The sequence below is a fragment of the Schistocerca gregaria genome, chromosome 7, assembly GCF_023897955.1.
Source record: "Schistocerca gregaria isolate iqSchGreg1 chromosome 7, iqSchGreg1.2, whole genome shotgun sequence".
Lineage (NCBI taxonomy): Eukaryota > Metazoa > Arthropoda > Insecta > Orthoptera > Acrididae > Schistocerca > Schistocerca gregaria.
Genome location: NC_064926.1, coordinates 464,162,761 through 464,234,849, shown reverse-complemented (window position 1 = coordinate 464,234,849; position 72,089 = coordinate 464,162,761). Strand labels below are relative to the sequence as shown.

General features: G+C 43.6%; 1 protein-coding gene across 1 annotated transcript; it reads left to right on the top strand.

The window, feature by feature from the left end:
* Positions 1–13,977: 13,977 nt before the first annotated feature.
* Positions 13,978–54,358, top strand: LOC126282041 (V-type proton ATPase 16 kDa proteolipid subunit c-like). Its single transcript, XM_049981455.1, has 3 exons — positions 13,978–14,157; positions 33,214–33,403; positions 53,511–54,358. The coding sequence occupies exons 1-3, from the start codon at positions 14,070–14,072 to the stop codon at positions 53,713–53,715; spliced, it is 483 nt and encodes a 160-aa protein (XP_049837412.1). The 5' UTR covers positions 13,978–14,069; the 3' UTR covers positions 53,716–54,358.
* Positions 54,359–72,089: the final 17,731 nt, after the last annotated feature.

The window sequence follows — 72,089 nt, the reverse complement described above, 5'->3', positions numbered from 1 at the left end:
GGGGCACATAGTGTGAAAGAGAAGTCCACCATCATAGAGTCGTGCTGAGCTTAAAGATTTTCCTGATTATTTTACCTGAGCCCAATGTGGGTACCTCAGACCGCTCTGCTGCATAGTGTGATACCTGTGCGCCTGCTCATTTCTTCAGATCGATGACAAATATGACCTGAACACGGTGTTTTCTTGCTGAGCTTATATGCGCTGTTATTATGAAAGACTTAAAACATCTTGTAAATTCTCCATTACGACACATCTCTGTGCTGTAAGTAATTTCTTCTCACTTTTGCCAGTTACTCGTTGCAATTGGGCGGTCGCTATGCCCTAGTCTACGGTGATGTAATAAGCATATCTTCAACATTTCACTATCATATTTTGAGCTTTGTTTCCTCTTACCATCCATTATACGTATATTTACCTCTTCAACCATTCGACTTTTCCGCGTGGGTTGTCTAAAGCAGTTTAATCATAAATATAATTCGCTCCAGATCCCTACCAACACTATATAAAGTAGGTAAATAGCTATGGAAGAAGGGCTTCACTGTAACTCCAACCCTGGCAACCCACAGTGAAATTATTAAAATACTAAAAAATCTTATCTTTTTCTTTGTTAAAAGCAAAACAAATATCCTAATGGAACTATCCATTAAGACACATTGACACTGAGAGGGAGCACCTGATAATTAATTTAATCTGACAGTTAGTGAAGTGTACCGGAAGCGAGACAACGATGCTGAAAAAGCGTTAGCGATCTACTAGAGAATGTTTTAGGTCTTCAGATGATTAAATTTATGTTCAAACCAAAAATTCATCATCTCAACACAAAAACATTTTACCCACTCTCTGACAGCTATTAGAACCACATTCAGCTTCCCACTACCTCCCTGACTGAACAGAATCCCGTACTTCCAAATATCTTGGAAATAAACAAGCACCCACCCACATACGTGCACATACACACGCTTTCCTGCACGCACATACAGAAGGACAACAGAATCGAACAGCCGTTAGGTTTAAATTATGTACTTCAAATAGGTTGGCAACCGTCACATAAACGAATGAGAAAAGAAACATCAAGTGATCATACAGTTACGACAGAAATCACAGTTAGCGTAAGAAAATCTGCTACTGCTGGTTCAAAAAATATGAAAACTACAAAAAGAAAAAAAATGTTCTAACGAGAAAATATGTCGATGTTTCACACGTGAATTGACAGTGCGACCTCTACCCTTTGAGCACAAGAGAGGAAAAGCAGATTTCGTTCGGAAAACCGAATAGCTACACGCAGTAATTACTTTACGTAAAAATTAGAACATGAACTGTGTTTTAATCAACAAATAGCGAGTATAAAACCAAAACTGTATTATTAAAGATGAAATCCACAAAAGATGCGTTAATGCAAAAGGCCAAACGCGTCTGCAGCAAATAAAATACATGGAAGCAAGATAAAGTCGTTTAGTGTACAAAGAAAAAAGACCTGTACAAAGCTTGAAGACGCCCTGCTGGCATACCATCCACAACCGTTTTTATCTCTTAGGTCACTGTTTCCGTGGAGTATCCCGCAGTTATTTTCACTGCAAGGAAAGTTCCTACCGCAACACATTACTGTGCCGGCCAGGCTAACACGAAGTTGCTCCCTACTAACACCCAGCTGTTCCCTACTAACACGACGTTGGTCCCTACTAACACCAAGCTGTTCCCTGTGTGACGTTGCATTTGGAGAGCTAAGTCAGATATACTACAAGTGGGTACCCTAAGGGAGCTGCTTATTTCACCTCTTCCTTAGACGTCCCGATGTCCCGTTGCTTTTCTTCTCCACAAGTCGCAGATTCTTAGCTGACAAGTAAACAGTGAAATCTGGGCTGGTAATGAGGATCGCTAATGTTAACTTGAAGGACTTTTTATTATTTGAGTTGGAATGCCGTCTCACTTTTATTGCTGTAATGAGAAAACACATTTCACAGTTCAACATGTTGCCGATCGAGAGCCAATAAAAAAGTCAACACGATGTCTATTCACAGCTCCATGCACCGTGTCAAATTACACATTAACTGAAAATTCCCAGTAGCCTGGCACCAAAGGTACAACGGACAATGCTGACGGCTGGCTCCTGAAGGTCATTCCCTCTCGATTTGGTATCAGGAGCCAGGTAGTCGGAGACCTGCGGGAAGGAAAAGTTTGAACGGCGAAGTCATAAGGACGCCAGCATCTCTTTGTTGAAAGGACAATTACGCACTCATTCTCGATCCGTCTCCATTGGAGCCGCCGTGCCACAATGTGCGCAGTTTTTCCATGAGGTGAACGTCTCATTTTTACCTGCTGCATACTCCATCCTTTTCACTATGGTCAGGCCCATGATGAAATACAAGGGGCAATCAAAAAGTTTCAGTTCGAAGGCAGTACAGTCAACAATAGGTCCGTCTCCATTGGAGCCGCTGCGCCAAAATGTGAGCAGTTTTTCCATGAGGAGAATATGTCTCACCTTTACTTGACCTTGCTGCATACTCCATCCTTTTCACTATGGTCGGGCCCATGATGAAGGACAAGGAGCAATCAAAAAGTTTCAGTTCGAAGGCAGTACAATTAACAATCGGTACGCCAATAAGGCAAATTCGTTGCGAGCATTGAGGCAACCGTCCCACCGACTGGAGGTAACTCTTTAATAAACATTGCGTGAAGGAGGCTGCAACTCCTGCTGCAGATGCTCGTCCGACAGGCGTCGTCGACCCTTCAAGGCCTTTTTTAAGGAACCAAGGGCGCGATAATAGCGTGGGGCGGGATAAGGACTACAGGGCGGGTGCTCGAGTGTCACCCACTTGAGTTTGCTTAACTTCTGCGTTACAACTGCGATATGGGGACGTGCGTTGTGATGAAGCAGCAGCAACCGTTGTCGCAGTTTTCGCAGACGTTTCGCCTTAATTGCCCACACACATTCTTCATTCTCCGATGCGTGTCTTCCTTTGGCAGCCAAGAAAATAAAAACAGCACATTGGTCCTGTTTGGTTGGATCTGGTAATAACGTCGCCATAATTCACATTTAAGCATTTACCTCACCCACGGCGGAAAGACACGAACGCCACACTAATCCCTCGCCTACAAGTCGGTGCTTATGCGAGGTCACCTCAAAAGAAATGCGCACTATTTTTTTAATTCCATCTTTTATTCTACATGTTTGAAAGTTTTACAGTGTGTAGATACATCCTTTATGAACAATATTTTCATTTTTCCACATAATTTCCATCCCTCTCAACTGCCTTGTGCCATCTTGGAAAAAGCGCCTGTATACCTGCACGGTAAAATTCTGAACCAACCTGTTGGAGCCACTGTTTGGCAGCGCGCACAAAGAAGTCATCGTCTTCAAACCTTGTTCCACGAAGAGAGTCTTTCAGTTTCCCAAAGAGATGATAGTCACATGGAGCCAGGTCAGGACTGTAAGGCGGGTGTTTTAGTGTTGTCCATCCGAGCTTTGTGATCGCTTTCCATGGTTTTTTCCGCGTCTATTTTAACGCCAACACTTTCAGTATTCTGCAAACACTTCCTTCCCCTATCCCAATGTAGCGTGACAATTCTTTCACCGTGATGCGTCTGTCAGCAGTCACCAATTCTTTAACTCTCTGCACATTGTCTGGGGAGTGTGCAGTACGAGGCCTGCCGCTATGAGAACAATCCTCAATATTGCTGTGCCCTCTTTCATCACGTAACCTGTTTGCTCGCCGTCTAACTGTACTGCTATCGACATCAGCGCCTCCATACACCTTTTTCAACCTGTTGTGGATGTTTCCCACTGTCTCGTTTTCACAACACAGGAATTCTATGACAGCACGTTGCTTCTAGCAAACGTCAGGTGTAGCAGCCATCTTGAAGACATGTTGTGACGGCGCCACTCACGGGAAGAGGTTGAACTAAGGAAGGATGTATCTACACACTGTAAAACTTTCACTCATGCTGAATGAAAACTGTGTTTTTACAAAAATCGTGTGTATTTCCTTTGGAGTGACCCTTGTACAAGGTGAAGCACCTAAAACTTGTACCTCAAATATTACGGGAATGGAAAGTGCCATTAAATAGCGGTTTTCGCAGAATGTATTGGTAGTCCGGGGCTCGTATTGTTAGCCAATCAATAGATTGTAAGAATACAGAGAAAGTGCATTTTTGTGTAGGCATACACAATATTGACATTAAGAGACTAAAAGTAGGATAAAGTAGAATGTCAGTGGTGTTTGTTGCAGGACTCCAATGCAAGTCGTTTACGAGATATCATATTTGAAAATTCCAACACTGTGCTCTTGTACAATACCTGTGGTATCATACAATAAAGAACAACACAGGTTATGTGGATTCTGACCAGTAACGAGACAACTGATTATCACAGCTTGCGCTCAAAATGACCACGGGCAGCGACAATAGACGCTTTCAGTCTGGTATGGAACGACCGCTGCCCATGTGCTAGCATTTCAGGTGAGATGCCCGGGCACGCTGCAGTAATAGTCATTGCACGTCATCGGGTATAATTGGTACGTCCTTGTAGACAGGGTCTTTCAGCTTTCCCCACAGAAAGAAGACTACAGGCGTGAACTCTGGGGAACAGGCCGGCCAAGGTACAGGTCCTCTGCGTCCAACCCAACGATTTGGAAACAATTCCTGAAGACATGCTGTAGTACTTCGTGCGCTATGGGCTGGAGAGTCATCATGTCGGTACCGCAGGCTCCTCCTAATCTGCAGAGGAACGTCATCTAATATCTGTGGAAGGCTACGATACTTGTGGGAGTTCGGTGTTCCGTCTATGAAAAACTGGAGCACGTTATTTTAAAATGCGGCCACCGCAGTCCAACTTTCACATTTTGAAAGAAAGAATCAGCACTGGCTGTAGAAACTTTTTATTAAAAATCGCGACCGGTTTCGCGCCACTAAAAGACGCATCCTCAGGTGATAAAGTTTCTTTTCAACAGGTCGTCGCCGTAAGGTAACTGCCTTAGAACTACTCCCCATCGTTCACGTTATGTTGTAAACAAACAGCGCGCTAAAACGAATGGGGTAGCTGAACCTCGGACAACGCAGTGGCCGAAGTCATTCACTTCACGGCGCGAGCAGCGGCGTTTACGTAGAGTTGGCAGCGGTAACAGACAAGCAACTCTGCGTGAAATAACAGCAGAAATCAATGTGGGACGTACGACGAACGTATCTGTTAGGACAGACAGACGCGGTTCTGCCATCCCCTTCGTTTTAAATAATAACTACCAGTTTTGTCGCGCTATTGGTTTACAATATGACGCGCATGACGGGGAGTGGCTCTAAGGAAGATGCCTTTCGTCGATGACCTGTTAAAAAGGAACTTTATCACCTGAGGATGCGCCTTTTAGTGGCGCGAAACAGGTCGTGACTTTCAATAAAAAGTGTCTGTTGCCACCGCGGATTATTTCTTTCAAAATAGGAAAAACAGGCATATGAGCTGATTATTCGCTATCCAACATCAAATGATTATGCTCCATGGATGCTGACGTTCCACCTGACGAAGACAACGACGGCTGTCGACAGACCAATAGTGCAACTTTCGGCGGTTTACCTAGCCCTGATTGGTAAATGTGGCTTCAACACTAAACAAGATGCTTAATATATCTGGAGTATCCCGTCTTAATGCTCTTGTACAGAAGTAAACACGATTTTTATAAACGTTTCAATGCAGCTCTTCATAGAAAGAGATGGATAGGGATGGAACCAATGTCGATGGAGATTGCGTAGGGTACTTCCCTGACTCACGTCGCTTCAAAAAATGGCTCTGAGCACTATGCGACTTAACTTATGAGGTCATCAGTCGCCTAGAACTTAGAACTAATTAAACCTAACTAACCTAAGGACATCACACACATCCATGCCCGAAGCAGGATTCGAACCCGCGACCGTAGCGGTCGCCCGGCTCCAGACTGTAGCGCCTAGAACCGCACGGCTACTCCGGCCGGCCTCACGTCACTTCCTCGTACGATTGCGCGGAAGCTCTCGTGTGGATCAACTGCAACAGCAGCAAGTACACTAATTTCCCTCTCTTCTGTCATCACTTGTCTCCTTCTGTAACGTTGTCTACGGGCTACTGGATGAGAGAATGATAAATAATTGCCGAGGTGGTTGACGTCTATTGGGATATTTTGCCCCACACACCGTACTACAACAACCGTATTTTTCCAACAGCTCCATAACAGCATGAGCTAGACGTGTGCGCGGATTTGTTACTTGGCGGATAAAATCGCGACCGGCGCGGATATCCGCGGGTCATCTGCAGATAATGAGCAAGGCATGTGCCCAGTACGTATGTTGCAATGTTAGTTCAAAACTTCAAGTCTGTTGACATTCTTGGAATCTTGCGGGGCCCGGGTAGAGCGGATATCTGTAGTCCTTAGCCCCTGGCTACGACCGACGTAGCTGTACCCAAGAGACCTGGGCCTAATCCGTTTCCGCGACCGTGTCTTTTGTGTGGCCTGCAAAGTGCTCTCTGGCCACTGTCTACCCGACAGGTGCCCGTTGCAATTTTCCGCTGACTTCAGTTAGCGCTTTGAAGTGACCGAGTGACAACGTGTATCGTAGCAAATATCAGTGAGAGTTGGATGGATACAAGTTCGTGTAAGGTGAAAAAAGGTGATTTTAAATTATTGAAGGAAAACAAATTGAAATCGCCAATTTGGAAAAAATTCGCAAACGTATTTGATGACAATGAAAAGATAAAAGGATAATGGCTTGTTTTCCATGTAAAAAAGTATATTCCTACACTGGACACAAAAGTGGAAATTCAAATTTGCTAAAACATTCGTATGAGGCTCGACAAAGTAGCATAATTACTTATTTAAATACCAAGAGAGACGTGGAAGTTCCTGAAGTGCCGCCAAATTTGAAGATAGCCGCGACAGAAAAACTTATCCATCTTCTCAGCAAAGACATTTTACCATTCGAAGTTGAGTGTGGATCTGGGTTTATCGAGACGGCACAGTTTCTAATGATGTGGGGGCCAAGTACGATGCTGGTGAGTGCTAAGGAACTGCTACCTCATCCAACCACTCCTAATTTCTATAATCACTGATTTTGTTGTCGCTCTTCGGAAGACGAGTTATTTCTTCCAGACAACGTCAATTATTGCTGGCAGTTTAACTTTTTTACGGGTTCGCCGGCGTTTTGCAGTGTAGGCCTAATACTGCAAATATTTTCATCTGGAAATAACGACGACTGAAGGCGTAAGCTATAATATAATCATCAGCTGACATGAATGGCTCCAAAATTTGACACATCCAAGCAGGGAGTACAAAAAAACTGTCGGTAAATGATGCAATGTGCTAGTAACAGTTTAAAACCATCTTCATTTTCAGCTGCCTTGGCACAAGAGCAGCGAAATATAATTGTTTCTATACACGTATTTTCATCATTTAATACTATTACATCGAATCTCACGAGATCCGAGCCGCTACTGTGTGTGCTCCGGAGCGCCAATGCTTTCCTGTTTGGAATGGTCTGCTTCAGAATAGGTATAGAGCATTTTCTGTGCTTTAAGAAGTCAAAAGCAGTTAAGTTGTCGCAGAAATGGCACCCTAACAATAACTATGTCATTACATACGATAATTCTAAGTACTACTGTCTATTACTATAAATTACTCATTTAAAACTTAAATATAGCCTGATGCGGATAAGGAACTTGCGGGTGCGGTGCAGATGCGGATTGCACTTTTCTTATCCGCGCAGACCTGTAGCATGAGCATGTCGGCTTCTTCTGCATTGGTAAATCCCATCGTCCGCTCACGACCTACTGCTTGGACTGTTACACACTAACTATTTACCAAGTCACAATGCACTCAAGTAACACACAAGCACACTGTAAGTAAACATAAAACATCCACCTAGCAACGACGCAGGCTGAATGGCACGAACAAGTATCAGAGCACGTTGGGTGGCACGGGATACATGCGGACGTGCATTGTCCTGTTGGAACAGCAAGTTCCCTTGCCGGTCTAGGAATGGTAGAACGATGGGTTCGATGACGGTTTGGATGTACCGTGCACTATTCAGTGTCCCCTCGACGATCACCAGAGGTGTACGGCCAGTGTAGGAGATCGCTCCCCACACCATGATGCCGGGTGTTGGCCCTGTGTGCCTCGGTCGTAAACAGTCCTGATTGTGGCGCTCACCTGCACGGCGCCAAACACGCATACGACCATCATTGGCACCAAGACAGAAGCGACTCTCCTCGCTGAAGACGACACGTCTCCATTCGTCGCTCCATTCACGGCTGTCGCGACACCACTGGAGGCGGGCTGCACGATGTTGGGGCGTGAACGGAAGACGGCCTAACGGTGTGCGGGACCGTAGCCCAGCTTCATCGAGACGGTAGCGAATGGTCCTCGCCGATACCCCAGGAGCAACAGTGTCCCTAATTTGCTGGGAAGTGGCGGTGCGGTCCCCTACGGCACTGCGTAGGATCCTACGGTCTTGGCGTGCATCCGTGCGTCGCTGCGGTCCGGTCCCAGGTCGACGGGCACGTGCACCTTCCGCCGACCACTGGCGACAACATGGATGTACTGTGGAGACCTCACGCCCCACGTTTTGAGCAATTCGGCGGTACGTCCACCAGGCCTCCCGCATGCCTACTATACGCCCTCGCTCAAAGTCCGTCAACTGCACATACGGTTCACGTCCACGCTGTCGCGGCATGCTACCAGTGTTAAAGACTTCGATGGAGCTCCGTATGCCACGGCAAACTGGCTGACACTGACGGCGGCGGTGCACAAATGCTGCGCAGCTAGCGCCATTCGACGGCCAACACCGCCGTTCCTGATGTGTCCGCTGTGCCGTGCGTGTGATCATTGCTTGTACAGCCCTCTCGCAGTGTCCGGAACAAGTATGGTGGGTCTGACACACCGGTGTCAATGTGTTCTTTTTTCCATTTCCAGGAGTGTATATTACACTGAGGTGACAAAAGGCATGGAATACAAATATGTACATATACAGATGGCGATAGTTCCGCTTACACAACGTATAAAAGGGCAGTGCATTGGTGCAGCTGAATTTGCACTCAGATGATTCGTGTGAAACGCTCTATGGCGTGATTATAGCCATACGACGGGAATTAACAGACTTTGAACGCGATATGGTAGTTGGAACTAGACGCATAAGACATTCCAATTCGGAAAAAGGAAATTCAATATTCCGAGAACCACAGTGTCAAGATCTGTCTAGAATTCTTGTAGTACCTCTCATCACTGATAACGCACTGGTCCAAGTCATTCACTTAAAAACCGAGATCAGTGGTGTTTGCGTAGAGTTGTCAGTGCTAACAGACAAGCAGCAATGCATGAAATAACCGGGAAAAAAACTGTGGGATGTACGGCGAACGTATCCGTTAGGACAGTGCGGCGAATGAGCTGTGGCAGCAGACGACCGACGCGAGTGCCTTTGCTAACAGCACGACATCGCCTGCAGCGCCTCTCCTGGGCTCGTGACAATGTCAGATGAGTCCCGATTTCATTTGATAACAGCTGATGATTGGGTTCGAGTGTGGCGCAGACCCTTCGAAGCCATGGGCCCAAGTTGTCAACAAGACACTGTGCGAACTGGTGGTGACTCCATTATGGTGTGGGCTGTGTTTAAATGTAATGGACTGGGTTCTTTGGTCCAATTGAACTGACCATTGACTGGAAATTCTTATGTTTGGCCATTTGAGGCCATTTGCAGACATTTATGGACTTCATGTTCCCAAACAACGACGAATTGTCACTGGACCACCATTATTCGCTATTGGTTTGAAGAATATTCTGAACAATTCTAGCGAAAATTACGCCAACCCCGATGAGCCAACGTGAATCCCATCGACAGTTCTAGGAGGTAATCGAGAGGTCAGTTTCCGAACAAAATCCTGCACCGGCAACACTTTCGCAATTACGGGCAGCTATAGAAGCAGGATGGCTCAATATTTCTGCACAGGACTTCCAACAACTTGTTGAGTCATGCCACGTTGAGTTGCTGTACTGAGCCGGACAAAAGAAAGTCCGGCAATATATTGGTAGGTATCGCGTGACTTTTGTCACCTCCGTTTAAATGGAACAACGTAAACTGCAACAGCTGCATGAAGGTGATATATCAGCCCTTGCAAGACACCCTAAATAGAAATCCACTATCAGGAACATTATGGGATATGAACCTCTAGTGTAAGAAGTTCGAATTGCTTGTGCAAGAGATTCGTTACGTGATCATTCTCGTAGTGTGTCAAACAATTTCGCATGCACAGCAACATCTCCCTGAAAGACTGATCTCACTCTCTCATCCCTCCTACCTACGTGCACCAAATCTCCCCCTTACTCCCGTCTTCCAGCGTGCTGCAGCAGTTTTTCCAGTGTGAGGAGTATTATTTGAGTATAACAGACCCTTAACTTGCCGACAGGCAAAAATCTAAAAATCAGAAGGGCAGACACCGGACGATGTTGGAGATTTCATTTCCTTCGCTGATACGTTTTCACCGAACACCTCATGAATGTCACCCAAGATTGTCTGTTTCGAGTGTGTTGTGACCCCATTTTGCTCAAAATATCTACAGCGTGGGCCGTCTTCTGCCAGTGGTTTTTGACGTTGTTACGAGATGCCGAAAATAATTGTTGGGATAGCGTCATTTTGGCCACCCTGTACAATGTGATCTGTATTGCTACCCGTCCAAGTTTGTGATGATACGCAACAAAACCCTGCCCCTAACGGTCACTGTCTTTTTTTCTGGTAGTTTTTCTGTTAGGTACACGTTGAAACATGGCGTCAGACATTAATTATCAGCTATATAAGGAGCAGTCGTCTAACTTTTGGCAGTGACAGACAGCTGGGAAAGAGGTTTCGTTGCCATTGGCAAATCTTCGTCAATGTTCATGCATCCGTCATTGCCAGAGACGGCTACAGTTCTGAGCAGGATATCTTCTAGAAATAACTTTATCGATAAAGACTGGAATTATTGAGTCGTTTTCGTCAAATCTATGTACGAGTACTTACTGTGAATATAAGTCGTTGTTGTTGCAGTATTCAATCCGAAGACTAGTTTAATGTATTTGTCTATGGCAGTCCATTCAGGGCAAGTCTCTTCATTTCTTCACATACAGGGTGCCACAGGAGGAATGGTTAATATTTAGGGGTATGACAGGAGTAATCATTCGAAGGAAAACAGTCTAGTAAAGATGGGCTCTTAAATGCATACGTTAAGAGATATTAAAATTTGAGAGGGAGTTGGGTAAAACCGCGTATGCAGGTCCGATTGGGAAGCTGCAGAGCTCTGTGATTAATGCTCACATTGGATCGATGGTTCTCGGAACTACTATCAGCCGCCATTTCGGGGAGTTATACATAATCGTCATTAGCGGATGCCTCTTCCTTTTTCCTTGAAGACTTTTTTCATTCTTCGATGTTGGCTCCTCTTGGAGCAGTGTTTTGAGGAGAAACATGACCGGATAAGAAATAGGTAAGTAACTGATTCGATTAAGCATGTTTTTAAGACCTAACCCCGTCCGAAGAGGCTATGAAGGCCCAACGGGACCGACCGGCCGCCGAGTCATCCTCAGACTACAGGCTTCACTGGATGCGGATATGGAGAGGCATGTGGCCAACACACCGCTCTCCCGGCCGTATGTCAGTTTACTTGACTTCTCAGTCAAGTAGCTCCTCAGTTGGCCTCACAATGGCTGAGTACATGCCGCTTGTCAACACCGCTCGGCAGACCGGACGGTCACCCATCCAAGTACTAGCCCAGCCCGACAGAGCTTTACTTCGGTGATCTGACGGGAACCGGTGTTACCATTGCGGCAAGCCGTTATCCTAAGAATGTTCTTACTATATTTAAATGTTTCTATGATGAAAATATTGTCATATTGCGAATCGTAACTTTCCAGAGTTATGTTTTGTTCAATTTTGCACTGTGTGGAAAACCCGGGTACATCAAGTTGGGCAAAACCGGGACATCACGGTTGTGCTCCGCACTTAAAAATAAAAAAGATAACCACAAGAGGAAGTACCACTCGCTGAGACATTTCAAGATGTCTTCCCTCGAGTCTCTATGTTTCGAGCCAGAGTTTCTCAGTAAAGTCACATGGCATGAATGTCTGGAGGACACTGAAAGGCAGGTTCAGCCACCGAATCGGAAAGGTTTTCCCTGTCCTTCGCGACCGCAGGCACCTTTCCTTCGCGAAGTGTGGTGTTTTTAAGTGTATCTCTTAAGTGTAAGTGACTGTAAGGGGTGTGTGTGTGTGTGTGCGTGCGTGTGTGTGTGTGTGCGTGTGTAGAGTAGTGGCACGTTCGTGTTGGAGCTGTAGGGGGAACACACACCCCAGATCATGAACTCGACTTCAGAAGACGGCCAGGCCGGGCGCGGACGGCGATCGAAACGCCGGCGACCAGAGAGGGCCAATGTAGCAGCGCCGTCCGGTGCGGACCGCAGACGGAACACACGGCACGGCAGATTATGGAGCGCCCAGCACGAAACAGAAGTGGAAATCATAGAACCAGTCACGATACAGAGTACCCAACATCTTAGGTCGGGCCTGACACACTTCAGATGACGACCACAACCGTCGAGGACGGCCAAAATGGGCGCGGACGGCAGTCAGAACATCCGCGACTGGAGGGGTCCATTGAAGCCGAGTATGGCGGGCGCGTACCACAGACGGAACATTCGACTCTGCGCGGACCGATTACGGAACGCGCTGGTCCTTCCAGGCATAAATACTGGATCGATCCAAGGACCAGTCTCAGGTAGCACCTGAAGAAGACAGCCACGCACGCTGTTGATATATCGTGCGAGAACGAAACGAACACCCGGCTGGATTGCGTAGTATCCAAGATGTCAAGCATGCATACTTAATCGTAGGTTATGTTCACACTCATTATCGAAGGAGGGATGAATCGAGCGTCTACCTTGTCGTCGCTAGGCTCAAGGACAATGTTCCAACACTGAATAAGAAGACAAATACTTCACCTGCGATTTCTGTTCTTAATAGCATGTGTTTTTATTTTTCTATTGTGACCAGTTATAGAGAAATTTTATCCATATTAGTGTAATATTTTGAAAATTTTAGATTCTTTCTTAAAACCATTTTCGTCAGTCAGAATAGTTTTATTTCATCCCCTGGTAGCAATTTTAAGGATCTTACATGTTTTCATAACAGCCATAGAATAAAACTTTTTTCTCGTTTTCAAGCTCTTTTACCCCATTGGTGAGGCAAAATTGGATATTTTGCACCTAACGAGTATACTACTTTTCATGCTGAGTTCTTTTATTCCAAGCTGGAACCGAGATAGTACCATTTTGTTGAACATGTAAGAGATGTTACTAATCGTAATTTGCAGACTTACCATTCTTTGAAAATAATTTATATGAATTAAAGCTTAAGGTCCCTAGTTCTACCTTACTTTCCTGTATCGCGAAAAAAATTCTTCTATTGCAAGCTCTTTGCTTTCCATATTTAGGGAGGAGGTAGTATGGACCAAAACAAGAAAAAATTTCCAGAAAACATTAGATCTGAATTGCATACCTTAATAGCCATGAGCACTTGTTCATCTTCGCTACTGTGAGGCCCGTTGCAAGTGGAATAAATGTAACTAAAATTGCAAAATATGTTTTTCTCTATACTTCGAATTTGTGTGATTTAGCAAAGATGTGTATTTCGAAGAAGAAACGGGTCTGTAAAAGTAGTGAAGTGGCCACTAACAGATCTGTTACACTTGTCTGAATGGTATCAGCGCCACAGCGGTCGATTCACGGGACAGCAGAGACATTACAAGAGGACAGGTGATATCGCACGACCGATAATGTTTTTATCTCCCCGAACCCGACGCGCAGGACTCTGCGAAATCTCTCTCCCCATTCGCTCGCAGCTTAATTCGAGTGTTGCAGCGACCAATAAGCATCGAGTATGAAATCAGATACACTCGAAATTTTGTGTGCGTCACGTGAATAGGCCCTGTGTCGATATCGTCTACAGATTTCCAGTGATCACTCTTGTACAGTCAGTCGCCATAGCTGGTGGGTTCCCTCTGCTTCCCGTCTTTTTTTCTGAAGACCTAACACAGCGAAGATGTCGTCGTCGGAGCTGCCAGAGGAGAACCCCATCTACGGACCCTTCTTTGGTGTCATGGGGGCATCGTCAGCAATCATATTTTCCGGTGAGTCACTTGTTTGTCTCCTTTAAATAACAGTTAGTAGCAGTATCTGCAGGCAACCAAATTTGTGCTCGTAAGAAATACAAGAGAAGGTTGTGTAAAATGGAAGCGGACGTGCCTATTATGGTGATAATTACTAGTGCTTTGTACGCCTCCAGGCAACAGTTAATAAAATATATTAACAATTAATTCGCACAGGAATAAAAAGATGATGCGAGTTCAACGTTTTACGAGGCATCGCAAGACATATTCACAGAATCATAGATGTATCAAGCTGAGGTCAGTTAATTGTAGAATTATGAAACACACTTTATTGAAACGTATGATGGCTGCTTTGGAGACCGAAGAACTCCTCTCTAGGAATGAACACGAATTACACAAATACCTATCACGTGAAACTCAGCTTGCCCTCTTCGTGCACGAGATCATGAAAGCTGTAGTTAGGAGACCCCAGGTTGATGTGTCTGATATCTTCAGCAAATCAGACAACAAGTGAGCTTCCATAAAGATGACTGGACTTGCTTTACTCACACATCCGTTCCTCTCCACCATTGACCACTACCAGCCAGATAAAAGTTATGAAAAAATCTCCTACTGTACTCTGAAAAGCACTGATACACGACTACAACTGAATAAAATACTGTTCACTCAGACAGTTACTACTAAAATTTAGCAGCTAGTTTGCAAGTCTGTATGCTAAAAGACTCAAGAGTTAGAAATTTGAGTGGAAATAACAAATCATGGCATTATAGCGGAAACACGATATTTGCAAGATTATTCGAAGGATACCTTAAAAACTAGTGATGTAAGGCAAATATGTCGTGAATGTGAGCTAAATAGTACTGCATCTAGAAGCTACGAATCTTGAAATGGCACGCTGTCAAGTTTTGGAGATGCGTGTGTAGTTGGAAATGATCAGTTAAGATTTTCATGAATAATGCGAAAAATGAATAGCGAACTGTGTTTAAATATAGTTTTGATTCGTTCGATCGTAATTAATATTAAAGAGGATTAAACTCATTATCAAAGGATTCTTGGTCATAGTTTGCGACGGTTAAGAAATATTCTTTAGAATTTAAGGATGATCGTTGACCTTTAAAGATTTTGAGTACTCAGACGGTGCCGTCAAAAAACCTGTTCAGTCGACGAGACCATGGCTGAACTTGCCTGTACTAACTCAGTGACCGCCATCTGAGAGGGAAGCGAGTTCACTAAAATCGAGGCGGCTTCTACAAGTCGTGTTCAATACATTTTACGCCAAGTTTTGAAATACTGCAAAATTGGTCGCCTCGTCTGTTAACCACTGAACAAAGAAGAATTCGAATTAACATTATTCAAGCGTGTGTAGACTTGTTTTAAAGTCCATTACAGTGAATCTCTCCTACTTCCATAATTGTAAATGAAGTACAAATTCGTCATTACGCGCACAGAATATGTAGAAGTCGAATGAGCGGATAATGAAAGGCAAAAGTGCAGTAAATCAATAAAAATATTAATTCTATTTGTAGGGAAAATCGTGGCTACTGTTTTCTAAGATGGTCACGATATGGTACTCATAGAATAAGTACGCAAAGGTAACACCGTCTTTGATGATTACTATGCTTACTTAGGATAAATGTCCACAACTTCCAAACAACAAATTTTTCGTCACGATACAGCACCAAAGCTCTTCTGACAGGCAGTTGCTACAAAATTTCATGACTTTCTTCTGCTCGTCCCAAAATCTTCATTTATTGGTTTTGCCCCTCAAAGATAAATTTTTGTTGCCAGACCTGGGGAAATGACTGCGTGCTTGAAGATTCACATCAAAAGGTGAGCTTGTGGCTGAGACAGGATGAAATCAAAGTCTTCTAGATAGACTTGAGAGCTGGGGTGCCAATCATCCTGTATGTCGCTTTTAGGTGGTTACCCATACCCGACTTTGTGAATACTGGGCTGATGCCCACATGCCGTCTAAGTTACATGATTCACACTCATTTCGGACACTTCGTTACATTTTTACATTGTTGACACTAGTGCAAGTTAATGTGGTACACACAACTTGTGTCCCGAGGAGAGAAGAGTACAACAGGGAGGGCATGTGGCCACATTATACCACTAACAAGACAAATCCTGATTAAAGGCCTACTACGTGTAGGTGCTGGATGAACCAAAAAGAAAAAGACAATTCGTATTTCGCTTAGAGTACTGAGCATATAGGAATTTCGTTGGATTGAGACAATTCTTCTTTAAATCTCGTGTTTTCTGTGTTAGACTGGCAACACGCTGAGCATCCCTTGAAACATAGGGAACTTGTAGCATATTACGACCTAGAGTTGGAACTACATCGATTCCTGCCCAAGTCGTGTTGCCTACCTGTGTCAACTCACATGTTATCATCTTTTGTTGATCCATCTTTCTGATTCGTAATAATTTTAGAAGGCTGTGTGACTGTTGCCGACACTCTGTAATTTTAACTAAAAGGACAAGGTAGCTTAGGGATTGATGTCCATAAGAGGACGAAACTTCTAACGGCCTTGCTACAGTGGTAACGCCAATTCCCGACAGATCACCGAAGTTAAGCGCTGTTGGGCTTGGCTAGCATTTGAATGGGTCACCCTCCAGGTCTAACTAAGCGCTGTTGGCAAGTGGGGTGCACTCAGTCCTTGTGAGGTCAATTGAGGGCTATTTGACTGAGAAGCAGCGGCTCCGGTCGCGAAAAGTCACAACGGCCGGGAGAGATAACATAGCCGTCCACACCCACAACCAGTGACGCTATGGGTTGAGGATGACATGGCGGTCGGTCGGTACCTTTGGGCATTACGAGGCCTGTTCGGACGGAGTATGAGTATGAGAGAACGAAATTATTAAAGGCATACCACAAGCTCGGCTTAAGGAATGAAACTTATTCGCACTGCCGTCCTTCCGAATCCGTATCTTCTGAACTATCGGAAATATGTCCCAATGACACTTTTAATATCGTAGGAAGATATTTGCTATAGCTCCACCATCCTCGCCCACGCAAAGCGCTACTTCCGATTTGCGGATATACATGTCGTATCTATTATACTTGTCATACGTGTCTTAGTTTACTAATGTTATTGTCAGAGTATAAGTATCATTTCTCCCCGGCAGTTTGTTATTGTCATAAAATCATCTGTAATTCTGCTGCGTAGGATGTGGAGTGTCTTGCCAGAAGTGTTTGCATTGAATAGTTACAGAAATGACGAATGAGGATCTTGGCGCATTTAAGTTACGAAGCTCAATATTCTTCCTCTATGTCAGATGCAACCTCGTCCAAATGATACAACTAATTCACGTCAGCCATCTACTTCAGTGATAGTCTCCTACACTCCACTTATGTTTCTGACAGACTCTGTTTCCGTCGGAACTCGGTTACAATGAAATAACAGAATTGGTCAGGAATGTTTATTTTTTACTTATGACAATGTACATTACCGCAATAATTCTTGGTACATGCAGAACCTAAGATACATTCGTTAGCACACTGCGAGTCGCTATAAACTGTTGTCATGCCAAAAACAAATGCTAAATAATACGCGTATAATTTCGATCAGTTTCCCTCAGCTTGCTTGTTGTTTCTTGTTTCTGACATTCACCCTGTTTCAGTGGAGCTGTTTTCACCGTTGCTTTGATACTTAATTCTGTGCCTGGGTGATAATTTCTCGATCCTCAATAATATTAATGTAAATACGAAAGACTCCAGGCCAATTTACTGTTAAGAAAATAACTCGTTTCAGGAAAACGCTATATCAAAGATTTTTCTAAGGTTATTGGGATTTTATCACTTCGTGAGCTGCACGGCTTCTGTTCTGTTTCAGAGGATTTACAAATTATGTCGTCTAATAGAATGTGACAACTATTTATTTCTCAAATTTGGCAACATCTTAAATTAAGTATAGTACACATCATTCTCAAAAGAACAAATCTGGGAAGGAATGGGTAGAATATCTTTGATTTTTAAGGACATCCTTGTTGTGTTACAATGTACCCACACCAAAAATTCTCATACTATGGAAACAAGATCCGTTCTTTTTCTAGATATATTGGCTCATGAGATTCATTGGAACATGAAATTCTTGTCTGAGTCTGAACCCGTGCTCTCTTGCTTAATGGTTCACTCATGTACAATTTATACAGTTCATTCTTGTTTAAGGCACCAGGCAGCTAGGGCGCAATGACATTCGCCATTTTCGCAACGATATTGTAAATTATAGTCTCGTCTTACTTTATTTCTCAGATTTTCTTTCTTGTTATTTTCCTTGGGTCTTGTGGACATTACAAACTACGCGTCTCTGTAGTTCCTTTCCAACTTCTGAATTTCTTATGGCACCTTAGGTTGTGTACCGTTTTTTCTTAATCTACAAGTGCCGCAAAGAATTATTCTCTTTTTACCTATCCATTTAATTAATGAAGGAAACACTGATTTTAGATGTCTTTCTTGTAACTGAAATAATTATTGGTCAGAATCTCTTCTTCCTTTTGTGTATTGTATTAATCAGCGATCTGGAAAACAGAAGATGTCCGGCTAATTGTGAAACACGTCTCACGTTTATCTGATTGTACCCCGGCGTTACCTCCCGTAACTTTGTTGATAAGCCTCTTGTTTCGTAAGTAGAAAGGAGAAGCACGACTTTCTTGTCCCTGTGACCCGCAACGATTCCATTCTACAGGCATCTCATCAACACATGGTTCCTTTCTTGAACTCAAAGTCCAATTGCGATGTCGGGCCCCTTATTCCTCCACGTGATTCATTTCCCTTTATCTATTACACCGAAGAGATATGTCACCCTTTGTTATCTTAATCTCCTTGTAAATATCATCTGTTTTCCTCAAACTGTTCGCATTTCAGTTGCTTCATACTTCTTTCTCGAATGTACTGGCTTGACTTACCAACCTAAAAAAGTAACGCAACGAACAAACTCTTATGGGAGCCTTCAAGATTGATCAAATTCAGGCCTCTTATGTCGCATTCGAGAAATATTGAACTGCTTGGCCCCTCTACGTGGCTGAAGGGGCGGCGTGTCTGCCAGAAGGAGGAACCAGGTTCCATCCTCAGTAAAGCCAAGGACTTAGTTTTGGCCGTGAGTAGCGAAGAGGAGTCTCAACCCTCTCATGAGTACAGTTAAGAAGATGCAATGATTCAGGTTACGAAATTTGGCATTAACGGCTAGGAGAGAAAGACAACTCGTATCTTCAGAGAATAGCTCAAACTTAACAATTCAAGAACAAGTATATACGAAATATGTGAACTGCATGCAGTATTTTGTACATTCACTGCTCAAAAGAATTAGGGCAACATGAGTTTGTACTTGCGCCATGCTCTACTGAGCAATAATTGAGGACTGGCTATGTTACCCAATTATATCTTTATATTTCACAAATTAGGTACACAACAAAACATCATTGCAACCTACATCTTTTGCATAAAAGGAATTGAAATGTGCCATAGGTGCCGAAAACGAAGTTGAAACAATCATTCAACCCGTCATTCTGGGTGCTACTCATTGGTCTTCGAGAGCTTCAATAAGGTTTATGCCCTCCGTGCTTGGTACTTAAGTGGCATGCTCCGTGTAAGCCTATTGAGTTCACCCTGTGGTATCCGTTCCTATTCTTCAATGAGGGCCGTGACAGTTCTTGGAGAGTTTCTGGCAGATTAAAACTGTGTGCCGGACCGAGACTCGAACTCAGCACCTTTGCCTTTCGCGGGCAAGTGCTCTACCAAATGAGCTACACAAGCACGACTCACGCCAGGATGTTTCAAATCAGCGCGCACTCCGCTGCAGAGTGAAAATCTCATTCTGGAAACATCCCCCAGGCTGTGGCTAAGCCATGTCTCCGCAATATCCTTTCTTTCAGGAGTGCTAGTTCTGCAAGGTTCGCAGGAGAGCTCCTGTAAAGTTTGGAAGGTAGGAGACGAGGTACTGGCAGAATTAAAGCTATGAGGACGGGGCGTGACGCATGCTTGGGTAGCTCATTGATAGAGAACTTGCCCGCGAAAGACAAAGGTCCCGAGTTCGAGTCTCGGTCCGGCACACAGTTTTAATCTGCCAGGAAATTTCATATCAGCGCACACTCCGCTGCAGAGTGAAAATCTCATTCTAGTTCTTGGGCAGTCTGTTGTGGCACAGGACAACCGCGTCTATCAAGCATGAGCCACATATGCAGGATGGGGTTTAGGTCGGGGTTCACCGCCGGCCATTCCATTACTTCCAAGTTCAGGCTTCGCAAGACATCCCTGATGACGCCCACCACAAAAATCCTGGCTTCAGGAGGAATTCAGGGCCACCACCGTGTGCAGCAGTCACCAAATGGCCCAAGGCGATCACGGGCAATGACAAGATGCGTGTGCTGTCAACACCGAAGCCTCCCAACAACATGACAAAACCTCGTAAATCTGTAGATTTCCTGGACGACATTTGGCAGATACCTTTCACCACGAATTTCTTCACACGGACACGGCCATCACCTTGGCCAGAGGATATCTGGATTCTTCTCTAAATAACACATTTCTCCAATGAAGAAGTTTTCGTGGGAACAGTTTATCTGATGGCGACCTGTCAGATGTTGTCATGGCAAGCGGGGAACTCGAACAGGCCGCTTGGATGAAAAATGGTTCAAATGGCTCTGAGCACTGTGGGACTTAACATCTGAGGTCATCAGTCCCCTAGAACGTAGAACTACTTAAACCTAACTAACCTAAGGACATCACAAACATCCATGCCCGAGGCAGGATTCGAACCTGCGACCGTAGCAGTCGCGCGGTTCCAGACTGAAGCGCCTAGAACCGCTCGGCCACACCGGCCGGCGGCCGTCTGGTCATAAGGTCCTTTCTCGTAACCTGTTCATTACAGTATGATCGAACACAGCGGCACCATTGGTACTTTTGAGATCATCTTGAAGTGCTCTGGCGGTAACCTTAAGACTCCGCAACACAGAGATCAGCGTGAGGTTGTAATGCGTCGACGATCTTGTGCAATTCGCCCTGTATACTGACTTGTCTCCCTATGGATGACACATCGACAATCATTTCTATCTGCAGCAATACGCCCGAAAGTCCATCCTTCTTTGCATCAAACACCGCCCTTGCAACTTCCACAGCATTAAGATGTCGCATTGCACGTTCTTGGTTGAATAGAAGGTCCGGAAGTGTCAACTGTCATCTTTGTACCCCACTAGAAAGCTCTGGGACGCTGGTATTTACTTCCTTCTGAGGAGTCACCTGACACTGTAATGCATAACACAGCCAGGAGAGGGCGAATGGTTTAATATTGTTGCCTACTCTGAAATCGAAAATCTCAAGCCTAGCAATAAGACCACTTGACATGCTAGACGTTGATACATGTGTTCCCCTAATTCTAGCCGTCCGGTGCGGCCGAAAGGTTCTAGGCGCTTCGTCTGGAACAGCGCAACCGCTGCGGTAGCAGGTTCGAATCCTGCCTCGGGCATGGATGTGTGTGATGTCCTTAGATTAGTTAGGTTTAGGTAGTTCTAAGTTCTAGGGGACTGTGACCTCAGATGTTGAGTCCCATAGTGCTCAGAGCCATTTGAACACTCCCGTGTTGGAGATGGGTGTCGAAGCTGGTACCTCGGTTGTCAGAGCTAGTACGTATATCCCATGACTGTGAAGTTGTACAATATCGATTAAGGTATCCATAGGTAAACTAAGGTCAGCGTGATTTCAGTATCTCTGTGTAGATGTTGCGATAGGTGACCTCATTGGGAGAAAAAGGGAAGGGGTGTGATGTGGGAAACAAGGGAGAATATTTTGGGAACAGGGGGGAGACATTTGCACCCTTAAAGTATAGCTGGAAGCAGCGTGGGGAGAGGAGGTTAAAGAGAAGTGGGAAGTGGCAGAAAGATATAATGGCCCAGTAAGTGGACAGACGGTGTCTGACACTTTCATCATTGGCAGAAAAATAGCTATGCAGCTGATTCCTCTGTTGGGTGAAGAAGGTTCTCGACATACCGGGTGCCCCAAAAATGTTGCAACAAATGTCCTCCAGTGACGCTACGGAGCATCGAAGCCATAGGCCGCGGTGCCTGAAATTAGGCCACCCCTTCGGCAGTAAACATGACTTGGTACGCTGATGGACCATGGACGGAACGCTTCGCAACGTTGTTAGCTATTCGGTGATCGTGACTGATTGCCACGATGGCCGTAGGATAAGATGGAGTTAGCTGCTGCGTAGAAAAGCCTTGTCTACTATAAATGTGATGCTCTGCTGTCTGGTGGATGGCTGTTTCGGACAAGGGATTTCCTCCAGTTTATTTTTCTCCTGGAACACTCGAAAATCTCCAGTAGTTTTTGGTATATAGGAGAAAAATAAATTGTAGATGGAAACCTGTCTCCAAACATTCATCCACCAAGGCAACAGAGCATTGCATTCATAGGAGAAAAGGCCTGCCTACTTAGTAACTAGGTCAATTTTCTACACTGTCGATTGTGGCAATCGATCGCGATCATTGAATAACAGACAATAATGCGAGATGTTTCACCTACAGTCTATCAGCATACAAAGTCACGTTTACTGCCGAAAAGGTAGCCGAGTTGCAGGCGCCGCCGCCTATAACTTCGATGCTCTGTAACATCGTTGGACTATGTTTCTGGACGTGGGTTCCGATGCCCGATTTGTTTTTTCAGACAGCCCCCACAGCCCCTCGAAGATTTTCGCAAGGTTTCTGGGATAGCCTGTATAACGACAGCAAGAATAGATCCAATATCTATCCCTGCAGTACATCCGTAGCGACTATTACCATTCTGAAGTTACTGTTGGTGCTTTGGTACAATAGATTCTCTCTGCTGTACTTCACTAAATCCCTTTTAAAGCTTACATATTTCTCTATTCTAGTTCTCTATAAATTACCGACACATTTAAGAGATCTATTATCCCACCCTCTGGCCAGTTAAATATCGGATTTGTTTCATCTTCTGACAACGGACTCCTGAAAAGGTCCTGTCCAGAGATTCAAACAGAGGACTGTTTTACTTTCCAAATACTAGGCTCAAGAGCTTGCCATAATCATTAAACTATATGATAGCGCAGCGTATCCTCGGAAAATATAACATCTTTAATTTCCTCGTGATATCAACCGCACCGCAGCACCAACATGGAAATACCAATGTCACGTACGTTGCAAGGTCTCATTACTGCTGCTATAACTATTGAAAATGTCTCTGCTCCTCTTTAGAAACCGTACGTAAGTCTGTCTCTCCATAAATACTCCTCCAATAGCAACTACAGTTTACTATCTGTCTCTTTTAGGAAGGCAATCCCAACGGTCACAGGAAAATCCATATTTCTTAGCGGCGGAGGGACGCAGGAGGGGGGATATTTAAGGTAACTGTTATACCACGCGTATTGACTTTGTAGTGTTCTATCGGGATGAGCAAGCCGTCGTCAGGGGTTTGGCGAACATACCAAAGAACTATGGAAATAATTATGTTACTCAGTAGCTCCTATTATTCAAATAACATGTCGACGTCAAACTCTATGAGCAACTGAACAGAGCAGTGTTAAACAATACAAAAGCAAGTTTTAGTCACCTCTCTCGTATATGGTTAATTAAGAAAACTATTGAGTTTTAATTCACTGTTCTCTTCTTGCCATTTTAATTTTCAGCAACTTAAAATACCAATTCTATATCATTCGTTCCATTTTTTCTGCGGCAAGTAGTATAATCACACAAGCGCTGACACGTTTTCAGTTCTGGGTTTGCTGTGTTCTACACTCTTGTGAGCAGACATGTTCTCATGCTTGGATAAACGTATCATACTATAGCAAAGATAAGAAGAGCGGAGCGAGACGTCTGTATAAAGTGTTCTTTTTTTAAAGCGTGAACTCTGACTTGTTGAAGGTCACGTGAATACATTGTTCTAGCGCTTGCACAAGCAAAAATTCGTTATTGTGTTTTGAATCACATACAACACCAAAAATCGAACTATGTCGACGGCCTCAATGTAGTTCACGGTTTACATGGATCCTAGCACGTAATTAGTAGGAGTTACCTGACTGGCTCTTTCTAAAATTTTATGGCGCGTTTTCGACAGTATCCTTCACCAGCAGATGTGGTGTTCCGTTGCTAATCGGCTGGACCTCAACGGTACGTTAAACAGTAACCATAGCTCCTTTCTGACACTTCTTTGTTTACATGGTAAATGGAACGTCGTCTGTCAGTGTTTAGGACACCTCGTTGAACTGTATATCCTCGCATAATCGGTTAAGTGAAGCAGCTCTGAAATAAGAGGAAGGAAACGGCTTACCCTGTTCAGTAAGACCGCTGTGCTGTGCAAATAGACCTTCCACGAGATGACTGCTTTGCTTTGACCAGATGCAGGGACACGTGTTACACCCAGTGAACTCGGATTGTTGTCATTTTCGTACTGGCATAGGCATCAAGGCATTCATGAACATAATTCCACCTAATGAAGCACTTATTATAAATACTCATCTGATAATGTTTAAACTCATTTCTAATTAACACAGAAAACTGAAATTATAGCTTAACGATTAGTTGCAACTTAATGAAGCGATGTAGGAGGAAGGAAGGATATTTCCCACACACTCTCGTGAACTGTGTGGCGCAACGGTTTAGGAGATCTGTTTCTTCTCAGCCGAAATCATAACCAACACACTCAGCAAATATTTGCCTTGTGTCTAACGTACCAGTTTATTGATCCTTCATGCATATACGAGTATACATAAGTTAACTTTGACTCTGAATGTGATATGTTGCAAACCTCCAGCGACGTACAAGTGGAAATTCACAAACATCTTGCATCGTGGACACCGTTAACAGTACAAAAATTAATGCATGTTCCTAAACAAGAATATATATAAGTCGTCCTACACTATGGATAAAGTATTTTGGTGACTGATTAATGTTACATTTCTTAATACGATCCGTGTGAGGATGGTCCTACGGAGTTCACACATTATTAGAGGTGGAAATGCGCTATACATTCAGCCTTGCCATTAAACGCCGCGCATATTTATGCACAAAGTCCACTGCACTCTTTAATGACTCATTACCTGCATCACCATTAATCGGCATCTGCTACTGGATAAAGGCTAGTTCTATACGTTTCGTTAAATTATGGTGTTCGACTGCACGCATCTGTACTGATAAAGGATGTTTTCTAATCTCATCCGCTCATCTTCCATTGGGCGGTTTCTCAGTTTTCTCTTACTTCTTCGAGTGTAGCAGAGAACTTGTCTGGACTACCCACACACCATTCGTCTTGCTACCGGTCTAGCCCACCACCATTTCATTCTCACTATGTTCATGATTACATCTTCTGTTCCAGCTTGTTACCTGATGTATTTGACGGTTTTACACTCACTATAATTCCCATTTGTGGATGGACTTAGCAGTAAAAGTTAATATCTCCCTGTTATATTCAAAACTACTCGTACAGCGTAAGAAAGCCTTCCGTTTTAGGAGCAATGGAAGCCTTCTTTTGAAACCGCGTTTACTTAACCGAAAACGCTCCATACTGTTTTTGCTTTTCTGTCTCTTTCTTTTACTATCCATCCTAATATTGTCTTCAACTGCCATAAATCCAGTTCATCGACAGGTTCTGAGCTCATTTTTAACATGCCCATTTTTTCGATATGTTCTACATCTACATCTATGTACCATATGATGTGTGGCAGAGGGTAGCAAGTAGCCTAACATGAGTAGTCATTTCCTTCGCTATTCCACTCGAAAACAGAGTTAGGGGAAAATGACCATCTATATGCATCCCTACTAGCCCTAATTTCTCTTATATTGTCTTCGCTAAAAGAAAATCACCCTCCTTCCATGCATTCCCAATTGAGTTCAAATGGCTCTGAGCAGTGTGGGACTTAACATCTGAGATCATCAGTCCCCTAGAACTTAGAGATACTTAAACCTAAGGACATCGCACACATCCATGCCCGAGGCAGGATTCGAACCTGCGACCGTAGCGGTCGCGCGGTTCAAGACTGAATCGCCTAGAACCGCTCGGCCACACAGGCAGGCCCTATTTGAGTTCACGAAACAGCTCTGTAACACTTGCGTGTTGATTGAACTCAGCGGTAACAAATCTCTTAATATTCTGTTGAACTGCTTTCACGTCTTCCTTTAATCAGACTTGGTGGGAATCCCGAACACTCGAGTATTCATCAAGAATGGGTCGCTCTAGTGTTACATACGTGGCCTCCTTTGTAGAAGAACTACAGTTTTCCAAAAATCTTCCCACAAGACGGAGTTGACCATTCACCTTCCCTATTACTGGCCATACGTGTGCATTCTATTTTATATCGATTTAATTAGCGTGACTATGTCAAACAGCAAACCACTAATACAGTACTCGAACAGTAAAGGATTGTTTCTTATACTCACTTTCATTTTTTCACCTAAGGCAAACTGTCATCTATCACACCAAGCAGAAATTTTGTCTGCTTGATTAGAGTGTCACAGTGACCACAAAGGTTCACAGCATCAAGACCGAAGGCGAAATCTTTGGGAATTACAACCTGTGCAGGACACTGAACTAGCTATCCACTCTTAAAGAATACTTACAGAATCATATTGGTGGAGCCGGGTGATGAAAATTGATGGAACGTGATGGCATGCAACCGAATGCAAAACAATCTCTCGTGGAGCTTATCGTGAAACTGGCTATCCTTCAAGGCGTAGCTGCAGATTGTGCGATAATATGTTATACAGGCACAGAAAAAACAAACATCCAGAGGTTGAATTTGTCCAGTGGTTCCAGGTGAATGCCACACACTTTTTAGGAGGGATATTTTTCTGTAAAGGAATAAGATTTTTATACGCAGATCATGAATCAACCAAAAGCAAAATATTTTGATCAATTATTGGCCAAATGCAGTGCTCATACCATAGTTGTTACTCGCACTTTCCCACTATTGCCTACTGAGAAGTAAATATTCCTTACTGCTCTTGCAAGATCACGCACGCGTGAACGAATCGAAGAGGTCAGAGCACCATCAGCTTCTAGCAGTACAATAAATAAGTTTCCAGCAAACTTAACATCCAGGTTAAAAGTCGACATAATTATGCACGAATGCTTGAAGGCATTGATGTTAGTTGATCTTTATAGAACTCTCTTGGTACTGCAGTCATAGACTGTGCGGCCGGTCCCGGCGGAGGTTCGAGTCCTCCCTCGTGCATGGGTGTGTGTGTTTGTCCTTAGGATAATTTAGGTTAAGTAGTGAGTAAGCTTAGGGACTAATGACCTTAGCAGTTAAGTCCCATAAGATTTCACACACATTTTTTTTCTCTTGGTACTACTAATTTTCAGGGCTCCTTTCATATACATTTCCTCTTCAAATTCCGATTGGTCGGAGTTGAAAAAAAAATTCTTACTGAACGACGGGATCAGTTTGTTTATCTCATCTACAAATATTCTGGCTGATTCTGCAGATTGATTTGTATTGTCACGTTGACGTTTTTTTGAAATTTCGTTACATTACGTCTTCCAGTTCTGTAGCATCCGCTGCTTCTCCTGAAATCACTGTATGTAGGTCGGGCGCAATTTGATGTGCAAAACGTAGTAAGTCACGTACATTCCGTACACTGTGTGGAGTATCCTTGAAACGCGCAGCCACTAGTTTTTGTAAAAAGTGTGCCTTGTTCTCTCTTAAATATCCGCAGTTTTTCTTATGCACTAAACGGTCATATTGCTGGTGACTTATTCGAAATCTATACATATTTTTTTTCTTTTTTAATTACTATGCTGCGGATGATCTTACATGTAGGCAATTCTATTTAGTACTCTCTCCTTGGGCAACGAATGTCCTTTAGTACGTTTCACTGGAGACGCAGTTTGTGAGTCCCTGCCCGACAAGGATGATCAGCTACATGGCTCGGCACTTGTTTCAGTATCAGTTTCACTTGTTAAGCTCTGTACTCCTCATTTACATTGTCCACACAGTCGACCGTATACGATACCACACATTCCACCGACTCATCTTGCAGAAGTTCTAATATTTCATCTGCCACTTTTTTCTCAGTCCGTAAAATTCCTTCGGTTCCTTTCTCGCGGATTGTCTACTTCGGCAACTGTTGTAGATATAATACATGTTTGTTTTGTTTATCGCTACCATCGATCTGCTTTGTGTCAACACAACTAGCACTGTAGCACTGTTTTACGTTACTCGTGCCGGCCTCAGAGGCCGAGGGGTTCTAGACGCTTCAGTCTGGAACTGCGCGACCGCTGCTGTCGCAGGTTCGAATCGTGCCTCGGGCATGGATGTGTATGATGTCCTTAGGTTACTTAGGTTTAAGTAGTTCTAAGTTCTAGGGGACTGATGACCGCAGATGTTAAGTTCCATAGTGCTCAGAGCCATTTGAACCACTTTTTATGTTACTCTTCAACTAAGCTGTTGAAGCACGGCTCGTAGCCTCATGCTGTGCTCACCTCCTGTTGCCATTAGAAGCCAACATTTGGAGCGTCGAATGCCGTAAACGTCATTGTCCTTCTGCGACGTCGCAGTCAAGAGGTTCCTTGTCATTTACAAAAGTGAAAACTTCATATAATACTAGTGAAATAGTGGAACTGATACGGAACTTCCCCGGCCGTTGCTCTTTCAGGTTCGAATCTTGTTCTGATGAAACCTTGTGAAAGCTGTGACACTGATGTACAGGGTTGCTCAGAACACGACTGCATGAAAACTGTAAGACGTGTCAGTGGACAGAGAATTAGCCGGTGCTCAGTATGGTCACTATTTGTGACGTGGCAAATGCTAATATGGGCATCAGTTCATTGCTGCCTAGGAAGGAGCAACGAGAGCAGGCCGCTATGGAGATCTGTTCCTTCGGCTGCCTGTCTGCACGCGTTAACTAGTTCACTGAGACAATATGCAACAGATGACTTTTCTACGTGTTCTGAAACATGTGCGTCATAATGTAACTAAGTCACGGCAAGTGTTACGGCTCGAAACTGGGAGAGATTCTAAATCCAGTGAAGTGCGTCATATTTCTGTGTGTCTTATAATTTTCGATCAATCGTTTTCTGAATCCCTGAAGCTACTTATTGAAAATCCTGTGTGTGTTATTCAGAATACTAACATACCTTGAATCATTGCTTTGTTGCCCTTGTATCGTCAATACACAAATTTTTAAAACGACGTCAAAAGCATACGCAGTATCTATCGATTCTCCGTTCGTCATACACAGTGCTCCTATGTGTTGTACCTACTTCTAATGCTATATTGTGATTTTTCCTAGCTAGAATTTAATACGGGAGAATCGGTTAAAACAGGGTACTTAATAAACAAAGAGGCATATGTAATGAACTTTGTGTACCAGTCTGTTGAGTTTTTAATGACTAATTGTCCAAACTGTCTAATTACAATTTGATATGAAAAACATACATTAAAAAATGCCTCATCACAGAAAAGAATTTTGTACACTTGTATCAACTACCCCGCTTTATCAGACTAGTTGGATAAAACAGGGTACTATATTATAAGGAAAATTTTTAAAAAAACTCCATTTATAATCCCTGACAATCACTTCATGTACAAAAATCACATTTATATGGTTCATCATCATCATCATCATCATTAATGCCGGCCACTGTTCATGAGCCCATTCACTACACACATAAAACTTCACCTGGCCTTCTTCAGACTTAGAACTGGAGAAAAGTTCATTACAATAAATGCAAGCTGTATTATTATCTTCTCCTTCCTCTTCTGACGATGTGCTATACTCCCGTGCTTTTCCAACTTTCTTTGCTTTCTTCTGTCCAACATTTCTGACTTCAGTAGGCCTAGAACTATTAGCATGTGGCCCCATTTGAAGTTTCCTTTTGGGAGTCTTCCCCTTTTTCATAGAAGACTTTAATTCTTCCTTATAAGGTGAACTTGTAAGGGAAGTTGTCTTTCCTCTTCTTCTATCGGATTTTTGTTCCTTTCTTTCAGCTATCGGCACTGCTTTTATGTCCTTCAGAGAGACGTGGAAAGCTGCAGGCTTAGGCCTATCCGACTGGGAAGACCCTGGTGTGGTTGGAAAAGATGTTTCTTTGTTTAATGACTCTGAACTAGGTTCCGAAGGCGGGACAACACCTTTCTCCAGCGGTAGGTCAGTCTCTGTTGTTTCAGCAGGTTGATGCAGCCAATCAGGGAAAATATCTGCAACCAGTGGGAAGATTCCAGCTTTACGGAATGCATTTACAGCAGTCTCAATAGAAGCAGCTTTCATGAATGCTGTGCCATACAGCCCTGCAACTTGATTGATGGTTGTCACTCGTCCAGGATGACACTGAAGTCACTTTCGAACCTCCTCAGAGTAATAAGTACTCATTAGGCCATACATGCAACATCCAGGGGCTGAATTCAGTGGGTGCAGTGTGGAGTAAAGCATAAGAGATGAACATGGTTTTCTCTAGCGATATCAATACGTTCAGTACTCTTTGTGCGTGTTAAGTGGCCATCTAAGAGTAGAAGAACGGCTTTCTCTGCAGTTGGTTTAGAAAATTCAACAAATCGTTGGAACCACTTCAGGAAAATTTCTTTCTGCATCTATCCGCTAGGCTGATACTCCGCAGTAGATCCTGACGGAGCATTATCCAGCAGCTCAGGCTTGGCTCCTTGTCTAGGGAACAGAAACATTGTGGGCATATAAATTCCAGAAGCGCTCACACAGCCTACTGCAGTCACTAAGATGCCTCTCTCCGCAGAAACCAAACCGCCAACTTGACTTTTCCTCCTCAAGGCAACCACCTTTGATTGCTTATTAGGGACTGTTGTTATTCCTGTCTCATCCACATTATAGACTCTATCGGTTGCAAAGTTGTACCTATTGTAAAGTTCTGACAGAAAACCAAAGAACTGCTTCACCACTGCACGTATGAAGACCATTGCTCTGGCAAGAGATGTTGGCTCGGCAGAACGCAAGCTTATTTCCGGATTCCTCTTCAAAAACAAATAGAACCAGCATTTACCTTCCATCTTCTTAGTCTTGTTGATTTTTCTCTGCCAGTTCGAAAGCAAGACTCCGCACCTCATCGATAGTCAACCCAAACAATCTGCTTTCCATTAACAGGATATATTCAGCCAGTTCATTTTTCTACTCCTGATTAAATACAGGTTTGTAGCAGCATAGACTAAAAACAACAACAACAACAATAATAATAATAATAATAACTGCAATAGTTTAATTAATTTCTTCTAAAATAGTGAATAGGGTTACCTTTCTTTGTAGCAGCCCTCTAAACACATTCCACTTCAGGTCTTTTTTACACGTCCTTCCAGAGTACTCTGCGGAATCCCGAAGGACTCTGATGCTTTCAAATAGCCCATTGTTTGGGCCAAAATTGCCACTACAGCTTCTTTCATACTCTCTTGACTGCATGAGTGTCTGTCAGTTTTTCTTTTATAAGACGCCATAATTACGGTATAATTTAAGTTAGATCCTGCGAATAATAATAATAATAATAATAAATTTTATGCCGGGCCGGTGTGGACGAGAGGTTCTACGCGCTTCAGACTGGAACCGCGCGACCGATGCGGTCGCAGGTTCGATTCCTGCCTCGGGCACGGATGTGTGTGATGTCCTTAGGTTAGTTAGGTTTAAGTAGTTCTAAGTTCTAGGGAACTGATGACCTAAGAAGTTAAGTCCCATAGTGCTTAGCGCCATTTGAACCATTTGAATAAATTTTATAATTGAACAAAGTAAATAAACAATTTGAAAATCGCAAACGGCGATTTTTAAATCAGTTCGATAAAACGGGGTACTAGCCTGCTTTATCAAACTTAGTGGTACCCTGTTTTATCCGACAACGCCATGTAAGAACAAGTTTTGAGTACTTCAGCTTGAAGGGTAGTAGTGTCAAGGTTTCCCTTGATGGGACTGCCGGTAAGAGTTTATGCAACCCCGTCACTACAATGGAAGAGTTTCCTGAAGGAGCCTATATTAATCACTAGCAGGGAGATGTGCTAACTACATACCCTTTAATACTGACATTCAGTGACGCTGTTATGTAATTTTACTAAAGTCACTGCTTTCCTCGTTATCGCAGAGTTTTGGGCGATTCGGCCTATTCATAACACATTTGTTTCAGAAGGGAGATCCTTTGTTCAGAACCCATATTTTCGCGTAGCTAAAGTTGGCTCTTATGTAAAGTACTTTTAATTTACTACATAAAACTGCTTGAAAGTTGTAGATAGTACCTGCATTAGTCCTGATATTGCTTCATTAAAAATAGTTTAAATGGCTCTGAGCACTACGGGACTTAACTTCTCAGGTCATCAGTGCCCTAGAACTTAGAACTACTTCAACCTAACTAACCTAAGGACATCACACACATCCATGCCCGAGGCAGGATTCTAACCTGCGACCGCAGTGGTCGCGTGGTTCCAGAATGTAGCGCCTAGAACCGCTCGGTCAACCCTGTCAGCTATTGCTTCATTACGCGCTTCGAAACAGATAAATGAATTACTTGAAAACACGATACAGTTGTAACTACATTAGGGCTGTGCACGGATTTATTATTATTATTATTATGAGAGCGGTTAGATATAAAGTATTAAGCAATTTCTGTCAGTTCAGAAGTAAGGAGTGCAACAATGAAGTGATTTACGAACAGCAAGTATCGTACACATATCTGAACTGGTTTGATTTTGATTGGGGTTGCATTGTATAGGTCAAGCAAGTGCAACATTGGAGAGGAGTAATGCAGGGGTAGCACGTTTTGTAACAAGTGTTTACCCTCACTATGGATAGATAGATTTCTACCGTGGGTAGCCCTTGCCATCCACCAAGAATTCCTTCGTCATTCATTATAAAACACACACACATGCAAACTACATGTCATTCATCTTCCATCATTTTAAATATAAAAGTGTTCCAAGAAAAGTCTTTCATTCTACAGTTTAGTTAGGTGCTTAAGTTGGTGATAATGTAGGGGAGCTCAACTGGCGGAGGGTGGGTGGGATGGAGGGTACCAGCTAATGTCTAATTGCACTCAGGGATACAGGCCTAAGAAACGTTGGACACCACTCGCATAAAAGCACAGTGCCCAAGTGTACTTGACCACTAACCATTTGATTTCCCTTGCAGCGTTTGGGGCGGCCTATGGCACCGCCAAATCTGGCACGGGCATCGCTTCGATGGCTGTGATGCGGCCCGAGCTGATCATGAAGTCCATCATCCCCGTCGTCATGGCGGGTATCATCGCCATTTACGGGCTAGTCATAGCCATCCTCATCGCCGGGCAGATTACAGAGCCCACAACGTACTCCCTCTACAAGTAAGTCACGCACGTACTCCAAGGCACTACCTTATATTTATTTTTAGTTTCGTAGACTAGCGGCTATAGCTGGAAATGGTAAAGCTCTTCGCATTCATATACGAGATGTCCCAAACTTTTATCGCGTAACTTATACAAAGTGAACTAAAAATTCTACTGAGATTGTTTACGGATATTTTGTGAGTCTTTTGGTAACAAGAGACCCGCGCTCGCTGATGGATCGCTACAGGGTAAAGCCGCGGGGCTGTAGACGCGCTGTCTCGGGCGCCTTGTCACGGTTCGCGCGGCTATCCCCAACCCCCCTCCCCCACCCCCCACCCCCGTCGGAGATTCGAGTCCTCCCTCGGGCATGGATGTGTGTGTTGTTCTTAGCGTAAGTTAGTTTAAGTTAGATTAAATAGTGTGTGAGCCTAGGGACCGATGACCTCAGCTGTTTGGTACCATAGGAACTTACCACAAATTTCGAATTTGCTACAGGGTAATAATATAGTTATTGTGATTTCTTTCGTTTATTACCCCAGTTAGTTTTGTTTCTGGTAAAATACTTCCACAACAGTGAAAAATTTTACGATACGAGGTATGTGAGGAAAGTGATGAGACTGATTTTATATCTGCCAAAGTTAACATTGTCCCCTCCAAAGTAAGTTCCCTTTGGCAGCTGTACACCGGTGGAGTCGTTGTTCCCTAGTCCTGGTAGCAGCACTGAAAGGCTTCAATTGGTAGGGCCTTTAACATGTCGCTCACATTCTTTGGAATGTTCTCCAGTCCCAAAAGGACGGTCTTTTTAGACATTTCTCGATTTCGGGAAAATAAAAAGTCACAAGGACTCAGATCAGCTAAATAGTGTACCTGTGAAGCAACAGGAATGCCTAGTGAAGTCAAAAATTCCGTGACGGAAGTGACCGTGTGACATGGTCGTTTCCATGATGCAGCATCCACTTGTCTGCAGTGTTCGGTCTCACTCGATTCACACTTTTCGTGAGACTTTCAAGGACAGCTTTGTAAAACACTTGGCTGGCAGTTTGTCCTGCAGGAGAAAGTTCTTTATGCACGATGCCCCACTGTCAAGAAAGGAAATCAACATTGTTCTTGTTCATTAGCTCATTCGAACTTTTTCGGTCGAGGAGATGTATCAGCGTGCGGCTTCTCATTTTGCTGTTTTGTCTTAGGATCGTACTCAGAAATCCAGGATTCGTCACCCGTAATCACACAACCGAGAATCATTCGTGGTCATTGGCAGTCCTCTCTAGAAGATCAACGCACAACACATTTCTTTGACTGTTCTTCCCAGTTATGAGGTTTTTCGCCATCATTTCGGCGTTAACCTACCCTCAGATGAAGTAACTAAAATATACAATCCCAGCTACACGGCAATGTGACCATGTCCAGATGCTAAACTATTGCATTGTGGTTGCCGTCGTTGTGATAACTGTTCGATGTTGCGTTGCTACACTGCTCATCGAGCCAATACACGAAACGAAGCATACGTCGACCAACTCTTCGCCAGTAAGAAACTTCCTGGCAGATTAAAACTGTATGCCGGACCGAGACTCGAACTCGGGGCGTGATTCGTACTTGGGTATCTCAGTTGGTAGAGCACTTGCCCTCGAAAGGCAAAGGTCCCGAGTTCGTGCCTCGGTCCGGCACACAGTTTTAATTTGCCAGGAAGTTTCATGCTTCCGAATTTTTAACGTGAAAATTCTTGAGAAGTTTGTACATAAAAGAAACATTATTAACATTCTACCTCTTTATTCTTCATGCCCACACATTTGCAGCCCTCTGCCGCTAGAGAACTCAGAATTGTAGCTTGCAACGTGTTTGAAGCGTAACTATGTCGATCAGTAAGAAAGTAACCGAGTTTCAAATTCGGGGAGTTGGCCTACACATGGAGCACGCTCTCCTTCAGCACGGTAAGGCCAGTCCACACCCGAGCGCTGCGTCGTCTGCAGCAGTCAGACGGCATGGGTTCTCTGTCTTCGATCATCCTCCATACAGTCACGACTTGGACCTCTTCGTTATTCATATGTTTCCAAAACTTGAAGGACACTTTCTAGGCCTTCGCTGCGATAGTGATGAAGCGGTACAAACAGAAATGGGGTTGCGGCTACCTTAACAAAGTCAGAAATTCTACACTGACTGTATCAACAAACTGGTCTCTCGTTGTGAGAAATATGTTTGTCGGCAGGATCACTACGTTGATAAATATGTAGACATGAAGACTGAATAATTTGAATTTTTTTTTTAATGTAAGAGTTTTCGCACAAAAAATTCGGAGGCTTTAAGTTTCCAGCACAGCCTCGTAAATTCCATGCTAGAGACAGCTCTATAGTTCCCACGTAATAGGCTATGCAATACACTCCAGTGGACGATTCGCTTCCATACGGGGTTGAGAAAGCTGTTTCTAGTATCCCCCGTGGCTAACGTGGCATCTACGTCACGTTCCTACACAGACACCCGTGTTCGCTCTCATCGCACCATCTGGCATCTGAGGCAGATGGACGTCCACACGGCTCTCAAGAGAGAAAATAAGAATAAAAAGGTTGGTTGGTTGATTTGCCTCGCTCGGTAGAAGAAAAAGCACGAAATTTCGTTCACGTTAACACTGAGAGTGGGGAGCGTGCTTTGCCTTTAATTATAGTACACGAATCACTTAGCACACTAGACTCGGATCCGGGTGGACGACGGTTCAAACACACGTCCGGCCATCCTGATTTGGGTTTCCCATCATTTCCCTAAATAGCTCCAGGCAAATGCCGGGATGGTTCCTTTGAAAGAGCGCGGTTGACTTCCTTCCTCGTCCTTCTCTAATCCGATGGGACCGATGACCTCGCTGTTTGCTCCCGTCCCCTAAACCGACCGACCAACCTTAATTAGAGTACTCGAATCATTATTTATTACGAAGAAAATTGTTGTTGAGTCCAAGTAAAATAACAGACTTGCAGCAGAAATCAATCAAACAGGCAGTTTTTGTAATATACATTAACGGAAGACAATCGTAACACCAAATAATGATTAATGTAGAATAATGACATTTCGGGTATACATTAGTCTAGGTAACATATTTAAGTGATCAACATTGAAAGACCACAGGTTAATATACGTCAAAGATAAGCCACTGCAAATGTGAAATGCTGGTGCATTAATAACCAGTGTAATCGCCAGCATGTTGAATGCAAGCATGCAAACGTGCATGCATTGTGTTGTACAGGTGCCGGACGTACGTTTGTGGGATGGAGTTCCATGCCTGATGCACTTGGTCGTTCAACACAGAGACGGTTAACGCTGCTTCTACATCTACATACCTACTCCGCTAGCCACCAAGCGGTTTGTGGCGCAGGGCACAATTCGCGCCAAAGTAATATCCCCCCTCTATATATGTTTTTGGATAGGGTCCGCCTTTAGAAAAACACAGTTTTGTTTTATAACCCAAACATGTTTCACTGCAGTTGCAGCATCCTCAGTGGACTTTTATTTTCCATCTTTTTACCACATGGTGTGATAAACAGTGATAAACAGTGAAACAGTGAGTGACAGTGACAGTGGCAGTGGCAACTCAATATTCAGTGTTTGACAGTGATGAAGACGAAAAAAGAGTATAAGTGGTTGCAGATGACAAACTGTCGGTCACTGTAGAAACACAAGACGTCAGAAAAACCACACCATGTGGTAAAAAGATGGAAAATAAAAGCCCACTGAGGATGCTGCAACTGCAGTGAAACATGTTTGGGTTATAAAACAAAACTGTGTTTTGCTCAAGGCGGACCCTATCCGAAAACATATATATTTTTAAAGCAAACACGGAAAAAAAGAGCTTCAATACCAAGATGATTATCCCCCCTCTGTTCCACTCGCGGATCGCGCGAGGGAAAAACGACTGTCTGAAGGCCTCAGTGCGAGCTCATATTTCCCTTATCTTTGAATGGTGATCACTGCACGATTTGAAAGTTGGTATTAATAAAATACACTCTACATCCTCGGCGAAGATCGGATTTCGGAATGAAGTGAGCAGCCCCTTCCGTTTGCCGCGCCGTCTATCTGCAAGTGTGTCCCACTTCAAACTTTCTATGAGATTTGTAACGCTCTCGCGATGGCTAAATGTACCAGTCACTAATCTTGCGGCTCTTCTTTGGACCTTCTTAATCTCTTGAATCAGACCAACTGGTAAGGGTCCCACACAGACGAACAATCCTCCAAAACTGGACGAACTAACGTATTGCAAGCAATTTCCTCTGTTGAAGGACTGCATAGCTTCAGGCTTCTACAAATAAACCTCGATCCAGAGTTCGCCTTACCCGTTAGTTGTGTCATTGATCATTCTATTTGAGATCATTCCGAATAGTCACACCCAGATACTTGACAGCCGTTACCGCTTCCAAAGACTGGGAATTTATTTTGTACTCGTACATTAATGGGGATTTTCGGCTTGTTATACACAGTAAGTTGCACTTACTAATATTGAGAGATAACTGCCAGTCATTGAACCACGCATTTGTTTTCTACAAATCCCCATTGATTTGTTCACAACTTTCGTGTGATACTACTTTCCTGTAGACTACAGCATCATCGGCAAACGGTCTAAGGCCGCTGTCAACACCATCAACCAGATCGTTTAATGTAAATCGTAAAAAGCAGAGGACCTATTACGCTGCCCTGGGGCACACCTGAAGTTACGCTTGTTTCTGTTGAAGCCACCCCGTTCAGGGCGACATACTGCTCCCTGCCTGTTAGAAAACTTTCTATCTAACCGCATATGTCATCGGATAGACCGTGCGCGCGCACTTTTTGTAGCAATCGACAGTGCGGAACTGAGTCGAACGCCTTTCTAAAGTCGAGAAATATGACATCAACCTGGGAGCCGGTATCTAGAGCCTGTTGTATATCATGCACAAAGAGGGCCAGCTTTGTCTCGCATGACCGCTGTTTCCTAAAACCGTGCTGAATTCTGCATATGAGCTTCTCAGAGTCTAGAAAGGTCATTATGTCTGAACACAAAATATGTTCCATGATTCTACAGCAAATAGATGTCAGTGAAGGACGCTGGAGTTTCGTCTGATGATGTCCCATATGAGCTCGATTAGATCTGGTGATGGAGCTGACCGAGGCAACATGTCGACATTGTGTACAGTATGTAGGGTTACAAAAGCGGTATGTGAGCGAGCGTTATCCTCTTCGAAAATGCCCCCTGGAATGAAACTTCCTGGCAAATTAAAACTGTGTGCCGGGCCGAGACTCGAACTCAGGACCTTTGCCTTCGCAGGCAAGGGCTCTACCACCTTTTTTTAAAAAAAAATCTCATTTTGTTCTATATTGTTCTTTGACTTTTTTTGTAATCAATCTCATTTTTGTTCGTTTCCGTTCGTTGAATTGGCTGGGGGCGGCTGCCGTAAGACATCCGTTTCAGTTCGTTGTTGATCGGTGAACTCAGTTTTTTTATTACAGAGGGCAGCTAACCCTCTGACCGAACACGCTGAGCTACCGTGCCGGCATCACCTGAGCTACCCAAGCACGACTCACGCCCCGTCCTCACAGCTTTACTTCTGCCAGTACCTCGTCTCTTACTTTCCAAACTTTACAGAAGCTCTCCCTCGAACCTTGCAGAACTAGCACTCCTGAAAGAAAGGATACTGAGGAGATATGGCTTAGCCACAGCCTGGGGGATGTTTCCAGAATGAGATTTTCTCTCTGCAGCGGAGTGTGCGCTGATATGAAAGTTACTGGCAGATTAAAATTGTGTTCCGGGCCGAGACTCGAACACGGGACCTTTGCCTTTCGCGGGCAAGTGCTCTACCACCTTTTTTTGTGATCTCATTTTGTTCGTTATTATTCGTTTCAATCGTTCGTGGCGGACGTCACCTGACGCCCATTGAAGTTCGTTATTGATCCATTCACCCAGTTTTTTTTATTACAGAGGGCAGCTAACCCTCTGAGCGAACACGCTGAGCTACCGTGCCGGCATACTGCGGAGACACCACCTGAGCTACCCAAGCACGACTCACGCCCCGTCCTCACAGCTTTTCTTCTGCCATTACCTCGTCTCCTACTTTCCAAACTTTACAGAAGCTCTCCTGCGAACCTTGCAGCACTAGCACTCCTGAAAGAAAGGATATTGGGGGGACATGTCTTAGCCACAGCCTGGGGGATGTTTCTAGAATGAGATTTTCTCTCTGCAGCGGAGTGTGCGCTGATATGAAACTTCCTGGCAGATTAAAACGGAAGTCGCATATGGCGGTAGTTTGGGACCAGAGGAACGCACGGTCAGAGCGTCTGGCTCGGAGCTGTCCACGAAGTAACCGCTTTGTTGTCACTATGGTGCCAGCTGCTGCTCAAGGCAAAGGTCCTGAGGTCGAGTCTCGGCCCGGTACATAGTCTTAATCTGCCAGGAAGTTTCATATCGGCGCACACTCCGCTGCAGGGTGAAAATCTCATCCTTCCCCCTGGAATGCTGGTCACGAGTAGCAGCACATTCGGTCGAATCACCACATTCACGTACAGATTTGCGGTCAGGGTGCATGGGATAACCACGAGAGTGCTCATGCTATCATACGAAGTCGCAGGCCAGGTCATAATCCCATCTGTAGGTCCGGTGTGTCTAGAATGCAGACAGGTTGGGTGCAGGCCCTCGACTGGCCTCCAGATAACAAACACACGGCCATCACTGGCACCGAGGCAGAACCAGCTTCCTTCAGACTTCCTCCCTACCCTCCAATGAGCTGCCGCTTGACACCACCGACTTCGCATATGGCTATACTTTGGGATCAGAGGAATGCACGCTCAGAGCGTCTGGCTCGGAGCTGTCCTCGAAGTAACCGCTTTGTTGTCACTGTGGTGCCAACTGCTGCCCAAATTGCTGCTGCAGATGCGGTACGGGGAGCCAGAGCCTCAGGACGTAGTGAGACGTGGCCGTCCAGAGACAGGTCTTCTCGCGACAGTATGCTCTCGTCATCACTGTTGCCAGCGAGCATGTACACTGGTTACATTCCCACCAATTATCCATCAAGTCTTTCTGCTGCATCTCAGAAGGAACATCCAGCTTCCCGAAGCCCTATTACACGACCTCGTCCAAACGCAGTGAGCTGTTGATAATGGCTTCTTTACAGCGTGTATTTAAGGCAAACCTAATTTACATCCTCACAGTGGCTCTACTAGCGCCAGTTTTATGTGACCGGCGCCAAACACTGTTACGTGACTGGATTTGCGATTTCCTGTCAGAGAGGTCACAGTTTGTAGTAACTGACGGAAAGTCATGGACTAAAACAGAAGTGATTTCTGGCGTTCTCCAAGGTAATGTTACAGGCCCTCTGGTGTTCCTTATCTATATAAACGATTTCGGAGACAATCTGAGCAGCCGTCTTCGGTTGTTTGCAGATGACTCTGTCGTTTATCGACTAATAGTAAAGTCATCAGAAGATCAAAACAAACTGCAAAACGATTTCGAAAAAATATCTGAATGGTGCGAAAAGTGGCAGTTGACCCTAAATAACGAAAAGTGTGAGGTCATCCACATGAGCGCAAAAAGGAACTCGTTAAACTTCGGTTACACGATAAATCAGTCTAATCTAAAAGCCGTAAATTCAACTAAATACCTAGGTATTACAATTACGAACAACTTAAATTGGATAGAACACATAGAACGCGACTGCCACGGTCGCAGGTTAGAATCCTGCCTCGGGCATGGATGTGTGTGATGTCCTTAGGTTAGTTAGGTTTAGGTAGTTCTAAGTTCTAGGGGACTGATTACCACAGACGTTACGTCCCATAGTGCTCAGAGCCATTTGAACCATTTTTTGAACACATAGAAAATGTTGTGGGGAAGGCTAACCTAAGGCTGCGTATTATTGGCACGACACTTAGAAAATGTAACAGACCTACTGAAGAGACTTCCTATACTACGCTTGTCCGTCCTCTTTTGGAATACTGCTGCGCGGTGTGGGATACTAACCAAATAGGACTGACGGAGTACATCGATAAAGTTCAAAGAAAGGAAGCACGTTTTGCTTTATCGCGAAATATGGGAGAGAGTGTCACAGAAATGATACAGGATTTGGGCTGGAAATCGTTACAAGAAAGACATTTTCGTTGCGACGGAATCTTCTAACGAAATACCAATCACCATCTTTCTCCTCTGAAAGCGAAAATATTTTGTTCACACCGACCTGTATAGGGAGGAACGATCACCACGATAAAAGAAGGGAAATCAGAGCTCCTACGGAAGGTTTATAGGTGTTCATTCTTTCCGCGCGCTATACGGGATTGGAATAATAGAGAATTATGAAGGTGGTTCGATGAACCCTCTAAAAATGGTTCAAATGGGTCTGAGCACTATGGGACTTAACGTCTATGGTCATCAGTCCCCTAGAACTTAGAACTACTTAAACCTAACTAACCTAAGGACATCACACAACACCCAGTCATCACGACGATGAACCCTCTGCCAGGCACTTAAATGTGATTTACAGAGTATCCAAGTAGATGTGTATGTAGATATAGACATTATCTTTCAGATGTACTAACTCGCCTACCAACTTTAGTTTGTGATGCACTACTCGTTCTTGATGCTGTAATTTTTTTCGTCAGTGTATTTAAATTTAATGGAAAATAGCGGCTATTGTCTTCAGAAGATTAAGAAAGGACAAGAGTCCTGATTTAATAAGTCAGGTTAATTAAATCTAAATGGAAACACTTCCTTTGTATTAGGGTATTAAAGAATCAATTTGTAAGAGATAGGAGAATGAAGTTTCTCTGTAACGACAAATACGAGGTCTTATTTCTTGGAAAGTACTGCGTAGTCTCTTTCTTATATCTCTATTGCGCAACTGATAACAGGCGTACATTCCTTATCACACCAGACCATCGTCACTACTCGGGCTGATGCGAAATGTGTCGTTAACCGCTCCGTTCGATACAGAGTAATTAGTCGCACCGAGCGACATGAAGCATGCCTTACTTGCATCCGACAGTGATTCGTATCGCCTACCAAGCAGCTGCGTCGGTATGGAGTGCGAGATACAGCTCCTCACAGCTTACCACACGGCTCAAGACGAGAGTGCATTGGCTGCGCTCTATGCTGGAATTCTGCGCTTTTCATACGCTCATCGAGCCATGTACTTGACGCCTTCACACTGTACCATTTGATACAGTGCCCGACTGTTCCTTGTCTTACAGTTTTGTTTCTGTCAGTATTCACTCTAGACACAATGGCCGTGCGTAGGAAGTTAAAAAGAATCGAGTACAATGGCCGAGCAGCCTTTCATGATCCGCACATTGTGTAGTAGATCCTTGAGGTCTTGTACAGAGTGACGACACTGAACACTGAATGGCTGGAATCTGTCTGTGGCAAGCCGAAGGAAGGATTTGAGTTGGGCGAGTGCCTGGAGGAACTTACCTGCCATCGTGCGTAGTGCCAAAAGTTAAGTACAGAGGAAGTGGTGTTACAGTGGAGAGCTGTTTTTTATGGTTAGGGTGTGTTCCTCTTATTAAGCTTAAGAAAACTTTAAAAGCGGAAGGATGCGAACATATTACGCCATTGTGTACCGTGGGCAATGGAGGAATAGTTCAGGGACAATGATTGTTCGTATCTGTTTGATTGTGCATCCCGTCTTAAAACAACGTGTGTGAGGCAACCGTTTGCCCACAATAACGTTCTCGAAATGGGCTGGCCTCTTGGAGTCTCCATCTGAATCCAATGGAACACCTCTGGGATGAATTAGAACGTTGACGTGGCTGCATCCCGCAGCGTACAGCTTCACTACCTTCTCCAGTTCCGACTCTTGAGGAGGCGTGGGCTACCTTTCCCCACATTCAGTGGTTCAAAAATGGCTCTGAGCACTATGCGACTTAACATCTGAGGTCATCAGTCCCCTAGAACTTAGAACTACTTAAACCTAATTAACCTAAGGACATCACACACTTCCATGAGCGAGGCAGGGTTCGAACCTACGACCGTAGCGGTCGCGCGGTTCGAGGCTGAAGCGCCTAGAACGGCTCAGCCACACCGGCTGGCCAACATTCAGTGTCCCCAGCAGAGTTCAGGCCGCCAGAAAGATGTTGGACACGCCACATTAAAATCCAATAGTAGGTGTCCGAATACTTTTGATCAGGTAGTTCTGGGGATGGAACAGTATGATACCATTCTCCAGCGCTCGATCTTAGTGTTTTATCAAAACTCATTCTATCTAACCACTTGAACACACAAGAGTTACATGTCATGTTTTCAAGGACGTATGCCCCTGCCCTCCTCGTTCTTCCTGTCTAAGAGTAGGAAACGACTACTGTCTTAAAAGTGCTCTTCCTTGTTCGACAGGGATTTAAATTTGCTTCTTATTTTGTAACTTCTCCTTTCTTTTAATGCAGTCGGATAGTTTCTGCTCCAATTTTATTGTTCAGTAGCTTGTCTATATTGCAGCCAAGGCTGCTGATGTACAAATTTATTTTACCATTATTTATTTTATTTTACCATTATAGCGCGCAAGATCAGTAGAGCTGTTAACCTGCTGTTCCTAATAAGCAGACTGGTCATAAATCTGAGGAATTATATCTCAAAGCTGTCCCCAGTGTCTCAAAGAGTCTGAGATTGGTGAAAATATAGACGGTGGTCCCTTTGATGATACCGAAGAGGGGTGTGTCCTAAACTCCGAGGATCGTTCGATAAGTAATGCCCCATTTTCTTTCTCAGAACATATCTATCAGAATTTTGTGACAATATACATCAATATGTCTTGTCCATGTTCTATTTTTCTACTTGGTCTTCACCACGTTCCAACGTTGTGGAAGAGCACGTATTCCCTGCTGGTAAAAGCTCTTGTCTTGTAGCCGTAGCCCTGTTTTCACTGCATGACTGACACTCTCGTCATCTTTAAAGTGTGTAGTTCCAGTTGTCGAGCTGTGATGTGCCGGTCAGCAGGAGTAACGGCATCTACACGGTTCAGCACGTCTGGAGCAGTGGCTGTGACACGACGTCCCGAGCGTGGCTGACAGTGGAGCTCTTTTTCTGCATTTCCTGAGGCTGCAACTTTCTTTACCCATCGCCCAACTGTACTCCTATCAGCTGCAGCATCGCCATAGATGTCCGAAGCTCGGGGTCTAGTGGCTAGTGTTGCTGCCTGTGGATCACGGTGTCCCGGGTTCGATTCCCAGCAGGGTTAGGGGTTTTCTCTGCCCGTGGACTGGGTGTTTGTGTTGTCTTCATCATTTCATTATCATCATCATCATAATTCAGTGAGTAAAAAATTGGACGGTGAGAAAATTTGGACTTTGTACGGTCGCTGAGAACCGCGCAGTTGAGCGTCTCACAAACCAAACACCATCGCCATACACTGCACACAAAGTTTATGGATGTTCACCACAGTTTCTTTTTCTGCACACAAGAATTTAATAACAGCACGCTGCTTGTAACGTGAGTCGTATGTAGACGCCGTTTTCCCGCTGTACTACGTCTCTGCCATCTGCCAGAACGGTTCGAAACTTCACCGGCGCACATAACAAACATCAAATGTGAAGCACCAACAAGGACGTTTGTGTATGTATAGAAATGGCTTTTTTTTAAAAAAAAAATGTGGGACATTACTTGTAGAAAGACCTTCGTACTACGCAACTTGACATTTTCCATAAGTACAAAGTATGCCAAACTGGCTGGGGATTTTGAGGGCCTAAGGTAAGAAAGCAATGCTCGTAAATGAATATTAACTTTTTAATCGAAAAAATACTCTATACAGCAGTAACTTAAGCTCTTAGGAACTGTTCAAAGTTACGATCACCAGTCTCACTGCCAGAACGTTTCGAAACTTCACCGGCGCACATAACAAACATCAAATGTGAAGCACCAACAAGGACGTTTGTGTATGTATAGAAATGGCTTTTTTTTTTTTAAAAATGTGGGACATTACTTATAGAAAGACCTTCGTACTACGCAACTTGACATTTTCCATAAGTACAAAGTATGCCAAACTGGCTGGGGATTTTGAGGGCCTAAGGTAAGAAAGCAATGCTCGTAAATGAATATTAACTTTTTAATCGAAAAAATACTCTATACAGCAGTAACTTAAGCTCTTAGGAACTGTTCAAAGTTACGATCACCAGTCTCACTGCCAGAACGTTTCGAAACTTCACCGGCGCACATAACAAACATCAAATGTGAAGCACCAACAAGGACGTTTATGTATGTATAGAAATGGCTTTTTTTTTTTTTAAATGTGGGACATTACTTATAGAAAGACCTTCGTACTACGCAACTTGACATTTTCCATAAGTACAAAGTATGCCAAACTGGCTGGGGATTTTGAGGGCCTAAGGTAAGAAAGCAATGCTCGTAAATGAATATTAACTTTTTAATCGAAAAAATACTCTATACAGCAGTAACTTAAGCTCTTAGGAACTGTTCAAAGTTACGATCACCAGTCTCACTCCAAACACTAAACACAGTCCACTCACATCATTGAGCACCGGGTTCGAAAAAAAAGTATCTTGTCGTCCACAACGCCATTAATCACAGGGGCTGCTTTTGATGAATCTTCTCGTACGGTCAGAGTCATGTTATATTCTACTGTGCAAACAATTCGTTGACGAGAATCTTGACCAGCATTCGGTAACTTGATTTTTCTAGTTACAGCAGTAATATTCTTCTAATTAGAACAGGTTTTGTATATTCGATTCGGTTTACAGGTACTGAATCCTTCCACACCATGTATTAAATTCATGTATGTGAGTTAATTAGTTAGTTCCATAGATCATTTGAACCATTCTTTTGGTAAAATGATGCGGAAGAAGTCAGTTTACGCGTTATGTAAGCATGATTAGTGTTAACATCGCGCCGGCCGCTGTGGCCGAGCGGTTCTAGGCCCTTCAATCCGGAACCACGCAGCTGCTACCGTCGCAGGTTCGAATCCTGCCTTGGGCATGGACGTATGTGATGTCCTTAGGTTAAGCTAGGTTTAAGTAGTTCTACGATCAGGGGACTGATAACCTCAGATGTTTCGTTCCATAATACTTAGAGCCATTTTGTTGATTCACGCAACTACACTAAGAAACAATTTTTTTTCTTAAATTTGCTTTCCTAACTGTCAGACATTTTATGTTACTGGGCAAAATATGAGCAAAGATACTTTTTGTTGCATATTGAATTCCTTTCTCGGCCAGTGACAGCTTTTATAACGGGTAATAAATGTCATCCGCCCTCCTTAAGTGTTGTAGGTATAGGTCTCACTTTTCTTCTCAAATTGTAATGGATTATTAATGACGAATTTCATTAACGAATATATGTACTGTGACGATACAATTAAAATGTGTAGCTCCTTGAGGATGTACCTACATGACGTCCGTGGGTACACACCACATATTATTCTTAGAGTTCGCTTTTGTGGAATCTTTACTTACTTTCTATGTAATGAGTGACTACAGAAAATTTTTCCATAATACATTATTGAGCGGAAATATCGAAAATACGTCAGGAGGTTAATTCTTTTGTTTCCAAGACTAGTAATTATATGAAAAGCAAAAGCAGCGAACTTAATTATTTGGGAAGCTCAGAAATATGCTTCTAAGTTTTTGTATCGAATACTGCTCCATTTTGGACAGACAGTCATTAACTGTAAACAGTGACAAACTCCACTGTGGTCGCGTTACAGGCAATTGTATATTATATTGTTTTGCTTTGGTACAGAAGTCATTTTGTCAGCTTGTTCTTAGTAGCTGAAGCAGACGGCAGTGATTAGAATGGCTGTGAAATTGTTTTCCTCATAATTATATCTACATCTACATACAAACTCGGCAAGACACCACATGGCGTATTAATTTCACTTCCTGTTCCACTCGCTAATGAAATGAGGAAAAAAGCATTAAATGCTTCCGTACGAGCTCTGACTTCTGTTACCTTGTCTTCGCCGTCCTTACGCGAGACATACGTTGGTGGCAATGCAATCGTTCTGCACTCAGCCGCAAATGCTGGTTCTCTAAATTTTCTTCACTGTGGTTCTCGAACGAAAGTCGTCTTCCCTCCAGGTATTCCCATTTGAGTTCACGGAACCTTTCAGTAACCCTCGCGTGCTCATCGAACCTACCGGTAACAAATTTAATAGCACACCTCGAATTACTTCGGTGCCTTATTTTAATTCGACCTGTTAGGGATCCTAAACACTCTATAAAGCTCTAAAGAATGGATCTTAAGTGTTCCATACGGAGTCTTCTTTATAGATGAATTACACATTCTTAGTATTCTCTCAATAAGCCTAAGTCGCTTATTCATCTTCCCTGCTGCGGACCTTACGTGCTCATATCGCTTTGCAGAGTTACACCTAGATATTTACGAAATGATAATTAAATCGACATCCTAGTGGCAAACAGGCGTTGATATACATCATTGGGGACATGTTGGAAATGTGTGCCCCGACCGGGATTCGAAACAGGGACCTCCTGCTTACATAGCAGACGCTCTATACATCTGAGCCATGATCAGCACAAGGGGTAGTGCGCCTGCAGGGACTTACCCCTTGCACGCTCCCCGTGAGCCCCACATTCCCAACACGTCCACACCACTACAGTCGTAGTGCCCCTAGCAGATGTTTGCCCATCACACTCATTACTCGTGGCAGATTAATCTACCAAGTCCCGTACGAGTTGAGGCATGTGTGTTCGCACAAGAAGGTCAATGGCCGGCCATATTTTAATTATATATGAAGGTAGTATCTGTTCCCGAAGGCAGGAGATCCCAGTTTCGAGTCCAGGTCGGGGCACACATTTTCAACATCTCCACAATGGTGTATATCAACCCCTGTTTGCAGCTAGGGTGTGGATTTAATTATCATTTCAATCTAGAGAAGCTGCACGGTCATCAATGCTATCTATTCTTTCGGGAACAGATACTACCTTCATATATACCTAGATATTTAGTCGAAACGACCTTTGAAGCAGCACACCACTAGTGATAAATGGTGTTCCGTATTGTCGTTCTTCGGATCGAGATGTGGAAGGACGGAGATAGAAAACACTTAAGTCGCAAGCTTTGTTTCGTCACATTCTGAAGCGCTATATTTCGCTATAGGTGGCAAATATTGCTTCGCTTACCTTGCGTAGCAACAGAAGCGCCTGTTGATTTTTACGGATTCCTGGCTGCTGCCAATGCTACGGACAGTTATCTTAGAAAATTCAGAAACTGTAATTAGGCCGTCTTGAATCTTAAGAGGAATGAAATACAATCATCTACGGGTAAGATAAATTGATACTACATGTGTGAGGGAGCGTATGGTGAACAACGTAAGGCATAACAGTTCGTGACGTAATTTTTTCTCTGGGCAGGAGTACCAAGTAAACAGAACTTTCAGCACTACGTTAAAATATGGCCGCAAAAAAGAAAAACAAATGACTTATAATCAGAATAATAATAACTTAACAAACACTAAGTGAATCTGGAAATTATTGCTATACTTCAGCACTGACTATAATATCAGTGTACTTACATCCTTCAAAATAGTGTGAACACGCCGTGAAGTATTTCAATTATGGAACGATAGCAAATTCGCTGCAAAATAAAGGAAAAAGCCGACAGTGATGAATATAGAGACTTACAGGTTCAAAACAGAACAAAATGGTTCAAATGGCTCTGAGCACGATGGGACTTAACATCTGAGGTGATCAGTCCCCTAGAACTTAGAGCTACTTAAACCTATCCAACCTAAGGACACCACACACATCCATGCCCGAGGCAGGATTCGAACCTGCGACCGTAGCAGTCGCGCGGTTTCGGAGTGAAGCGCCTAGAACCGCTCGGCCACCGAGGCCAGCCAAAACAGAACAGAAATGAAAGAAACTAATAAATGAGGAGCGCAATGGATCACGATTTAAAGTATCAAATCAGTTTCAGCTTCCAAATAAATCGTAAAAATTGTGTTTTATAACGACTTCCTTTCTTTCACAAAGAGAGATACACGACTCTTAGCCTGTGTGAAGTGAAGTCTGTGTTTCGTTGGAATTACTAACATTTGAAAAATGGAGTTGAGATTTTACCCTTAATTCGCTACTGAGATCACTAAATACGGAGTGAACAAGGATGTAGAAAGAAATAATCCATGAATTTCAGTCGGGCACAATGGCAGTAATCGTCTTATAAGATACAAGACAACCACGAATCAGGTGCCTGGCGGTAAATTGAACCTCGCGTTTCCCGAATTTGAGTTTAGTATCTTAAAAGTCGCTCGTCTCTAAAGTTTTAAATATGATAAAAAATTGGAACGGAGTCATAATCCTCAGAGTCATGTTGACAATGTAAGATGTTCGATAATTACCACGGGTATCGAAGAGCCAGGTGCAGACTGTAACTGTGGCTGCCGAGATAAGTGTGAAGGACGATTATCTGTGTTGTCCACAGAGCTTTGTTTATCGCACGAGATAAAGGGTGTAACGTCCAAGAGCTTATTATCTGCGAGAACATTACGAGACATCTTGCGGCGTAGAAACCGTTGAACAAATTTCTCCGCACAAACGTTAAAGCAAACTCTACCGACGACCTGATGATGTTTGAGGATGTTGTGTAAAAAATTAAGATTCTATGGTCATACTGCTTAGTTAAGTGTAACATGATGATTGTTTACACATTTGGCACTGTCTTGACAGCTATACAGCCATGCCACATATTACACGATTAGTATTCTTCACAGCATAACGTACACTACTGGCCATTAAAATTGCTACACCAAGAAGAAATGTAGATGATAATCGGGTATTAATTGGACAAATATATTATACTAGAACTGACATGTGACTACATTTTCACGCAATTTGGGTGCATAGATCCTGAGAAATCAGTACCCAGAACAACCAACTCTGGCCGTAATAACGACCTTCATACGCCTGGGAATTGAGTCAAACAGAGCTTGGATGACGTGTACAGGTACAGCTACCCATGCAGCTTCAACACGATACCACAGTTCATCAAGAGTAGTGACTGGCGTATTGTCATGAGCCAGTTGCTCGACCACCATTGACCAGACGTTTTCAATTGGTGAGAGATCTGGAGAATGTGCTGGCCAGGGCAGCAGTCGAACATTTTCTGTATGCAGAAAGGCGCGTACAGGACCTGCAACATGCGGTCGTGCATTATCCTGCTGAAATGTAGGGTTTCGCAGGGATCGAATGAAGGCGAGAGCCACCGGTCATAACACACCTTAAATATAACGTCCACTGTTCAAATTGCCGTCAATGCGAACAAGAGGTGACCGAGACGTGTAACAAATGGCATCCCATACCACCACGCCGGGTGGTACGCCAGTATGGCGATGACGAATACACGCTTCCAATGTGCGTTCACCGCGATGTCGCCAAACACGGATGCGACCATCATGATGCTGTAAACAGAACCTAGATTCATCCGAAAAAATGATGTTTTGTCATTCGTGCACCCAGGTTCGTCGTTGAGTACACAATCGCAGGCGCTCCCGTCTTTGATGCAGCGTCAAAGGTAACCGCAGCCACGGTCTCTGAGCTGATCCAAGCTGCTGCAAACGTCGTCGAACTGTCCGTGCAGATGGATGTTGTTTTGCAAACGTCCCCATCTATTGCCTCAGGGATCGAGACGTGGCTGCACGATTCGTTACAGTCATGCGGATAAGATGCCTGTCGTCTCGACTGCTAGTGATACGAGGCCGTTGGGATCCAGCACGGTGTTCCGTATTACCTTCTTGAACCCATCGCTTCCATATTCTACTCACAGTCATTGGATCTCGACCAACGCGAGCAGCAATGTCGCGATATGATAAACCGCAATCGCGATAGGCTACAATCCGACCTTTATCAAGCGTAATGGTGCGCATTTCTCCTCCTTATAGGAGGCATCACAACAAAGTTTCACCAGGCAACGCCGGTCAACTGCTGTGAGAAATCGATTGGAAACTTTCCCCATGTCAGCACGTTGTAGGTGTCGCCACCGGCGCCAACCTTGTGTGAATGCTCTGAAAAGCTAATAATTTGCATATCACAGCATCTTCTTCCTGTCGGTTACATTTCGCGTCTGTAGCACGTCATCTTCGTGGTGTAGCAATTTTAATGGTCAGTAGTGTATTTGCCAAACCCATTGAGCCATAAAATGTCACATCTTCACACAATACAACAAGGAAATTCGATAGTGGTTTGATTGACCCGACATCGGCGACTTACAGAAGCGTTGTGAAGCTGTGAGGTTCTCTGTATCCCAACTTTAGCAACTGACGAAGTAGGATGTCTGCTGTTCAGCTGTGTGCTTCTATCGCGAACAGGTGACTACAGTGAGGTTAAGGTTAATGTCGTCTAGTTATCCGCACTCACAAAATGGCAAGTCCACTCTCATGTTTCGGTGCAAATAATGTATAAAGCGTTCATGATTGAATTTTAAGCGGGTCACTATTACGTAAAGTTTTCATAACTTTTTTGTTTTGTATACCAGCGGTGTATGTGCGTTTACTTCAGTATTACGATGTTCTCCTGCAATTTGAACCGCTCGTTTCCCGATCTATTTCATTGAGTTCCTTGAACTGAAGTACGAAATGCGAATGTGGGCTGTAACGTTATTCCTGACTGTTCGTGGTAATCACTTCTTTCGCTAAATTTCAAGCAACTGCATTGCCGTAAAGGGCGCAATGATCTTTTATGCATACATAAATAACTTCGGTGTTCCTCTCCTGCAAGTACACCATATGCTGAACTTTGTCATACACCAGGGGGTCTTATGGCATTGTTTGACGTGATGTTTCAGTACTTGTAGTGTTACCGAGAATCCGAAAGTATTCATCAACGTGTTGAGAAACGCACTTCAGCATTTCAGCGACAAATTTTAATCGTTTCATGTTTTCCTAGTCAGAGTGCCACTAGCGCGTTTTGATCCATCTGTGTATATTATTCGATAGGAAGCTAGTAAGAATTTAGCAAATTTCTCGTTCATATTCCTTATAGGTATGAATTTCGTCAGTTTTCGCGCAAGAGCCACATACAGACCATGGTACCAATGACGATGTGCATTTCTATGTGTTGTAGTTCCATATTCTTTACAATTTTAGATTAGAGTTATTTGACGGAGCCAGTTGTTGAAATATGTGACTATACGGAACAAATTTGGTAATTTGCATGGCAAAATTCCATATTCTGTGAGTAATTTGGTGGATTTGTATCTTTTCTTACGCATTAGTTAAAATGAATTTTTGTATTTATGCATAATTTTTTATACTCAGGCAACTGATAACGAGCAAGAGGGTCGAAACCGGTTGTGCTCCAATGAAATAAAGGAGTTTCATATGTACAGCCTATAGCGCTTTCACAGAACGTCTTGGATTAAATTCATTAAGATTCTTAGCGACTGGTAATACCACATTCAGTAATGCATTTAGTGACTGCTATCATAAAGTGTTTATAAAGAAGATTATTAGAATTAAAAACTACAAACTGCCTCATCAACTCATTATTTTCTGGCCTAATAAAAAGAAGAAGACTATTTTGTTAACATTCAAGCACATGAAACTCAGGTGTCTTCGTGACTGTTTTATTAAATATTCTTCTTCTTGAGCTTCTAGATATCCGTTCCTGAAGAGAGGCCTCTGCAAAGATTTCTCTCTCTCTGTCTGTCTCTCTCTCTTCGTCTGTTTATCTCTCTCTCACTGTGTGCCTCTCTCTCTCTCTCTCTCTCTCTCTCTCTGTATGTGTCTCTCTTCCTCCCTTTCTCTCTCTCTCTCTCTCTCTCTCTCTCTCTCTCTCTCTCTCTCTGTGTGTGTGTGTGTGTGTGTGTGTGTGTGTGTGTGTGTGTGTGTGTCTGTGTCTTCCTCCCTTTCTCTCTCCCTCTGTCTCCATTCCTTTGTCTCTTTCTCTCTCTCTCTCTCTCTCTCCCTCACTCACTTTCTCTCTCTCTCTCCATTTCTTTCTCTCTCTCTGTCTCTCTCTCTCTGTATGTGTCACTTTCTGTTCGTCTCTCCCCACCCTCCCTCCTCCCTCGCGCCCTCACTCTCTCTCTCTCTCTCTCTCTCTGTTTCTGTGTGTCTGTGTGCACATCTTTCTCAGCACAAGCCGCCCAGTTGATGCGGCATACGAAGCACAGTAGAGCACTGGCGAGGCGATGATCCCTCGTACGAGGCCGCTGTGTCTGACATGCCGGCTGTTGCAGGGGCTTCAAGCACCTGGGCGCCGGGCTGTCGGTGGGCTTCTGCGGGCTGGGCGCCGGCTTCGCCGTGGGCATCGTGGGCGACGCCGGGGTGCGCGGCACGGCGCAGCAGCCCAGGCTCTTCATCGGCATGGTGCTGATCCTCATCTTCGCCGAGGTGCTGGGGCTGTACGGCCTCATCGTCGGCATCTTCATGTACGCCGACTAGCGCCGCCGCGCACCTAGTCCACCCGGCAGGGCGCCCTCGCGGGCCACCGCTCCTCTTTTGTGGCCCGCTAGGGTAGCCCCCTCAACAAAACATGGGTCTCTCAGGAAAACGCCGGGACGTGCGTCTCAAAAGTTTTGCCTCCACTGAGGTACAGTGACGGTGAACTCTTTTAACTGTAGAAGAGAACCACCAGAAACGAAGAACCAGATTCTGCACCTCGTAAACAGCAATTGCAAAGGAGGCAAAGCTTTTCAGGGCACCAAAATTTTAATATTTTCTTTGCTTGTCTCTTATCTACTGCATGCAATGAGGACGTTCCACGGTTAGGAATGAAACATGCCGAACATTGTATCCAGATAAAGTACAATTTTGTTCTTTGACTATAACTATCTAAATACTTAAAATGAAAATACAAACTCTGACTGTTCATAAACAAACTACTGTAGAACTTTCAAAGTTTGTTCTTAGGTTTTTTAGTTCAATAATATGAATTATACTACTCGTTTAAATTATTTGTCGTCGATATTATTGTTCTGATATTTAATGTCTCACAAGCCGGAAATGGCACTCACCTCCGACGACGAGAAATATTGTAAATAGTGTTGTACATAAGAAAAAACTATACATAAAAATAATAAAATTACATTTTGCTCTTCTTTTTTAACCTATTTTCGGACAACTGTATGACCTTATAAGCTAATTGATTTGAAAGTGATCACTATATACGAGAATCCTCAACACACATATTTTATGTATGTTATGAACGTCTCGAAAGGTATTCCAGGAAAATATCATACACTACACAGAAAAATAAAAACTGTTTGAAAAATAATCAGGTATCTTTAACAAATTTCAATCACGTTTGAACCGTGAAGGGTGATGTTATGTCTCAAGCGCCTGCCAAACGACAGGTGTGAAGAGAAACAATCTATAATCACCGTACTTATAGGTGTTTTCTGGCTGCTTAGATGTATGTCATTCCAAGCTATCGTACGTAACTGGATCAGACTACTCAAGATTTATTGCCACCTGCAGATCAATAGCGCTACAACATAACTGCCACATTTCTACATAACAGAACGTTGCAAGTCTGAGAGTAGCACAGGATGTGGTGCAGTGGGAGACGGGATGCAGCTGTATTTTGACTTGAAAAATGAATAATATTTGTAATGATACTAACATGCCGTACACCGTACTGAAATGTGGCAAATATCACCCACAGACATGCAAACTGATAATTAACCAACCGTAGCTAAGACACGCACTCGTGATTAATATTATTCTGTTATGGACTTCGAAGCAGCACCTAAGAATTATCTAATTACAATTTTTGTATTTAATCTTTCCTTCGTTGATGGCACTATGCGAACACAATCGTCTGATAAACAGATAGTAAGAACGAATTTGCAACAGACTACAAGTAAATGCTGTTCAATTATATTTCGAGTCTTCTAGCCTCATATTTAGATGTACCTGACACACATACAACACATCGATGTGTACGGCCTGTCGGGGATGGTTTGACCTCGTGAGTAATACTGTGGGTCATTGGTTCCACAGTGCACGCTACTGCATGACATGATCCTAAGATAAACATACCACACATCAGTTTGATGCATATTTATCTGGTACATCTGAAGATGAGGCTAAATCGATCATGTTAAAATGAAACTGAAGATCGTTTAATTGAAATCTGAGGCAAGTTTCCTCTTACTCTCAATACACATTTTGCATTTATTAAAGCATTTAACTGGATCGTTTTCAAAGTACTGTTCGCTCCTGATTTTCCAAACAGATATCTGTTCTTGATGATGACACTAAAATGTTTCGCTATAATTAATCCCGAAAAATCGTGGAACATTGCGACGTATCAGTTGAGCATTTAGCATACTCCTGAGATGCTACGACTTCGGAACACATTGACCTTTGCAGTGAACCGATCGCTCCCCATGAGATCACTTAAAAATAAAACAGCAAAGACACGTAACGGGTAACTATGTAGTTCACTACCTGAATTAGACAAGGATGGCTCAACTGAACATGGAATTTGGGTACCACAGCCCACATGGGAATATTTATAAGAGTTTCGATCAAGCTACTAAATGAAATTAAGGTCTCTATAACAATACAATTTATTGCTAGATGCATTAATGTTATTTTAGTCGCTGAGTAAACAATACAAACAATTACAAATGGGTACAATGATCCAATCACATGTGGGTTAAAGATACATAAACTGAAGACACTAATATCGTCAATGATTTCCGAATAAGTTGATAGCCTAAAGCAAAGACCCAGACAAGCGCCAGCTCTCACCTAAGCGCATACTGGGTGCAGCTGGCTGGCTATGATTTACTTCAGAAGAGCGAAGCTTTGATTTCAAACAAATAACTCCTCGGTCTCCGAGTTAGAGCGTATGCAACTGCGGCTCATGCTTACGACACCACTGCTACTCAGGCACAGAGGTCGGCTGCGACAGTGGCTGGGAATTACAATACTGGCCATTCAAATTGCTACACCACGAAGATGACGTGCTACGCACGCGAAATTTATCCGTCAGGAAGAAGATGCCGTGCTATGCAAATGATTAGCTTCTCAGAGCATTCAAACGAGGTTGGCGCCGATGGCGACACCTACAATGTGCTGAGCGATTTTCATACACAAACAGCAGTTGACTGCGTAGCCTGGTGAAACGTTGTTGTGATGCCTCGTGTAAGGAGGAGAAATGCGTACCATCACGTTTCCGACTTTGATAAAGGTCGGATTGTAGCCTATCGCGATTGCGGTTTATCGTATCGCGACATTGCAGCTCTCGCTGGTCGAGATCCAGTGACTGTTAGCGGAATATGGAATTGGTGGGTTCAGGAGGGTAATACGGAACGCCGTGCTGGATCCCAAAGGCCTCGTATCACTAGCAATCGAGATGACAGGCATCTTATCCGCATGGCTGTAACGGATCGTGCTGCCACGTCTCGATCCCTGAGTCAACAGATGGGGACGTTTGCAAGACAACAACCATCTGCACGAACAGTCTGAAGACGTTTGCAGCAGCATGGACTATCAGCTCGCAGACCATGGCTGCGGTTACCCTTGACGCTGCATCTCAGACAGGAGCACCTGCGATGGTGTACTCCACGACGAACCTGGGTGCACGAATGGCAAAACGTCATTTTTTCGGATGAATCCAGGTTCTGTTTACAGCATCATAATGGTCGCATCCGTGTTTGGCGACGTCGCGGTGAACGCACATTGGAAGCGTTTATTCGTCATCGCCATACTTACGTATCACTCGGCTTGATGGTATGGGCTGCCATTGATTACGCGTCTCGGTCACCTCTTGTTCGCCTTGACACTGCATGGGCAGCTGTACCTCTACACGCCACCCAAGCTCTGTATGACTTAATGCCCAGGCGTATCAAGGCCGTTATTATGGCAAGAAATGGTTGTTCTGGGTACTGATTCCTCGGGATCTATGCACCCAAATTGTGTGAAAATGTAATCTCATATCAGTTCTAGTATAATATATTTGTCCAATGAATACCCGTTTATCATCTGCATTTCTCTTGGTGTAGCACTTTTAATGGCCAGTAGTGTATAAGATCAGCTCCAGTATCTGTGATCAGCTCGAAAGTGAAGAAATCTGTCTCTGTACCCTACTATTCCTGACGTGAAGTGTTCTCTTCCTGACGGTCTGCACCAAAGTGCACACCTTCTCTCCACAACAAAATCTAACTGGGTGTTCCAGCGCCGAAATCTGGTAGCCAATTCAATCCGAATTGCAACCAATGAAAGGTTAAAAACAAATGCAGCAATTTCGCTTCCCTTAACGAAACTGTTAGAAGGATGTAGGTTGCAGAAGGTACTGGGAGATGAAGAAGCTTGCACAGGATAGAGTAGCATGGAGAGCTGCATCAAACCAGTCTCTGGACTGAAGACCACAACGAAACTGTCGCAGTTAACCAGTCGTGCTTAGCTCTCTCATAGAGTGTGGAAGTGAGCAGAAATTCTCTCCACTACGTGTGCTTTTTTGAGTTTTTCTCAGTTAAGATTTCTGCACATGCGCACTTGCGCATTAGTAAGACAGTTTATCACTGATTTCCTAGTAGATGTTTCATATTTTCCAACATTACTGCGGAACGATTTCTTTTACTACAATTCATGTTGTATGGCATTCAACCTAACCAATGAGAAATCTTATTTACTATGATAGTAAAAGACAGAGTGACCACAATTTACCGTTGTATTCGTTGTTTTCCGATAAATATAGTCACCTTAATTAGATATGATCCTATTGAAATAATATGCTGATAAGTAACAACGTCTAAAAGAAAGTTCTCTCGGGCCTGATTTGAACCAGTGACCTATGCAGAACTGCTTAAGTGACCACTATAGTCCACCTCTCTCTTAAGTCTTTTTTATTGATCTCGTTTTGTTCATTGTTGTTCGTTGCGTTTGTTCTGGGCGGATGTCCCACGACACCAGTTGAAGTTCATCATTGATCCGTCCACTCAGTTTTTTTATTTATTATTATTAAAGAGAGGAGCGAACCCTAAGACCGAACACGCTGAGCTACCGTGCTGGCTACTGAGCTACCAAAGAATTGCACCAGTGTGGTGCACGTGAGGGAAACTGGATCACAAGCCTGGGGCGGTATGTTGATACAGCGTATGCAAGCAGGTTGTGGCGATGCCCTTGGGAATTCTTTCGGAGATGGCAGAGTGTTATTGCTTCTCGCAACAAACTGTCGTCACGATTGCCTTATGCAATGGCACTGCGATTGGTTTTTGATAGTGTTGCCGACAGCAGTCATAGCATAGTCAGGTTGCAGTACGGACGTGTAGAGTATATCTGTAACAATGAGCTCGACAGTTAGGTTGAGACTAATTCCGTAACAAAGCAGGATCGCTCCTCAGTTAGCTTTATGCAGCTGTCTTAGTATGCGGTGGATCTTCTCGTTCAACACAGGTACAGTCAGTGCCAATGAGATATTTGTTTGATCAATACACACGATCTTTCGCCGTGAATTATCCTGCTACACAACACTCAGGAGGTGTTACTCATAGATGAGATACCCAATTAAGCGGCTGGTCAAAGATGAAACTTGTCGTTGTCCCATTACGAAAGTAAATATCATATATTAGAGCAACGGTAAGTTAGAAACTTACTTTGTAGACTTCAACTTTGCATATTTCGTATTATATATCTACGAATTACCTTCATAAGATTAAGTGAGACCTTAGTTACATAAACAGAAGTAATGCTATCAGTTTCGTGATGTGAGCTGACAGTCAGTCATTTTCATTGTATTATGACACATAGTTATTTGAAATTTCACTGATTATACAGTGTCATTTCTCCTCATCTTTCATTGTAATTAATTCATTTATAATAATAAGCATGTACTAAAACAGAAAGAAAATTCCAGAGAAAAAAGACACACATAGAGCATTTCTAGAAATTACACTCACTAAGATTACAGCTGAGTTTAACATGTTTCCCAGAGTCTGTATTCTACACTTCGTTCATCATAAGAATAAATGTGATGTAAACAAACCCAAACGCGATGATTGGCCATCAGTCGTAGCTCTCGTACACTCTTGGAAGAAAGTCCAACTTATTACTAAGTCCCTGTAAAAGAACTTTTAAACGTTCTCATGTGTTAACTGCCATCAACGTTTTTCTTAGTCATACTTTTGGTATATAATTTTTATTTCAAAAATCGTATACAGTCAGAGTCTCCGTAAACGCTACTTGTGTTCTGATTGTCTCGCTGTTCATAAGTACGGTGAAAATGAGTGACTTGTTCCTGCTTCGTAATGAAACACGTGCGCAGAACACCGTTAATGAAGAGAAAGAAGTTGTTCTTAATGTTTTTCAGAAAATTAAGAGAAAAATCAGCTTTGACGTTTTCCGAGAAACACTATGTAATAAATACAAAAAAATACGGTTAGTTACGTGTCTGGCGTAAATTGTAGCGTCGGAATAATAATGGTCTAGGCTGGAAGGCGGTGAATCGAAACTTGTTGTGGTCTATAATTTTTTGTTCCGTTTGATCCCTAAATCATTTAAATATGGAATGCATCAAATATATGTTAATTAACTCATAATTGACCGTCATTTTTCAAGAAACATGCACTTCTTCCAGGTCCTAATTGCATATAGCAGGAAAAATTCTGGTTATCATTGAAAATATATTCTTAAATATTGATATTTTATAAAATATCGTTGAAGTTAAGAAAACATTACACAGTTAAATTTGTTTAGATGGTTCAAATGGCTCTGAGCACTATGGAACTTAACTTCTGAGGTCATAAGTCCCCCAGAACTTACAACTACTTAAACCTAACTAACCTAAGGACATGACACACATCCATGCCCGAGACAGGATTCGAACCTGCGACCGTAGCGGTCACGCGGCTCCAGATTGTAGCGCCTAGAACCGCTCGGCCAATTTTAGAGAAATAAAAAATCAAATACTCTTTATTTTAATATGTCCATTGTTTTTTTAGGACAGATGTGGAATCACACCAGAGAGATAAGCGTCGAAGAAACTTGGAAAACAATAATTTTCGCGGAGTCCAGCAAACTCTGCAAATGCAGCAGATTTACAATTCTCACCGTAACACTGCAATATAAAACCATCAGTATTGATCTGGAGCCAAGTTAAAGGATTTGTCGAGAGAAATAACAAAACATTTAAGCTGACAAACGTACTTTTTATTTAATCGTATGACTAGGGCCCCCCGTAGGGCAGACCGTACGCCAAGTGCCGGTCTTTCAATTTGACGCCACTTGGGCGACCTGCAGTCGATGAGGATGATAGGATGATGATGAGAGCACAGCACAACACCAGAGAGATAAGCGTCGAAGAAACTTGGAAAACAATAATTTTCGCGGAGTCCAGCAAACTCTGCAAATGCAGCAGATTTACAATTCTCACCGTAACACTGCAATATAAAACCATCAGTATTGATCTGGAGCCAAGTTAAAGGATTTGTCGAGAGAAATAACAAAACATTTAAGCTGACAAACGTACTTTTTATTTAATCGTATGGCTAGGGACCCCGTAGGGCAGACCGTACGCCAAGTGCCGGTCTTTCAATTTGACGCCACTTGGGCGACCTGCAGTCGATGAGGATGATAGGATGATGATGAGAGCACAGCACAACACCCAGTTCCTGGACGAATAAAATTCCCCAACCCAGCCGGGAATCGAACCCGGCTCCAGAGGACTGACAATCCGTCACGCTGACTATCCAGCTACCGGGGACGGACACAGACGTACTGGAAGTAATGCATAGAGCTTTGTGACACGTCACTGCCAAACGGTGGCGAAATGCTGAACAACATCTCATAAAAGAGGAGGAGGAAATGTGAATTTTTTTAGTTTCTTGGGATTCTGTTGCTGATCCACTCGTTATCATCGTAGCAGTACTGAAATATACCTTATTCCTCCGAGTTCGTTATGGAAGGAGTTCAGAGATTACTAGACAACTTACTGTAATACGTTCAATGGCTTCAATATTTAACTACATGGGAAATCAGCAGTACGCTTTTACACCACACACGGCTCATGCAGAAAAGTTATCCTCGTTAAAGTCAAGGAATGTCATCACTCTTGTTTTTCATTACAGTACTACGTTAGCTAAGATCAAAAATGGCTCTGAGCACCATGGGACTCAACTGCTGTGGTCATCAGTCCCCTAGAACTTAGAACTACTTAAACCTAACTAACCTAACGACATCACACACATCCATGCCCGAGGCAGGATTCGAACCTGCGACCGTAGCAGTCGCACTGTTCCAGACTGCACGCCTAGAACCGCGAGACCACCGCGGCCGTCTAGCTAAGATCGAGAGTATGTTATGTTTTCCATTCGGTCACCTAAGAAGAGTATCGCCTGATTTTGGCCATGTATTATTTCCTTCTCTTTAAAAATTAAATGACGTTCAAAGCTGTATTGTGTCTCTGCTAGTTTCTTTTTACGTCTTTACTGCAACTTTTCACATCACTGTAGGTTAGTTGGATGGCTTGCATGGTCAGTGCTGTCCAAGTTAAATACGCCGGTAAAGCTGTTTCTACGTTTCATGGCTGTAACGCACAGCATAAAACGTATTATCGTACTTCTACATCTACATCTACATTCATACTCCGCAAGCCACCCAACGGTGTGTGGCGGAGGGCACTTTACGTGCCACTGTCATTACCTCCCATTTCTGTACCAGTAGCGTATGGTTCGCGGGAAGAACGACTGTCTGAAAGTCTCCGTGCGCTCTCGAATCTCTCTAATTTTACATTCGTGATCTCCACGGGAGGTATAAGTAGGGGGAAGCAGTATATTCGATACCTCATCCAGAAACGCACCCTCTCGAAACGTGGCGAGCAAGCTACACCGCGATGCAGAGGGCCTCTCTTGCAGAGTCTGCCACTTGAGTTTGTTAAACATCTCCGTAACGCTATCACTGTTATCAAATAACCCTGTGACGAAATGCGCCGCTCTTCTTTGGATCTTCTCTATCTCCTCCGTCAACCCGATCTGGTACGGATCCCACTCTGATGAGCAATACTCAAGTATAGGTCGAACGAGTGTTTTGTAAGCCACCTCCTTTGTTGATGGACTTCATTTTCTAAGGTCTCTCCCAATGAATCTCAACCTGGTACCCGCCTTACCAACAATTAACTTTATATGATCATTCCATTTCAAATCGTTCCACACGCATACTCCCAGATATTTAACAGAAGTAACTGCTACCAGTGTTTGTTCCGCTATCATATTATCATACAATAAAGGATCCTTCTTTTACCTGTACATTTGACTGTAATCGAGACAGCTTGCCTTCCACTTCACGTGAAACCAAATCCAATGAGGTTCCAGCAAACGCGGAAGAATGCGTAGTGTAATGTTTACATGAGATTTATTCTTATGATGAACAGCGTATAGTCTCTGTACAATATACTGCTGGGCGCTACCTTCTCCAACTCAACCCTAGATAATGTTCTTGAGCATGAAGTGAGGTTTGCAGGAATGAGTGAGAACACAGATGACCATTCAGACAGCCGAAGCTGTCATGCCAACTCAACAAAGTAGCGTGGACATCCCCGAGCGTGTTGCCGAACTGGAGCGTCTTAGAGGGAATCTCTGGAGTTTTATTCACGAACATGTTAATGTTGCGTTCCCACGTGATCACGTTACAGGAGGCCGTAAAACAGGAGGGTTGAAACAACGTAAGTACCCTTTGACAGTTTGGATCACGTGGAAGTTTTTTTGAATGGTTTTGAACGGTCTCTAGTGGTTCCAACCTGTACACGTGAGCAAAACTTGCGGTGGTGCTTCATTCCAAAGGAGGACGATCACGTTCAGTGGGGATGTAGCTCCACAATGTCCCTAGAGAAGTTTGGGAGTCATCAGTGTCAAAGGGCGTCAGGGACACTTTCCAGTCACACATCTCACTGCGAATTGTAGTTTTCGGCCACGAAATATGTGACCATCAACGCCCCAAGGGAAGGGGTGGTTTCATTGACGCCATTTACACCACCTCCTGAGGCATTTCGGTGTCGGTTCTGAACGCCAGTGTGTCTGAAATTTTTTCCTCGACCGCCCATAAGAAACCCTCGTGATTTGAAAGCTGGGTGCCGCAGTTGTAAACTCCTTCGCAGAGACGTCAAAAGAAGTGATGAAATGCTGGTAAGAGAGACTGTACCGACCTTATCGTCTGATACATCCACGGTGGCGGTGGGCAGAATTGTGGTGAAATTTGGCGCCAGTGTGACATCATTAACCCATCTTACAGCTCACATGAACTTTTGAGCTGTGGTCTTTTTTCCGCTTGTGTCGATGCTTTGCTATTTGAAGCATGGCAGAGCCGAAAGGTGACGTCGCAGGGTGCCAAGTTTATTTACCATTACAGCGGATGGTTGTCGGCATCTTTTAACCAAATATCAAACTTATGTGTGCCAGTGGGAGATAGTTACGAGGTTTCGAAAATGTCATCCTTTAATTTTGTTGCTCAGTGCAATTATATTTCTGTTATATATTAATTATATTACTAATTAATAATATTAATACTATAACTTTAAGCAAACACCTAAATTAAAAGACAGGCTTATCTAGACAATAATTCTTATAATATTTAAAAATAAAATAACAAATATTAAAGATTGAAATCACAAGTGGTAATAGTTCAAATTGAAAGAAAAGATATTGAAAGGGTTATACCTAATATCAATCTATATCACTATAAACAAACTTTTTATAGAAAGTGACTATTTTCTGGCTTTAAACCCCCTCTTGACCCTTCGGTAGGTCAGCCGTGCAAATTCACTGGAATTGAAATTCCATTCTTGATTCCTGGCACGAAAATTTGGTATTTACTTCCTCAAAGAAATGTTGCTTCGTTCTGAGTCCTCCTAGTAAATGAGCTTCAGTTCAGACGGTTCCAAGATCACACAGTCTCTGTTCTCCATTAAAATTTCGAGAGTAGGGTTTGATTCTCTTCAGCGCTGAAAACGACCTTCCAACTGAAGATGTACTCGCAGGAACTGTAGGAAGTAATGACATTAACATATTAAACTGCTTAAAACCTTTCTTTATCATTGAATTAACACTCAGTATTTTTCCAAATCCCCCCTCGGTTTTATTTCTAAACTCTTCAGTATTGTACGCTGAAGTCAGCTCTTTTTTCAATCGAATGGATCTGAAGAACTTTCGATAACCATTTAAGAGACTTTGTAACTTGCTTTTGGAGAACTGGTTAGAACATTGTCCATAGCTTTCCTGTGGCAATAAATTTAAAGACTACAATTCAGAAAAATCTTCAGAGCATAAATCCAAGTGCTTATCACTCTTATCAAACACTTCGCAAGAGATGGGTTTATAGTTGATATTTTTCCTCTTCGAAGGTTCTCTTACTTGAGACATGGTTTCTCGGAAAACATATTCACAGTCGTCACGCATAGAGGTTATGGAGCGACGATTTTCTTGGGTTTTCTGTTCATAGTACAAAACATCATTTGCTCGGTTCTAAAGGCTGTCGTACAACACACCAGAGAAGTTAAATATTTTGTCGAATGAGTTCAAGAGAAAAACAAATTTAAATTTTTTTTTAAAAGTGCCAAAAGCCATTAAGTGGTGCTGAAATATCTGAATCAGTTTCTAGCAAAGCACTTAACACATCACGAAGTTTACTTCTATTCCAGTGCATAGTGTTTTCCAACTTTGATGAGTAATCCAATCGCGATGGACACACAAGTGGAAGAAAAGGTTTAGGAGTTCTTGGAAGAAGAAAAAACTGCAAGTCCATTAAGCGAATTAAAAAAATATTTTACACACCGATACTTCGCTGGTGCTTTGAGAAAAAACAAGATTTAGTAGAGGGACATACAGTGAAAAAATATGGCTTCAGGATGTATGACTCTGATTAATGCTTGAACCCCATTCAGATTTTGAAGAAATTTTATCCGTGTTGTCCATGAATGACTGCAGTAAGGTACTGTCGTTATACATTGGTCTCAGTTGGTCAGAGTTCCCTTCAGAACGAATCTTAGCTGTAGAGAGCTATGTGAAAAGCAACGGGAGCATAATATCATCCCTATTTGTATGCATTCCTTTTTCTGATCGTAAACTCATGGAATCTTGTCCCATTATCAAAGAGGCACCGATGTTGTTCAAGGTAGTCGCCGAAGGAACGATCGTGAACAGACCATACTGAATGAGGTCTTTGGTGGCAGGCTGATTGTGTGTGTAAGGATCGTAACTGGCTGGCGTTGCAAACTCCACGTAGCCGAAAATGGTCTTCATCGTTTCACCAAATGGTTCAAATGACTCTGAGCACTATGGGACTCAACTGCTGTGGTCATCAGTCCCCTAGAACTTAGAACTACTTAAACCTAACTAACCTAAGGACATCACACACACCCATGCCCGAGGCAGGATTCGAACCTGCGACCGTAACAGTCGCACGGTTCCGGACTGCGCGTCTAAAACCTTGAGACCACCGCGGCCGGCTCGTTTCACCAGTACAAGTATAAGGGCCCCATCTTCATATTCCGCTATACACTAGTACCACTGGCGATGATTTCTTCTTTATGGATGACGATATTCATCCTCTCTGAGAATATCCCACGGATGACATACTACGAGGTTATTGTGCCACCAGAGTCGTGATCGGCGAGGACTCGAATGTTGAACCTTACTGAGCGTGCTTGACGTTCGCTTGAAAAACACCAAATGCCGGGCCTGAATATTGCTATTCTTAAGAGGGGAGAAATGTCTCTCAGAAGCGCTCCGATTTTCTCATTTAGTCCATGCAGTACAAAAGCGAAGCACTGTTGGATGTTGCTAAACACCACATGAACAAAAATTATTCGAGAGACTTGGGCCGTAAAGACAAGAATTACGTAGCACACGTGAACATGAATATGTTTCAGTATGATTTGTTGTATCTGACACTGTAAGAAACAGAAAAGTTGATAGTTTATTTTACAAAATGTAGTCACATATAATTCTCTAACTGTATTAATCACTGCACAGTTAAAGTATATTTCTTATATTTCCTGCCCTTGTGGTCTATATAGTCGTGAGCTGACAGTTCTACTGGTAAACTCGTTACTTATTCTGAAGGACAGCAGCCTCATGCTTGTGGAATATGCAGCACATTGGAGTAACTATTATGGAATTTCACAGGTCCTGTTATTGATGGCGATGCAAATGAACGATACTGCCTCAGAACACAAAAATTTCATTTTTTTTCTGGAACTATATCCCCTGTCCGAGAAGGCACCACCTCGGCAATAAGGAGTCCTGTCCCTTTTTTGTGGTATATCGTGCGCAGAAGGTATGACAGTTCAGCCAGCGATGTACAAGTACGTAGTAAACTCGTAGAACTTAGCAGCAGGCATATGCGACTACATCTCTAATTGTTTGCTGGACGTATGTAATCGCTCTTGTTGTCTTTGGAGCACTCGAACAGGAAATGTAAATAAACCTTAATTCATGCTGATGGTATGTAAATGTCTCTGAGTAATTTAGAAGGCACACATAAATTAAGGAGATGAAGTTAACTAGGGCGGACTCTCTAACGAGAGGTCTCAATGAAATTGAGTAACACGTAAGAGAACATAGCATTATTTCTACATCCTTTGTGGAAGCCTACAACTGATGCTACCCATCAATCGTCCAGACACTGTTCATTCTATAGAATCCAGAAAGCAAGCAAATTAAATTTTCGAACTGTGAGGTTGCGTTGACAACCCAGATGTATTCGGATTAGTAACACCCGACGTCCCCTGCGACCACTAATCAGCTCTCGTGTTCACCCTGTGTCTTAGCTGAAGGTGCGAGCTCATACTTGCGAGGCGTGTGCTGGGATCCAAGCTCTTTGTGTATGGCGCAGGAGCTCGAACAACGTCTGTGGACTTGAATGGGGCAACTTTCTCCAGGGCTATGTCTGTCCGGAGAAAAAATACTCCCCCATTCGGATCGTCAGGCGAGGACTGCTCAGGGAGATGTCGTCATCAGGAAGAAAAAACTGGAAATCTACGGGTCGGAGTTTGGAGTGTTAGAGTCCTTAATTGGACAGGTGGGTAAGAAAATTTAAAGTCGGGAAATGGATAGATTGAAGCTAGATACGAGGCATGTTTTTTAAGTAAGTACCGTTTTGAAATTAAAAAAAGACATGCTAAGATACCTCAATAATTTTATTTTTACTTGGAAGCCTGTACCTTAATCTACTTTTCTACATAATTTCCGTCAGTATTGAGGCACTTGTCATAACTTTGACCAGTTTCTGAATACCCTCGTCATAGAAGTCTGCCGCCTGACTTGTTAACCACTGCATCACCACTGTTTTGACTGGAAGACGCTGACCGCCCGATGTTTCTTCAAGTGCTGGAACAGATCGTAGTCACTGGCGCAAGATCGGGGCTGTTCGGAGGATGATCTAGAGTTTCCCATCGAAAAGATGTGATGAGATCTTTGGTCTGATTCTCCACAAGTGGACGGGCATTGTCTTGCAGCAAAACGATGCCCTTGCTCAACTTCCATGGACTGTTGCTTTGATTCTGGCGTGACGTAGGTCACCCATGGTTCATAGCCCGTAACAATTTGACTTAAGAAATCATCACCGTCGTTGTGGTACCTCTCAAGGAAAGTGAATGCACTGTCTAAACGTTTGGTTTTGTGCACATCCGTCAACATTTTCGGTACCCAACGTGCGCACAATTTCCGGTAATTCAAGTGCTCGTTCACAATGCCATACAAAAGACTACGAGAAACATTAGGAAAGTCATTCCGCAAGAAGAAAATCGTAAAGCGTCTGCTTTGTCTTACCTTATTGTCCACTTCCTGTACCAAACTTTCATTAACGACCGAAGGACGCCCACTCCGTTGTTGATCACGAACATTTGTTACCATTCCATCATTCATAATGTTTTCTCCGTAAACTGCACAGATCTCACGATGAATATCGATCGCTTTTAGGCCTTTAGCACTAAGAAATCTTATAACAGCTCGTGATTCACAGTCGGCGGGACTCACCATTATCGGAGGCATCTTAAACACTCAGTACACATCGAAAACAAGGAATAATGAGACTGTAATGGAATCAGTGCGTAGATTAAGGTACAGGCTTTCATGTAAAAATAAAATTATTGAGATATTTTAGGACGTCTTTTTTAATTTCAAAACGGTTCTTATTTTAAAAAAAACACACTCCTCGTATTTTGGGAACTAGAGAAGCTTGGTGGCAGGAGGAGCAGGACTTCTGGTCAGGTGAGTACAGGGCTATAAATACGAAATCAAATAAGGATAATGCAGGAGAAGGTCTAATAATGAATGAGAAAATAGGAATACAAGGAAGCTAAAATAAAGAGCATAGTGAACGCATTATCATAGACACGACAGACATGAAACCAACAATTACTACAGTAGTACAAGTTTATACGCCAACTAGCTATGCAGATAATTAAGAGACTAAAAAAACGTATGATGAGATGAAAGACACTATCCAGGTAGTTAAGGGAGAGGAAAACTGAATTCTGATTGGGGCTGGAATCGGTATTAGCAAGAGGAACAGAAGGAAAGTAGTAGGTGAATATGGAATCGGGGAAATGATTGAAAAAGAAAGTCTCCTAGCAGAGCATAACTTCACCTTCGCTAACACTTGGTTGAAGAATCATGAAAGAAGGCTGTATACGTGAAAGAGACCCGGCGGCACCGGGAGGTTTAAAATTTATTATAAAATGCCAAGAAAGAGATTTCGGACGCACATTGTAAATTGTAAGACATGTCCATGGATAGATGTGGTCTTTGAGCACAGTTTATTGGTTACGACTAGCAGTTTTAAACTGAAGAAACTGCAAAATGTTAGCAACTTAAGGAGAGGGATCTGGATAAGTTGAACGAAATAGAGGATGTTGAGAGTTACAGAGAAAGCATTCGGCAACGATTGACTCAAACGTGGAAGGAATACAGAAGAAGACGAATGGGTAGCTTTGAGAGATGAAAACAACAAGACCTTGTAGGAATCCTTGGAAACCACTGTATACGTTGAATTTTATTGATGGAAGGAGAAAATATAAAAAAATGCAGTAAATGAAGCAGGCAAAACAGAATACAAACTTCTAAATAGAGAGACTGACGGGAAGTGCAAAATGGCTAAGCAGTAATGGATACAGGACAAATCCAAGGATAGGCACAATCCACTTATACTCACAGAAGACAATTGGCGGTGCAAGAGCTGGAGGGCATATAAAGAGTGTCGGAAGGGGTGGGGAGGGACGGGGGGGGGGGGGAGGTGGGAAACACTGCAGTCGTTGTTGTACTGCAGAACCGAAGCGATATCATTGGCTTACGGGCCAAGGGTGGAAGCATTTCCGAAGCGGCTAAGTTTGTAAACTCTTCTTGTGTCACACCGGTTGAATTACACCGTGCATGGCAAAAATGGCGCTATCCGAAATCGGTGCCGAGGCAACTGTGGTTCACCATGGGCCACGCTTGATAGGGGTGGACGACGGCTGCGGAACCTGTACAGGCGAATAGACGTGCGACTGACCGCCAAGGGGCTACCAACAACCATCTCCTCAACGACCATTTCGCAGACGTGTCTGCGTATGAGCCTCCGCAGCAGGCGTCTGGTTCGTGAACTCATACTGACTGCTGTTCACAGACGGCGAAGGCTGGAATTTGCAAACCAAAATGACAACTGGGAGTCCACCGAGTGGCAGCAGCAGCAGGTCTTTTTAAATGGCAGATGGCCATTGGCGTGAAAGGCGTGAAATGTCTGAAATCAAAGACGCCGCAACAGTCGCCGGTAGGGTCCAGGCCGCAGAAGGAAATATTTTGTACTGGGGAATGTTTTAGTAGCATTCCCTGAGTGATCTCGTCGTCCTGGAAGGCAGAATGGTTCAACATAAGTATGCATCTATAATTGAAGACCACGCCACCCGCCACACGCAAAATACACTACTCGCCATTAAAATTGCTACACCACGAAGATGACGTGCTACAGACGCGAAATATAATCGACAGGAAGAAGATGCTGTGATATGCAAATCATTAGCTTTTCAGAGCATTCGCACAAGGTTGGCGCCGGTGGCGACACCTACAACGTGCTGACATGAGGAAAGTTTCCAACCGATTTCTCATGCACAAACAGCAGTTGACAGGCGTTGCCTGCTGAAACGTTGTGTGATGCGTCGTGTAAGGAGGAGAAATGCGTAACATCACGATTCCGACTTTGATCAAGGTAGGATTATAGCCTACCGCCATTGCGGTTTATCGTATCGCGACATTGCTGCTCGCGTTGGTCGAGATCCAATGACTGTTAGCAGAATATGGAATCGGTGCTTTCAGGAAGGTAATACGGAACGCCGTGCTGGATCCCAACGCCTCGTATCACTAGCAGTTGAGATGACAGGCATCTTATCCGCATGGCTGTAACGGATCGTGCAGCCACGTCTCGATCCCTGAGACAAGACATGGGGACGTTTGCAAGACAACAACCATCTGCACGAACAGTTCGACGACGTTTGCAGCAGCATGGACTATCAGCTCGGAGACCGTGGCTGCGACTACACTTGACGCTGCACCACAGACGGGAGCGCCTGCGATGGTGTACTCAACGACGAACCTGAGTGCACGAATGGCAAAACGTCATTTTTTCGGATGAATCCTGGTTCTGTTTACAGCATCATGAATCGTGTATTCGTCATCGCAATACTGGCGTATAACCCGACGTGATGGTATGGTGTGCCACTGGTTACACATATCGGCCACCTCTTGTTCGCATTGACGGCAGTGGACGTTACATTTATGGTGTGTGATGACCGGTGGCTCTCCCCTTCATTCGACCCCTGCGAAACCCTACATTTCAGCAGGATAATGCACGACCGCATGTTGCAGGTCCTGTACGGGCCTTTCTGCATACAGAAAATGTTCGACTGCTGCCCTGGCCAGCACATTCTCCAGATCTCTCACCAATTGAAAACGTCTGGTCAATGGTGGCCGAGCAACTGGCTCATGACAATACGCCAGTCACTACTCTTGATGAACTGTGGTATCGTGTTGAAGCTGCATGGGTAGCTGTACCTGTACACGTCATCCAAGCTCTGTTTGACTCAATTCCCAGGCGTATGAAGGTCGTTATTACGGCCAGAGTTGGTTGTTCTGGGTACTGATTTCTCAGGATCTAAACACCCAAATTGCGTGAAAATGTAATCACATGTCAGTTCTAGTATAATACACTCCTGGAAATTGAAATAAGAACACCGTGAATTCATTGTCCCAGGAAGGGGAAACTTTATTGACACATTCCTGCGGTCAGATACATCACATGATCACACCGACAGAACCACAGGCACATAGACACAGGCAACAGAGCATGCACAATGTCGGCACTAGTACAGTGTATATCCACCTTCCGCAGCAATGCAGGCTGCTATTCTCCCATGGAGACGATCGTAGAGATGCTGGATGTAGTCCTGTGGAACGGCTTGCCATGCCATTTCCTCCTGGGGCCTCAGTTGGACCAGCGTTCGTGCTGGACGTGCAGACCGCGTGAGACGACGCTTCATCCAGTCCCAAACATGCTCAATGGGGGACAGATCCGGAGATCTTGCTGGCCAGGGTAGTTGACTTACACCTTCTAGAGCACGTTGGGTGGCACGGGATACATGCGGACGTGCATTGTCCTGTTGGAACAGCAAGTTCCCTTGCCGGTCTAGGAATGGTAGAACGATGGGTTCGATGACGGTTTGGATGTACCGTGCACTATTCAGTGTCCCCTCGACGATCACCAGAGGTGTACGGCCAGTTTAGGAGATCGCTCCCCACACCATGATGCCGGGTGTTGGCCCTGTGTGCCTCGGTCGTATGCAG

Coding starts and splice junctions, on each gene's coding strand:
- LOC126282041 (XM_049981455.1), top strand. CDS start 14,070: ATGTCGTCGTCGGAGCTGCCAGAGGAGAACCCCATCTACGGACCCTTC. Junction 14,158..33,213: donor GTCAGCAATCATATTTTCCG/GTGAGTCACTTG, acceptor TTTCCCTTGCAG/CGTTTGGGGCGGCCTATGGC. Junction 33,404..53,510: donor ACAACGTACTCCCTCTACAA/GTAAGTCACGCA, acceptor CGGCTGTTGCAG/GGGCTTCAAGCACCTGGGCG.